Source organism: Lepisosteus platostomus, chromosome 5 (genome assembly GCF_059453375.1).
Source record: "Lepisosteus platostomus isolate fLepPlt1 chromosome 5, fLepPlt1.hap1, whole genome shotgun sequence".
Lineage (NCBI taxonomy): Eukaryota > Metazoa > Chordata > Actinopteri > Semionotiformes > Lepisosteidae > Lepisosteus > Lepisosteus platostomus.
In genome coordinates this window covers 45,094,519-45,166,424 of record NC_142615.1, presented here as the reverse complement: position 1 = coordinate 45,166,424, position 71,906 = coordinate 45,094,519, and the positions used below count along the sequence as shown (strand labels likewise).

At 45.7% G+C, this 71,906-nt stretch overlaps 1 protein-coding gene, 3 non-coding genes and 3 pseudogenes across 4 annotated transcripts; 6 read left to right on the top strand and 1 right to left on the bottom strand.

Moving 5' to 3' along the window:
* The first annotated feature begins 10,053 nt into the window (after positions 1-10,053).
* Positions 10,054-10,172, top strand: LOC148667095 (5S ribosomal RNA; annotated as a pseudogene).
* Positions 10,173-18,644: 8,472 nt separating this feature from the next.
* Positions 18,645-18,727, top strand: trnal-uaa (transfer RNA leucine (anticodon UAA)). Its single transcript has one exon. It is a non-coding gene; the product is annotated as a tRNA-Leu (tRNA).
* Positions 18,728-43,923: 25,196 nt separating this feature from the next.
* LOC148667093 (uncharacterized) lies at positions 43,924-49,560 on the top strand. Its single transcript, XM_088632424.1, has 2 exons — positions 43,924-44,404; positions 46,804-49,560. The coding sequence occupies exons 1-2, from the start codon at positions 44,017-44,019 to the stop codon at positions 48,564-48,566; spliced, it is 2,151 nt and encodes a 716-aa protein (XP_088488550.1). The 5' UTR covers positions 43,924-44,016; the 3' UTR covers positions 48,567-49,560.
* Positions 49,561-50,002: 442 nt separating this feature from the next.
* LOC148667092 (5S ribosomal RNA) lies at positions 50,003-50,121 on the top strand. The gene has a single exon (XR_015938552.1). It is a non-coding gene; the product is annotated as a 5S ribosomal RNA (ribosomal RNA).
* A 10,283-nt stretch (positions 50,122-60,404) lies between these two features.
* Positions 60,405-60,523, top strand: LOC148667091 (5S ribosomal RNA; annotated as a pseudogene).
* Positions 60,524-61,060: 537 nt separating this feature from the next.
* Positions 61,061-61,179, top strand: LOC148667090 (5S ribosomal RNA; annotated as a pseudogene).
* Positions 61,180-71,612: 10,433 nt separating this feature from the next.
* trnaa-ugc (transfer RNA alanine (anticodon UGC)) lies at positions 71,613-71,685 on the bottom strand. The gene has a single exon. It is a non-coding gene; the product is annotated as a tRNA-Ala (tRNA).
* Between the last annotated feature and the right edge of the window lie 221 nt (positions 71,686-71,906).

Genomic DNA, 71,906 nt, shown 5'->3' with positions numbered 1-71,906 from the left:
CAAAGGGCGTGAACCTAAAAAAGATTTACCAAGCCAAAAGCATACACAAGAGATCACTGGAGATAACATAACGAAAATTGAGATTACACACCACTGTCAACAAGTATAACAAGTTAGAGAGAAACGACAAAGAACACCTACAGTAGTAGAAGATGACATTCATAAGCTCTGAAAAAGAAGTGAATGTCCACACAGAGAAATATTTGAAATACAAATCCTACCTTCTTTCTGAAATCTGTTTTCTCTTTTATAAGTTTTGAGATGGGGCGTGCATCACAGTGTGGTGTGATCACTTCAGTCATGCCCACGGCAGCTTGCTTGGGTGACACTTTCCCTTCTTCTTTGTGCTGCCATTCTTTACATTCTGTGGTTCCTGCTTTCCCCTGCTGTACTTGCAGGCCGTTGCTTTCATCTGGCGACTTTTCACTTGTTTCAATATATCTATTGCTAACTTTTTTTTCCTGTTTTCTCATTTTTTGGGGGATTGGAATTTTCTGTGGTGCGCTGTAGAATTTATTTTTTGTTTCTTTGCCTACACCTGGTGCTCTCTTTGCCCATTGTTCCTGTGCATGTTCATGACGTGTTTTAGTGGTGATCAATGGTGCCATCAAAACCTTTTTGGGGAGATCATTTTGGATTATATGTTCTCTGTACCACCCTAGAGGGATTTTCTCATCATCGTAATAAACTCTGCTGGCTTCAGTTTCCTCCTGTGCTGAAGTATTGATTGCTTGACAATGCCAAACCAGGTCTCAACATGACAGTTATTGGCTCTTGTTTGTGCTACCTCTGACATTGATATGTCTTTTTTGCTGTCTGAAGCATATCTTGTCAGGTCACCCAACAAAATTCCACTCCAGTGGAAATAATGCCATGTACAGTGCCTTGCGAAAGTATTTGGCCCCCTTGAACTTTTCAACCTTTTGCCACATTTCAGGCTTCAAACATAAAGATATAAATTTTTTATTTTATGTGAAGAATCACCAACAAGTGGGACACAATTGTGAAGTGGAACGAAATCTATTGGATTTTTGAAACTTTTTTAACTAATAAAAAAATGAAAAGTGGGGCGTGCAAAATTATTCGGCCCCCTTGCGTTAATACTTTGTAGAGCCACCTTTTGCTGCGATTACAGCTGCAAGTCGCTTGGGGTATGTCTCTATCAGTTTTGCACATCGAGAGACTGAAATTCTTGCCCATTCTTCCTTGCAAAACAGCTCGAGCTCAGTGAGGTTGGATGGAGAGCGTTTGTGAACAGCAGTTTTCAGCTCTTTCCACAGATTCTCGATTGGATTCAGGTCTGGACTTTGACTTGGCCATTCAAACACCTGGATACGTTTATTTGTGAACCATTCCTTTGTAGATTTTGCTGTATGTTTGGGATCATTGTCTTGTTGGAAGATAAATCTCCGTCCCAGTTTCAGGTCTTTTGCAGACTCCAACAGGTTTTCATCCAGAATGGTCCTGTATTTGGCTGCATCCATCTTCCCCTCAATTTTAACCATCTTCCCTGTCCCTGCTGAAGAAAAGCAGGCCCAAACCATGATGCTGCCACCACCATGTTTGACAGTGGGGATGGTGTGTTGAGGGTGATGAGCTGTGTTGCTTTTACGCCAAACATATCGTTTTGCATTGTGGCCAAAAAGTTCGATTTTGGTTTCATCTGACCAGAGCACCTTCTTCCACATGTTTGGGGTGTCTCCCAGGTGGCTTGTGGCAAACTTTAGACGAGACTTTTTATGGATATCTTTGAGAAATGGCTTTCTTCTTGCCACTCTTCCATAAAGGCCAGATTTGTGCAGTGTAAGACTGATTGTTGTCCTATGGACAGACTCTCCCACCTCAGCTGTAGTTCTCTGCAGTTCATCCAGAGTGATCATGGGCCTCTTGGCTGCATCTCTGATCAGTCTTCTCCTTGTCTGAGCTGAAAGTTTAGAGGGACGGCCAGGTCTTGGTAGATTTGCAGTGGTCTGATACTCCTTCCATTTCAAGATGATCGCTTGCACAGTGCTCCTTGGGATGTTTGAAGCTTGGGAAATCTTTTTGTATCCAAATCCGGCTTTAAACTTCTCCACAACAGTATTACGGACCTGCCTGGTGTGTTCCTTGGTCTTCATGATGCTCTCTGCGCTTTCAACAGAACCTTGAGACTATCACAGAGCAGGTGCATTTATACAGAGACTTGATTACACACAGGTGGATTCTATTTATCACCATCAGTCATTTAGGACAACATTGGATCATTCAGAGATCCTCGCTGAACTTCTGGAGTGAGTTTGCTGCACTGAAAGTAAAGGGGCCGAATAATTTTGCACGCCCCACTTTTCATTTTTTTATTAGTTAAAAAAGTTTCAAAAATCCAATAGATTTCGTTCCACTTCACAATTGTGTCCCTCTTGTTGGTGATTATTCACATAAAATAAAAAATGTATATCTTTATGTTTGAAGCCTGAAATGTGGCAAAAGGTTGAAAAGTTCAAGGGGGCCGAATACTTTCGCAAGACACTGTATCTTTGCAACATAAATCTAATTATGTCTTCACAGAAATAGGGGTTCACATTGTGTTGTGTCCCATAGTCATCATGTCCTTGAACTGATATGCTGTCTTCATAAATACCTTTGAACTCCACAGCGAAAGGAGAGCAGCCCAGGTTGCCTCTCATTTTTGGGTATAGTACCTCATCTGTGTCTTTGACTTCTGCTTCCTTTTCCATCTGGTCTGGTGTGGTTGTTTGAGAAATGTAAGCGTTAAGGAGGCAGACACTAGATTGGACTGCAGTTGTGAACCTCCTGCTTGAGAGTACAATGCACATGTGTTTGAAAACATTTCTGGCGACACTCAAAGTTGTGCTGTTTTGCAGAATGGCAAAGGAAAATGTTGCAAAGTCTCGCAGTCCTTTGTCTGTTGTTTTTTTACTAATTGCTTGAGAGACAGCCTTTATGTCATGGGCAGAGCAAAGGTGCAGAACAGTGAACATCTGAAGTTCTGTGTACTTAAGTTTGCCTTGGCAGACTTTCATTGCACGATTTAAGTATGCATGGATGGTGTCCCCATTGAAGGCAAAAAAAACACTGTGAATCAGGGCCCAGCTGTAGTTAGTTTCTACATGCTGCACTCTCTTGGTAGTACATGTTGAGATGTCAAACATGAATTTACGTAGCCAACGATCTATACTGACAATGGTGTGGTCAGTTGTCAACATTTCAGACACTGGTAATGGAGGCTTTCTTTTCCACCTCCAGGTAACGTAAGACTGTAGTACAAAATTCTTTTGTTCTCCGATGGAATTTTTCTGACTACCCCTCCTGTCGCATCCAGGTAAAGACTGACTTTCTCCTTCATCTTTAGATGGGCAATAAGATTTCGCATACTCTGTTCTGTGTAAAGATAGGCAGCAAATGTGTCTAACTGCAAAATCTGTATATATCCTGAAAAATGGACAGTGTTGAAGTCGCATGCTTTCATATATTTTTGTGCCATATGTAATTCAAGCACTGGATCATAGTGAATGCGTTTACTGTTCCTGAACTCTGATGAAATGACTTTCAGGACATTCTGTGTTAGTGGTTTAGATAAATTGCCTGCCGCAATTTCAGCAAGCGGAGTTCTGCTCAGGTTCCTGTAGTATACATTGCTGATTCCTTTTGTGAGGGCACTGGCAATCTTTCGACGATAAGGCTGACGTGCTTGTTGAAATTGTTTCCCTTTTACTGTGCTGTATTTGCCCTACTTGTACAACATCAATTGTGATGTCATCATTGCCCATTGGTTTGTGTCTTGTTGTCATTATGTATTTTACATTGCAGGACCTGAAGGTACAGACTGCTTTTATCATCAGAAAGTTTTTTTTTTCTGCTGTTCTCTTTCCTGATGTATTGGTATTTGAAGGCTATTGGGCAGCAAGGATTTATCTTCCTGAACTCGCTATATAACATCTGGGTCCATGGTCGTCTTAGTTTAGACGTACCTTTTAGAGGTGCTATTTTTCTCCATTGTTCAGCCTTTAGACATACTTTGAAAGTTTTAGACACAGACATAATCTTTCTTAATCCCCTTTTATCCTGAGGTGACGTCCCAGACGAGCTTGCCCCCTGGGAATATTCACTGTGCTCTTCAGGCTTTTTTTCCTGATTCTACACAGATTTTTTTTCTCCCTCTAACATGTCACCACTGTCTGTGCTGCCGTGTGCTGCCCATGCATCTTTTGTATCTTCTGATGAACTTCTGAGCTCTGTGTTGCCTTCCAAACTATGTCCCTCACTTTGACTTGAAATACTGACTATAGATTGTGTACTGTCAACTGGTTTGGAATCCCTACCAATACTCTCCTCTTTCTGCACCCTAAGCACTTGGGTTCTTACTTTTTTTCTATCTTCATGCCAAATCACTGATAACCATTTCTTGTTGCTGGGGCAATCCTCTCCAAGGACTCTGTTTGACAGTGTTGACCACATATTGTCATTCCAACTATTTTTTTTCGAGTTTAGAAAACTTCAGAAATTCGTTGATCATATTCCCTACTCCACCAGCCCTTGACCACAGGTCTGAGGGGTGCGTAGTGTGGTGCAGGTTCTTGTCCCATCCTGCTCTTGGTCCAAGTTGGAGGGTTACACCGATTCTGAGTCTTGTTAGCTGGTATGGCTTGGTTTGGGGGTGTTGATACCAGAGTGGTCCAGGAGGGGGGTACAGGTGTCTCGGGGGCATTCTTGATTTTCTATGACTTCAGGTTGATTCTGTTTGTTCTGAGTGTCTTGGTTATATACGCTTGTGTGTATAGATGAAAAAGCTATTGAAGAGCACCCCGTTCATCTCCATGAAAGTTGGAAGTTTTGATGTTCAAAAAATCCTAAAAAGAGAATTAAAGTTTCACACAACAAAGCATGACTGTGAAAGGTCAGGAGGCCTGCCTTGTGTGCACAACACTTGATTACAGTAAAAAAATCATGAAGCCATGAAGAAGACCCACCTGTCCCAGTGTATACCTGTAGTGTTATCTTCAGAAAATCATAAAAAATAAAGGGGCCACAACCCAAAACAAAGCTGGGAAAAGTCAGAGGACCTGCTTAGTGTGCAAAACACTTACATGCAGCATTGTGGGTGTTGTGATTTAAATGCTATTGGTTTGTGAACAGAATACCCCTATCCCAGTGCATTGTGCCACATTAAATAAAAGCACGAGAAAAAGAGATTCAGAACACAAAGCTGTGTCAGCGTTCTGTGTAAAAAGTCGGTTGGAACATCATGGGAGCTGTTTTTAATAAGCCGCTGAGTAAAGAATATTTTAATCTTCCTGCTGTCAGTAGTATTGTCAATATAGTTGACCCTTACCTGAATGAAAACAGGACGTAAAGGAGGGGTTTCAGAAATCAAACAAAGCTTTATTCCCGTGCTTACAGTCTGGGTAATTGGAGACCGCGCTGTTATGCTTCCTATGGTCATATTGACCGTATTGAACAGTATTTCTTGCATTGTGAACGTGTGCACACAGCGGTCCCCGGGTTCCAGTTCGTGCGTAATCACGCATCGATGAAAAACCGGAGGTTTAAAAAAAGATAATTAGCACACTGATAGTTTGGTGTAGAGGCTGTGGAAATATCCGCAAGTCGTGGTCTTTAAAATGCATTTGGTTTGAAGGCGTTCTGTGCGTCCATTGCGAAGATATGGACAAAAGAATATTCGAGTGTGGTTAAAAAAACGTCATAAAAATGACAAAGTGAAGGCTGAGAAAGCATTCACAATGTATTTTATAAGCATGTGTTTTTGTAATTCTAAGAGATTTCGCGAAAGCCCTACAGGCGTGCCAAAATCGTTTTCTAACTTCAAATTAACTTTTCCCCGGTCACGTTTTGCACGTTCGAGTAGTTTTAATGCGGCTCCTTCGTACACGGTGCTGATCTTTTGGAAAGCAGGAGGCAAAACCGACACGTTCTCATACCGGATGTTGAAACCCGGGCCGCCTGGCTGAAAACCAGGAAACCTAACCGCTAGACCATATTTCAGCGAACAACCACGCTGTTCCTGGTATCATGCAAGCAAACTACATAAATATGAGAAAACACGCAAGAGAGTTGTCACTCAGAGTGTCGAAGGGTCGATTTATACTGGGGCTCAGTTGAAATGCAACGTCAGGACTTTTCCGAATTATGTCACACGAAGAGAGCACAGCCTTTTCCGTCCTACCCACATGTGTCTCGGTAACTCGCCGTGATCGTATAGTGGTCAGTACTTTGCGTTGTGGCCGCAACAACCCCGGTTTGAAGCCGGGTCATGGCAGAATAGGGGCGTCTGCTTTTACTACTTGCACGAATGAAGGCAAAAAAAAGCCAATCGATGTGAACGAACGGCGCTTTACAGAGGAGTACTGCCTGACTGGATCGTTGATGAACGACAGAGGCCACTCCGACCTCTTCTCGGTTTTCTTCAATGACTTACTAAGGATCTTCTTCACATTCGCCCATGCAGGGGAAGCCAGTTACACCAAAGCAAAAGCAGGAAAGTGCATTTCAAGCAGAGACCAGGAGGGACTTGTTTACACCGAAAGTGGTCGGAGAATGGAACAATGCGCCCAGCCCTGTTGCTGGAGCCGATTCTTGATGAGATCTTGGGCTCACTAAGAGGCCCCCGCTGGATGCTTATCTTTCTGTTGTTCTTGCAGGTCCTGCGCTGCTTTTGAGCCGACAGAGCTCTTCCTGGTCTGTCGGCACAGCCCAATTGCAAATGATCGGCTCCTCGTACAGAAGGAACGTGCGTTTGGTACAAGAGTGCACGAAGGCACCAGAAATACATTGGGAACAAATGACCGGTCGCTCAAGACCTCTGTGAAGTACAGGAGCGTGCAAAACGAGGCTGTTTCTGCCCGGTCTCGGACCAGGGACCTTTCGCGTGTTAGGCGAACGTGATAGCCGCTACACTACGGAAACCTGCAGGGACCGCTGCTGGTGTCTCGCTTGCGTTTCGGGCTGAGAAAGGGACACGTCACTTTAGGCAGGGGGCGCTGGAGAGAGGAACAAAGGGCGCGATGAAACAAAATGTCAAAACTCGGGATCGAACCAGGGACCTTTAGATCTTCAGTCTGATGCTCTCCCAACCGAGCTATTTCAGCGGTGCGCAGAGCCCACAGCCACCTGCTCCAGCCTTCCTGTGTTGCGGCATGAGCGCACCAAGAGTAGCGGGAGAGTGTTGCAGGAACGTCACTCAGAAGGAAAGCCACCCAGGTGCGCCCTCTGAGCTCTGTCCAGCGCATCTTCCTCGCATGGACTTCTGCCTGCGACGGGCAGGAAACAATTAGCAAGAACAGAACGACACCCCATGGGTGTCTCATGACCACACCTGTGATACGTGCAGGTGTGAGGGGTTGCCGGGCTATTTTGGAGCAGAGCTTGGGCGGAGGGGGGGCAGGAAAGCAGACAAAGAGGTGACACCCCAAGGTCTGCACGATCACAGCTCTCCGCAGCCCCAGGCTTCCGCTCGATAAGCTACTGGACAAACCCTCCTCACACAGACCGTGGAAAAGCCCCCGAGTGGGAGGGCTCTCTCTTCCTCCCAGGAGCTCTTGGAAATGATGCACAGACAGGGCGCGGGGAGCCGCCGCCTGCAAACACGGCTCCAGGCAGGACTTCACTCCGCAGGAGCCGCAGAGCAGAGGAGATGGGGGCAGCTTAGCTCCTGTGCAGAGACCTGAGCTGTTGTTGCTGCGGATGCCGTCTTTTCTGCACTCGGGGTAGGAGTGAATGTTGAGTTGCCCTTAGAAATGAAGCAGAGCACTTCAACGACACGGGTGTGTGTGTGTGCGCCCTGGTGATTCTGGGAGACAGATCGAACCTGGGCTAAAAGAGAGGGGGCTTAGCCCTCTTCCATTTGCTAGTTCAAAGTTGTACAACCCATTTGTATCTGCTAGGCAGCGCAGTCGTCATCCACAAAGAAGGCTTTGAAAAGCGTCAATAGCAAGTCATTCCGAGTTGGTTGTTTGTGTTTTCCGTTCAGACGCAAAATGCTGAAATGATCTCTCGGCTCCTCGGTTGTCATTTCTGCTCCGTAAAGGAATCACAGCACGCATCGCCTTCCAGCACTCTGGGTTGGGACACGATGCAGAGGGTCGGTGCATGCGCTGTCTTCCTCATTAGTATAGTGCCATTTTAGAAGGCATGGCCATGACTTTAGCTGCAGCTTGCAGCTTCTAGTTTCAAGACTAGTCTTTTTTGAAGCTTCCCATTATTTCTGTGATTCCTCTTTCCATTACATAAGTTTGCCAATTCACTTTCTTTCCTTTCTTCTCCTTCTCTTCTAAGTTTCTTCAGGAAACTTCTTTTTCCTAATTTAACTTTCCTCTGTCCATTCTGATTCACTTACAAAGATCCTTCATAGTTATGGGTCCCTAATTATCATATATAAATTATGTGCAAGTTCCCTTACACCTATTACCCTAGCTTTACAGTTCATGAACATAAAACATTTTTTTTACTCTTACCCAGGCTATAATTGTTTATCTGAATTTGTCGTACATGTACTTTTGCTGGACTGCTCGGTCCCATTTTCATCTTTGAATTTTAATTACCCATTTTTACCGATCGGTGCCTTACTTAGAACCTTATCACATCAACTACTCCGCAGAGCAAAAACCACACGTCTGTGTTAAGATAAGTTCTTTATATGAGTCCCAGACTCATCAAACCCGCGTGAGAACACCCCTGTGGCTCGCTTCTCAAACTATTAATTTTTAAGGATCACTTACTGGCGTCAGACAGCTGCCAATTCTCCAGACACGTCTCTGGAAGGATAAACAATTTATCCTCTGAGGTTCGTCCAATTTTGCTAAAATTGTCAGGGTCCGGATGGAGTTTCAGTAGCCGTTTGCATTCAGGTTTCTGATCCCGGACGAGCCCTCAAATTGTCATGGAACTATCAAGGAAGCCACAAGAGAGAGTTCTCACCTGAGTAAGGTCTTTATTTCAATATTGCAAGCCCTGCTGCCACTTCGCAAAGTGCAACCAGAGACTCAATTTGTTACAAGCAGTACAGGGTTTTTAAAAGACGTTGTGCTGTAAAAAAGCTCAGCGCTTTGTCCCTTCTAAAAGTTTCCCTTTCCCTAAGAGAAAACAGATTACATCAAAAAGCGAGAGAAGAAGCACGGGATTTGTTATTCAAAGCTAATCAGTTACTTTCAGCTAATTCTAACGACCCAGACAGCATATATTGTTTTGGTACATTGTCTTCTAAAGTAACCCAGACAGTGTACTTTGTTGATGCACTGTTTTCTAAAATTCTGCACGTACTGTAGCACAGCATTTACATCCTTGAAATATATTGTAACGCCCTCGCCTGGTGGTGAGGAGGAAGCGCCCCTAGGCGCTCGTAGTACCGCTGGGCATGCTGGGAGTGGTAGCCGGGAAGAGTCTGAGGGTCAGCACGATGACCAGCGGCTGACCCTACCTGTGTAAATAATGTCCTAGTAATTCTAGTGCCCTGTGTAGTCCTGTAAAAGTAGAGTGTGTTGTTAGGTAATTACCACCCTAAATGTGTGTACGTGTTCGTCAGTCTCCTCATGTGTGTGTAGATCCTGTGTTTGGTTTTTGGTGTGGTTGTAAAATAAAGCCAGTGCTTGGTTAATCGCGTCTCCACTGTTCTTTAGTTCTGAAAAAGAACCTGCAAAACGCTACAATATTATCTTAAAGCACCAATAAATTTTTTGCAAAGCTCTCTACATTTTAAGAATCAATTTACTTATTAGATTTCCACTTCAAGACTTGTTCAGCTGGCGTTCTGGGAGTCGCGTTTTTCAGAATTGTATTGAGATCGTTTCCCACAGAGCTCAGATGTCAAAGCACAGCAGCAGCTCTCCACAGCGATCCTCTATAGCGCCCTTTCTCCCGCAGCTCCGTCCTCATTGGAAGTAAGCAAGAGTGAAAGGCTGAAGTGAAATAGAGCGGGGACGAAGGCAGTGAAGAGAGAGAACGTGGGAAGAAGAGAAAAACGCAAGGGAAAAAAAGCAGCGTCGTAAAAGAGGTGACGGAGCTGTCCTCTCTATAAGAATGGTGCCAGCGAGCCTTGCTCTTGCTTACGGCCACACCCCCTTGAGCATGCCTGATCTCATCTGATCTCGGAAGCTAAACAGGGATGGGCCTGGTTAGTACTTGTATGGGAGACCGCCTGGGAATACCAGGTGCTTTAAGCTTTTAAGCGCAGGAGGCGCCCTATCCCCGCTCGCTCGCTCATTCCCCTGTTCACACGTGCAGTGCGGCTTGTCCGTCTGTTTATTTGTCAGCTTTGGCGAGACAAGGGTGCTTGTGTATTAGCGTGAGCGTTTTTTATTCTGATCATGAACAGTTTTACAAGTCCGCAAAGGATCGAGGAAAGGTTTATCGCCAGCTGAAAAGAGACACAGCGCTTCGGCTGTGGAGACTTGTTCGGCTGGCGTTCGGAGAGTCGCGTTTTTCAGAATTGTATTGAGATCGTTTTCCACAGAGCTCAGATGTCAAAGCACAGCAGCAGCAGCTCTCCACAGCGATCCTCTATAGCGCCCTTTCTCCCGCAGCTCCGTCCTCATTGGAAGGAAGCAAGAGTGAAAAGCTGAAGTGAAATACAGATGCAGCCATTCAAAATGAGCGTTAAAAACCCGCGGTACAGTAACCAACCCGCAGAGCACCGTAGGGCACCGCGGTAAGTGATTGGCTGACCAAAATGACTGATAGGGGCACTCGTGGTGCATTGGTTGGTAGTGAAAAGATTTAATCATTTAATGTATTTACTGTGCACGTTTCAATCCGCTTAGTTTTGAATATTTATATGGAAATTTACCACTAAAGGGAAATTTTAGTAGCTGAGCATAAAAAGAAGAGGAGCATAACGCATCTGAAGGTCATAAACGATATTAATTTTAATTAATATTAACACACACACAGGATGTCAGGAATTGAACCTAGGACCCCAGTGCTGCATGAAAGCAATGCTAACCACTTCGCCACCATTATAAATGGGTGCATATCTTAGTTATCTTTCTAGTTCACAGGTTTGCATGCATAATTTAATTTTGAAAGCCACTGAGACATCAGGTACTACTGTTGTATTTATGAAAAAGAAACAAAACAAAAAACATACTAACAACTGTGTCATCCTACTCCTTAGTTAATACATTTTATTATTCATAAAGAGTTAACATTGTTAGCAAAATATTTTGAATTATATTTAACCCTATTTTTTCTTTAGTTTTGTATTTAACTTATTATATGATAGTCAGACTTAATGTATATTTGAACAATGAAAATATATTTTTACAAGATTTTACATTAAGCACTTAAAATTAATATGGTTAATAATAGTAAACTGTAACATGCTGTAACAAGATCGGTTAAACTGCGAAGAAAATGCTTTCAGAGAAAATGTTTCAGGTGTGAAGAACATAGATCTCCAATGCAATTTCAACCAAACCTGTTCCCACACACCCTGCCCCCACTACCATTAGAATATACACAAAGCACTGAAATCTTTCGAGCTAATGATCAGGTGACCCGAGAGAGAGCGAGAGAAACACCAAGGGGTGCGGAACCAGGGAACTATTTACATGGAAAACGGGCGATCTCCCTAGACTGTCCGCCCGTTTCACTGTTACCTGGATACCTCTTTATTTAGAACTCACTAACACTGATTTTTAGTTTAGAAGGATTCAAGTAGGGTTTTAGATGAAAGGCAGCAACCTTAATCAAGCCCAAATCATAATTGAACCCATTCAGAGCCTACATTACATTTTAGCATTTCATTCTGAGCAGAAGACCCTCACACCTGAAGAAGGCTTGCGTTTTCTCTCTTCTCTTTTAAGCATGTGTACAATTTGTAATACAATTACAATGTGTAATTACAATGCTGTAATACAATTTGAATCGTATGAGGGTGGGGGGGAGTGGGAGGTGTCTTTCGCTGGAAATCTCGCCTGCTTCTACTTTACGAGTACAACCCCCTCTCTGCCGGAGTGCTGGTTGTGACGAATTATACCGGTTTCACAGGTTTCAATCACAGACCATGTGACATGGGAGTCAGGAAACTAACACAAAGCGCCACCGGATTTGATAACGCTATAAAAACGCTATAAAATAATGTGACTAGGCACAGAACAAGTTTACAGCACAGTACAATAATAAATGCTGACCATGACTTTAGAAGCATAAATTGCCTTACACTCAATTTAAACACAAGCTGTCTTTAGCCCTCTAAGCTGGTTCATACAGAAATGTAGAGATCCAGGCTCAGAACACACAGCTTCATTAGCGAATACATATGCAGGACAACTAGAGAAGACGTTTTACAGAGGATGGATTTTTAGAAACATCCCATCAGTGACATCACTGAAGTCAACTCCTAGGTACTGTAACTGTCGTGTGGATAGTTTCACAAGAATCAGACAAAGGTTTAAGCATCGCTTGTTCTAGATAAAACTGCAAAAAAAAAACAACAACCCATAATGTACTTCTTTGCGGCTCTGTTTGCCCAAATCATATATTCACAACGTGAAATTTAGAAAATAATATTACATAACCAAAATCTGGAATATGGAAACAGAACCTGTGTAATTGTTGATAGATGATGTACTCGTAACATTTTTACAAGACGAACTACAACATTTAAAAAATGACTTGTATGTACTTGATATCTCTAATCAATCCACGGCGACATTGTTAAAGCAGAGTCCCAGTAAAACGAAACTAAAACGCCCTGGGTATACCGTTTCACGCTTCTTATTAGTTGCTCAAAAGTAATTTGACCGTATGAAATGCATAATATAAACCTAGAAACATATACGTGAGCAGTATTTACGTACTGTAGTATCGGTGTTAAGACATACCTCTCAAATACTGTAAATCAAGTTAAAAATATCTCAAGACCGATTCTGGTCATAATGAAACCATGTTTCGTGTATGTTTTCTTTAAAGTACCAAGACCAGCCATATACTGTATGTTTATGTTCCAAAATTAATATAGTTTATGGCCTTCACACGCGTTGCAGTATGCTCCTATTCTTTTTATGCTCAGCTACTAAGATTTCCCTTCAGTGGTAAAATTAGATATGAATATTCAATACTTAAACGGGCAAAGTTAAGACATTAAATATACATATACATACTGTATACAGTACAGTTTGCATATGGTAATATGTTTATGTTCCTAAATCAATCTCTTTTATGAGCATGTGAAAGGCATGGTGAATCGATTCTCAAAAATTACTGTACTTTGCATGATTGGAAACAAATGCGTGATTGCGAAATGCTGTGGTGTTACTTTTACAAAGACGGTCAATGAAAAAAAGAATGTTGACCAGGGCAATACTTTGAGTTTACACTTACAGCTTGTCCAAGGTCATTCATTATTAATACTATTAGTAATATCTTCGTTAAAGACTTTGATGGCCAAAGCTCAAACATGAGAGGTTGAGCTTTATTAGCTCCACCTTGCCGAAATTCTGGATACTATTATTTTGCTTGTCGTATTATAGGAGAATTTATGGTAACTCGCGGTATTTACCGGTAACTCGCGGTATTTACCGGTAACTTGCAGTAGACTGCGTACAGCGTACTGGAAAATAATACGGTATCGCCCACGCATTTTGAATGGCTGCATCTGTATGTCCCCCAGCTCTTAGCCCATTGGGCCTGCTGGTGTGACCAGAGCTGCAGCGTCGCCATGCTGGTGGGGGTCAGTTCGGCTTTTCTGTTGGAATGAACAGGGGGGTAACATGATGGTGCTGTCTGTGGTCTGGCTGTCCTGCTGGTCTGGATGAGGGGTGCGTAGTGTGGTGCAGGTTCTTGTCCCATCCTGCTCTTGGTCCAGGTTGGAGGGTTGCACCGATTCTGAGTCTTGTTAGCTGGTATGGATGGGTTTGGGGGTGTTGATACCAGAGTGGTCCGGGGGGGTGCAGGTGTCTCGGGGGCATTCTTGTTTTTCTGTGAGTTCAGGTTGATTCTGTTGGTTTTGCCACGAATCTCCCTCATGCAGGCAAGCGCTCCCGCATTCCTACGAGCTCTCCCCGTACCAAACGTGCACGTGTCAATCAGTCCTCTGCTTAAACCTTCATCTGCCCCCCGGTCATTGCTCACGATTGAGATTCTCTCCAGGAGCTTACGTACTAACTACACCTTTGCCTTACTACGACTTCTCCCCTGGACCTCGACCCCGCTTTTCCGACTACCGCTTTAGCCACTCGATTTTGTACCTTCGCCTGTTTTACGCTTTCTCGGATCCTGACCCCAGCCTGTCTCTTCGTTTACGCCTCTGCCTTCTGAATCCACACCGACGCAACTTCTACGCCTTCCCGGACTCCGACCCCTGCCAGTCCCTCGACTACACTTTCGCCTGTCGATTCTGTGCCTACGCCTGTGCTACATGTGGAAGACCGAGTCAAAAGGTCAGGACAGTGACTATGCGTGGGAAAGGTTTTCTGTTCGCACCTAAGACCCCTGTCTTAGGTGCAAACTAAAGCCTGTGATTCCTCACACCCATTCAACCAGAGAAAATTGAAACAGATTGTAGGATGCCAAATGGCACCCCCCTGTCCTGTTTGTTTGACTTCTGACACTGCCCCTTTCCCTGTATGTTCCTTTGATATAATAAAGTATTGCCTACTTTTAATGTTTAAAAAAGGAAAGTATAACTTCAGTCCAGTGAGCATGTCTTGAGTGCTAGGGGAAACCCTTTCTCTGTGATATGCTCCCCTTCAGCTGATTGTATTAAAGATCTCTGTTGACAATCTCCCAACCTGAGTGAAGACTGAGTTTTCTTCGACATACGCCTTCCCGGACTCGGACCCCTGCCTGTTTACTCCGACTACGCCTGCGTCTCGCGCCAACCCTACCAAGGGCACCGCATTGGATCCCTATCCTCAGCAGTCAGCCCCTGCGTGACAGGTTCTGAGTGTCTTGGTTACATCCGTTTGTGTGTATAGATGAAAAAGCTATTGAAGAGCACCCCGACACCCCCCACCCATCTCGGTGGAAGTTGCCATGTTCAAAAAATCCTAAAAAGATAATTAAAGTTTCACACAACAAAGCATGACTGTGAAAGGTCAGGAGGCCTGCCTAATGGTGGTGCTGGCCCCACTAGCACCTCTTCCAGCAGCAACCTTAGTTTTTCCCAGGAGGTCTCCCATCCAGGTACTGACCAGGCTCACACCTGCTTCAGTACTGAAGGCTGCTGATTATGGCCAGCAGCCATATCGCCCTGCAACTCACAACTGGCAACCCACTGAAGCTAAGCAGGTTTGAGCCTGGTCAGTACCTGGATGGTAGACCTCCTGGGAAAAACTAAGGTTCCTGCGGGAAGAGGTGCTAGTGGGGCCAGCAGGGGGCGCTCACCCTGCGGTCCATGTGGGTCCTAATGCCCCAGTATAGTGACGGGGACACTATACTGTAAACAGGCACCTTCCTTCGAATGAGATGTAAAACTGAGGTCCTGACTCTCTGTGGTCACTACAAATCCCATGGCGTTTCTTGAAAAGAGTAGGGGTGTAACCCCGGCGTCCTGGCCAAATTTCCCCATTGGCCCTTACCAATCATGGCCTCCTAATAATCCCCCTCTTTGAATTGGCTAAATTTCTCTTCTCTCCTCCTCACTGATAGGGGTGAGTGTTCTGGCGCACTATGGCTGCCGTCGCATCATCCAGGTGGATGCTGCACATTGGTGGTGGTGGAGGGGAGTCCCCATTACCTGTAAAGCGCTTTGAGTGGACTGTCCAGAAAAGCGCTATATAAGTGTAAGCAAGGTTATCACAACTCAAAGCAAGGTTGTATAAGGTTAGGGAAGCTGTCTGATGTGTAAAACACCTGGTTGCAGCACTGTGGCTGTTGTGCTTGAAGAGCTATTGACTCGTGAATAGCACCCTCCTATCACCATGTACCGCCTGTCTAATGGTGCCATATTGAAAACATCATAAAAAAATAAAGAAAAGGGACACAGCCACAGCAAGGTTGTATAAGGTTAGGGGGCGTGTCCGGTGTGTAAAACATATGGTTTCAGCAGTGTGGCTGTTGTATTTGAATTGCTATTGAGCCATGAAGAAGACCCACCTATCCCAATGTATTACCTGTAGTGTTACCTTCAGAAAATCATAAAAAAATAAAGAAAGGGGTCACAGCCACAGCAAGGTTGTATAAGGTTAGGGGGCCTGTCTGGTGTGTAAAACATATGGTTTCAGCAGTGTGGCTGTTGTATTTGAATTGCTTTTGTAGCGGCAATGCTTGTTAATAAGACAGAATTAAGCGTTGGTATGCTGTCCTAAATGAGGCCCCATCTCACTCTCCATCTCTGTGGTGCAGCCGCAGAGAAAGTATTCATGCAGGCTGATTTAAGATGTTTTCTTTTGATAAGGAACAAGCTCCCAGACGGGGATGCACTTAGCTAAGCCTGGCTATCATGATCAATGGTCATCCATTGGCGCCTATCAGTCTAGGGAGTGCCAAATGGACATCTGGACTGCATTCCTAAGTGTCAAGAGTAAGTGACTTATATCTCATCTTGACCAACCAATCAGGGACTGGCAGGGCATGGTAATACCATGTGGGTCTCCAATGCCCGCCAAACTCTCAACCAATCAGCACACATCTGGGTCTTGGTCAAAAAGGGAGCGCAAGCTCAGATCGGGGCTCTCCTTGGCCATTTTCGCGCATCCTCAGAGACAATCACGTGACAACTGCTGTTGTCTGCAAAAGGACTTGGACTTTGTTCTGAGCGCGAGGCCGAGGATCCCGTACGTACTCAGAATTCTACCAACGTGAATGCTCCGCTTGATCAACGGCAGCCTACAGTTGGACCCTCGTCGACAAGCTGAATAGCTTATTCAGAAGCAGCGCTGGACCGGGAACGAACCAGCTTCTTCCCAGGCAAAAGAGTGACTTGTGAGGACTCGCGGTCACACTCTGTGCATAGAGACTTTCTACTAGCCAGCCGGACTGCTGGTAGATCCCCTCGGAGCAACGACTGCCCTGCGCGCCGCAGTCAGATTTCTCCGCCCGTCCTACTCCAAGCTGCACCTTGACTGGTTGGCCGGTAGCCAGAGAACGCTGACACAACGCCCATTGGACAACCGCTGCAACAGAGGCTGCAACAGAGCCTGTCAGCTGGTTTGGTGTTCGTGCCGGGAGATTCCAAATCCATACACAGTGGATAAGTAAACCCCATGTTCTACATTGCGTCTCGAGAATTCAATTGTACCTCAACACAAGTTGTTATCAATTTAATTCATGAGTAATGTATTTACTTCCGAGTTTAGAGTAACAGTGGGTAATAACACTGATTAGCGATTTGATAACTGAACGATATATATTGACATATATTCTCTGTTGTGTATCTCTTTGTGTTTGCATCTCTTCGAGATTATATACCTTGTATATTGATAACCCTCACAGTAAGGTCTGCCGCTCGTATCCAGGCAGACTAGTATATCTTTGGTGCACAATTTATCTGAATAAATGTATCTCGTGTATTGAACCCGTGTGTGTGCTTCGTTAGTTGTTCTGACGATTGATTTTCTAAAAGCTACAACGAACAACCTCCTGATTACTGTTACAATTAATAATTGTCTCAGTAAACCCATCAAACCACTACACTATTGAGCCATGAAGAAGACCTACCTGTCCCATTGTATTACCTGTAGTGTTACTTTCAGAAAATCATAAAAAAATAAAGAAAGAGGCCACAGCCACAGCAAGGTTGTATGAGGTTAGGGGCCCTGTCTGGTGTGTAAAATATATGGTTTCAGCAGTGTGGCTGTTGTATTTTAATTACTATTGAGCCATGAAAAAGACCCACCTATCCCAGTGTATACCTGTAGTGTTATCTTCAGAAAATCATAAAAAATAAAGGTTCCACAACCCAAAACAAAGCTGGGAAAAGTCAGAAGACCTGCTTAGTGTGCAAAACACTTACTTGCAGCATTGTGGGTACTGTGATTTAAATGCTATTGGTTTGTGAACAGAATACCCCTATCCCAGTGCATTGTGCCATATTAAATAAAAGCACGAGAAAAAGAGATTCAGAACGCAAAGCTGTGTCAGTGTTCTGTGTAAAAAATCGGTTTGAACATCAAGGGAGCTGTTTTTAATGAGCTGCTGAGTAAAGAATATTTTAATCTTCCTGCTGTCAGTAGTATTGTCAATATAGTTGACCCTTACCTGAATGAAAACAGGGCGTAATGGAAGGGTTTCAGAAATCAAACAAAGCTTTATTCCTGTGCTTACAGTCTGGGTAATTGGAGACTGCACTGTTCTGCTTCCTAAGGTCATATACGGGTTATTCGCACGAAGCCGTATCGAACAGTATTTTTCGCGTTGTGAACGTGTGCACACAGCGGTCCTCCGGGTTCCAGTAAGTGCGGAATTACGCATCGATGAAAAACCGGAGGTTTAAAAAAAGATAATTAGCCCACTGATAGTTTGATGTAGAGGCTGTGGAAATATCCACAAGTCTTGGTCTTTAAAATGCATTTGGTTTGACGGCGTTCTGTGCTTCCATTGGGAAGATATGGACAAAAGAATATTCGTGCTCGGTCCAAAAAATGTCATAAAAACGAAAAAGTAAAGGCTGAGAAAGCATTCACAATGTATTTTATACACAAAGGAAGTATTCTCGCAACTCTAAGAGGTTTCGCAAGAGTATATTGCTGTAGACCAGGATGGCCGAGTGGTTAAGGCGTTGGCCTTAAGATCCAATGGACAAATGTCCACGTGGGTTCAATCCCCACTCCTGGTAGTGTTGTAATAAGTTTTAAGTGACAGAACACTTTGATGATTTACACTCTATTTAAATATGAATTTACTAAATTTCAGTTCAGTTCTCTTCACTCCCACTCCCTGGCATAACTGAGCTCTTACTATCGCATACTGAAGGCTTTACATGCATTAGCTGTATGCGATAGTGAGAGCTCAGTTATGAGTTCCCAATAAAGATGGAATCAAACAGTTTGTTCTGTCTCTCATGGTGATCCTCTTCTCGATCCAAATGAAATGTTTAATATGATGCCTCGAGAAAATAAAAGGAGTGAATTTCCGCCTGTAATGATTGACGCCCCATCAAACATTTTGTAACATCCCCGGAAGATTATACAGTAGAATCCTGGTTTGTGGCTCAAATTCAAGGTAAACAAGACTAAGGAAACGAGTTGGAAACTTGATGTCGAACTGGAATTTAAGTACCCGGAATATTTCACTACATTGGGCAATATGTGCCAGAGAGGAGCGTTTTAAATCCTTTCGATAGCTCAGTTGGTAGCGCAGTTGACTGTATTAGAAACAGTTAGGAATCCTTAAGTCGCAGTTTTGACTCCAGCTCGAAGAAAGGTGCTTTTGTGAACTTTAATCAAATAGTTAAAATAGCGAATCTTTTTCACTCAGACGTTGATCAAAAGCTCAATAAACGATGAAGCAGAGGCTCTTGTTCCGAATTCAGCTAACATCTGGTTGTCTTGTTTTGGTAAATATCTTATCTTTGAATTAAGGGACTACGCTGTCTGATTTGTAATTCAAAAGTAGATACAAATGTCACTGTTTTCAAAGGATAGGTACTTAATTGGCTTTATGATTTGGTATTGATTTTGTATCATTATATTATTTTGTTTGTGCTTTCTGTGTTTTTCTATCGTATTGTGAACTTATTTTTTAAACAAATGCTTACAAAGGCAAACACAGCACACATCTGTTTATACCAGCGGTGAATTGTACATTTTTATTAAGTACAATCTACTGTATTTTTAGAAAAAAATGGCATACTGTGCACGATATGTTGCAGAAACACAGCCTGATATTTTCATAATTATTATTTTAATCATTTGACAAGTATGAGGTCCCGGATCCAAATCTTCAGTTCTGATTTTTTTTAAAGTGATATCTTCTCTTCCTCTCGTGGAAATCACAAGATGTGAGCAAATGTTTTTTGTTCTTTTTTTTTCACGTTGCGATCCAAAGAGCCTCAGACGCACAGTCTGACAGTAACCAAACCAGAATGGATTCTGCTGGGAGCCGGACTGAGCTCATTCTCACTCCCTGTGCTGAAAACAGAATTATCTCTTCCCCGAACATCGTCTACAGCTGCTAGATATTGCTCTGTGTCCTACTGCTCCAGCAATTCCTTTGACCAAAGACAGATCACTTGTGCACTTTTAAACTTCTTGCCGCTACAGGCTCTTTGATGGCTCATGCTGATCGTCCTGTGGATCCAAAAGAAAATATTAAAGCTGATACTGATATTTTCGATTGTAATTTGCATCTAGCTACAACGTCCCTGGAAAAGATAATTTATTCGTTGCGTGCAATCGGAATCTTTTACTTTACATATGGTAGTGGAAATAGTTTTAAAAATGTTTTCTAAAGAAGATTGTATTGCCAGGACCTGCCTTTAGCGCTCAGTAGCGATGACGCTGTTGATATAGATGGAGAAGAAATGTAAGATGAATTGATGATCTAAGCTAAAGTAGCCCTAACACACCTGCTGTAACAGTGTTTGTATTCATAGCAAGTAATATTCTTTTTCAAACCCGAACGTTGCTTTTGCATTAAGTGTTATGTAACCATTAGCGGTATAGTAACCTACCCACAAGCCACCGCGGGGCACCAGAGGGTACCGCAGGGCAAGTGATTGGCTGGCCAAAATGACCGACAGGGGCACTCGTGGTGCATTGGTTGGTAGTGCAAAGATTTAATCATTTAATGTCTTTACTGTGCACATTTTAATCCGCTTAGTTTTGAATATTTATATGGATTTTACCACTAAAGGGAAATTTTAGTAGCTGAGCATAAAAAGAAGAGGAGCATAACGCATCTGAAGGTCATAAACGATATTAATTTAGGAACATAAACATTACTGTATGTATGTAAACTGTACTGTGTATGGCTGGTCTTGGTAGTTTAAAGAAAAAATACACACCAGTCTTCCATTTCTCCCTAAACATTTTAAGCATGAAAGTTTTATGAAACGGTACCCAAATATGCGATTGCTGTATAGAATGAATTTTAATTTAAAAAAATTATTTAACACGAACATTAAGCTGTTTACATCTTCCGCCTGAGAACAGTCACCCATTGCTACCCAACGCAGAATGATGATTGGCTGACACCATCTGACACCCCTCTGATTGGAGAAAAAAGACGTGCTGGTTTGCTATACATACTGTACCAGGAAGAGGATTTCTTTCTATTCAAAACGTGCATTTTAAAAGTTTAAGAAGTAAAAACCTTACAGCGTACACAGATTTCTAAACTGATCAGGATCGTTATCTTTGTCTTATGCATAATAATGTTCAACGCTCTGTCCAGCAAATTAATAATAAACTTTATTTTATATAGCTTTTTAAACGAATAAGTAATTAGATTGCTCATAAACCTAATCACTTGCTTTTTCTTTTTATTTAGGCTCAGATTTCAACTATAGACCGTATTATTAATAACCATAATAACAACCAACCAACAAAAACAACCATATAAACATAATACCAACCAAAAACATAGATAACAACCACAATACAAAATCAAATAATCAAACCATTTTACTCTCGCAAAGTCCTCCAATTATCATAATCCCGCCCCTTATGCAAAACCAAACCTTCCTCCCATCCCAGTTTATCCTGTTTATCATAAACAAAATCCACCTCAATTTTCAACATAAAGCATTACACAAAATCAATACCTCAACACTCCATACTCAACAACGATAATTCACAAACAGCCCGAACATGTAACTACACATTCCCAAACAGACCTAATTTCCATGGCCCCGCCCCTTATGCAAAACCAACATCCCTCCCCTGTTCTCTCTCTCCCCTGGCAGTTGTAATTGTTTTTATTTTCAAATAAATTTTAGCAAAGTCATGTATTTTAAAAATCTTAAGATTTTAATATTTATGTCTTTATTTATTGGTTTCATTAGTGACAAAGGCTAAACTTTCTTGGAAAAATGTCTTTTATGTAAACCATGTTTGCTATTAATTCATTCAGGGCTAAAATATGTTCATTGTCTTCTAATGAAAAAGGGTTCCTTTCGCCGTAGTCGGGAGCCTAGCCTTTAACTAGTAAGTACTGTATTTACTGGGTTTTTGAGGGGGGGGGGGGGGTGTCCTTCGCTGGAAATCTCGCCTCCTACTTTGAAAATACCCGTGAAACCGGTTCAATTCGTCACAGCCAGCACTCCTGCAGAGAGTTGGGTTGTACTTGCAGTGTATACAGTACACGCGTTATGCTCTTCGTTAATGTCTGTGAAGTTTTATTTAATCTCTGAGCCATACTGATTCTTCTGGAAGCCAGTTTCCGCCAGGGAGAAAAAAAAACACACTATGGTATTCTCTCCAATGCAGTGCAGTTAAAAACATACCTCTGATGCTGCTCTTAAATGAATATCGTTTATGACCATCAGAAGCTTTATGCTCCTTTTCTTTTTTCCAGTGGATTAAACAGGGAGAGGCATTTCATGATGTACTTTTCACTGATGAAACAACAGTGGCTCTGGAACAGTTTTCAACCAAGTCGTTTTATAAAAAGGGGAGATATGTACACGTTACTGAAGCTAAAAGTTTAGCCTTTGTCACTAATGTAACCACTAAATAAAGACATATAGAAATCCCTACGTTACAGACTGTTTATGGCTGGTATTGGTAGTTTAAAGAAAAAATACACACCAGTATTCCACTTTCTCCCTAAACATTTTAAGCATCAGAGTCTTACATGTGGTTATTTCGAAAACGTTTGTACGTGCTCCTTCTTACCATGTTACTGTTTACTGTTACTGACCATATTAAGTTTAAGTGCCTGTGGGCACTTTTCCTGTCCGTGGGGTGTGGCTCGTCTTTCATTAGAAGGTTAGTCTGTTCTACTCTGAGAATGTAGAGGGGGTGGAAAGTGCCCGCTGTCATTTAATTAGTATTAAAATCTTAGTTATCTTTCTAGTTCACAGGTTTGCATGCATAATTTAATTTTGAAAGCCACTGAGACATCAGGTACTACTGTTGTATTTATGAAAAAGAAACAAAACAAAAAACATACTAACAACTGTGCCATCCTACTCCTTAGTTAATACATTTTATTATTCATAAACAGTTAACATTGTTAGCAAAATATTTTGAATTATATTTAACCCCATTTTTTCTTTAGTTTTGTATTTAACTTATTATATGATAGTCAGACTTAATGTATATTAATGTATATTCGAACAATGAAAATATATTTTTACAAGATTTTACATTAAGCACTTAAAATTAATATGGTTAAAAATAGTAAACTGTAACATGCTGTAACAAGATCGGTTAAACTGCGAAGAAAATCCTTTCAGAGAAAATGTTTCAGGTGTGAAGAACATAGATCTCCAATGCAATTTCAACCAAACCTGTTCCCACACACCCTGCCCCCACTACCATTAGAATATACACAAACATTTTAGCGTTTCATTCTGAGCAGAAGACCCTCACACCTGAAGAGTGCTGCCTGTGACGAATTAAACCGGTTTTACAGGTTTCAATCACAGACCATGTGACATGGGACTCAGTAAAGTAACACACAGCGCCACTGGATTTGATAATACTGTACCTAACCAAAATCCGCAATATGGAAACAGAACCTGTGTAATTGTTGATAGATGATGTACTCGTAACATTTTTTCAAGACGAACTACAACATTTAAAAAATGACTTGTATGTACTTGATATCTCTAATCAATCCACGGGTTCCAGCACAAAACGAAACTAAAACGCATACCGTTTAGCGCTTCTTATTAGTTTCTCAAAAGTAATTTGACCGTATGAAATGCATAATATAAACCTAGAAACATATACGTGAGCAGTACTTAAGCACTGTAGTATCGGTGTTAAGACATACCTCTCAAATACTGTAAATCAAGTTAAAAATATCTCAAGACCGATTCTGGTCGTAATGAAACCATGTTTCGTGTATGTTTTCTTATTCATCTTGAAATAACTCATTTCTAAATACCTTTTTCACTGTTAACATCTTGTAGCAACTTTGCGACAAAATATACACTCTGACAGTTCATCCTGCTACCAACATTAAATAAAACAAATCTTAAGATTTCTATATTTATGTCTTTATTTAGTGGTTTCATTCGAAGCTTACAATGTTTAGGGAGAAATGGAATACTGGTGTGTATTTTTTTCTTTAAAGTACCGAGACCAGCTATATACTGTATGTTTATGTTAAGATTTCCCTTCAGTGGTAAAATTAGATATGAATATTCAATACTTAAACGGGCACAGTTAAGACATTAAATATACATATACATATTGTATACAGTACAGTTTGCATACGTTAATATGTTTATGTTACGCGATTAAAAAATAAATAAAACTGAAAGGTCCAGCAACAGCTGGATTTGAACACACAACCTACCAGTTGGTAGGCACACACCTAGACCAGTAGGCTACAAGACAGCTTGCATAAGCAGGCAGGCGAAACAGCCCTACACAGCCCTGCCGCAGTACACGGATATAATCATACCGTTATTAAATTCTTGAGATACGCGATTCCATATTATATTCCCTTTTAATCAAATTCTAAAAGTATGCTTGTTGACTCCGGTATCACGTTAGTTAAAGACTTCGAAGTTTACAATGTTTAGGGAGAAATGGAATACTGGTGTGTATTTTTTTCTTTTCATGATAGGTGTCGCATTTTAAATCATTTTCGTAGTTAGAAATTATGAAACGCCCTGTTAAAAGCAAGGAAGTTTTTATGCCCGTTGAAGTAAAACAAAATGCCTGACAAAGTATGGCTTGGACAGATTCCAAGTGCTTGTACAAATGTGCTAAAGAAATTATACTTTGAGTATACAGCTTGTCCAAAGTCATCCATTATTAATACTATTAGTAATATCTTCAGTAAAGGCTTTGATGCATAAATATTTCTGATAAAGGTAGGTTGTGTACTTTTGTCCAACTGAGCAATCTTGCTTTCATAAAATATACCAACATTTTAATGACTGATGATTAACATGCTGTAATACACAGTTCAAAATTAAAAGCTCAAATGCTGTACATGAGAGGTTAAGCTCCCCCTGGCAGTTTTACAAGGCGACGCCGGATAGTTATGCGTGATGCCCCGGTGGGCGTTTCGCGGTATGCCGCAAAATACCTCACCCATTTTGAATGGCTGCATCTGTATAGATCACCTTTCCATCCTCCAGGTTTTCCTCCCAAAGCCTACGGTACCAACATCAACCCCTGCTGGCCAAGAGAGCAGAAGCTTGCAGCACCTGGTAATCCCAGAAAGTCTCCCATCCAAGTACTAACCAGGCCCAACCCTGCTTAGCTTCCAAGATCAGACAAGATTGGGATTGTGCGGGGCGAGGAGCTGGCCTAGGCTGCGTGCTTTGTGCTGTGGGTGCGAGCCGCTTGCAGGGGTTTGTACAGCTCATACTTACCTGGCAGGGGAGATACCTTGATCAGCCTGTAGGTGGAGTAGTTGGATTGTTTTATTGTTTTGTGGAAGCAGTGTTTGTTTTGCAGTTCACGAAATGGCAACTTTTGGATCCCGCAAGAATGCTGTGAGTTTTGAGCTTTTGGATGACCTCTTCATGGATTGTATGCAAATCAGCAGGAAAGTGTTGCAGAAGGAACTTGGCTTTGAACCTCGGCACTTGGATTTCATCTTCGCTCTCCCAGGTCAGAAAGCTTTTGAGGTTGTTTTTGCTACCTATTCTCTGTTTGAACAATGTGTGGATGTGTTTGAGGCAAAAAGAGGGAAAGTTCCTGCCCTTGAGAAGATCGACTTGCAGCCTCTGACACAGAGAGAGAGGAAAACGGTGCATGTTGTTATGTTCTCGGAACTGGCAAAGACAGAGGACATTCACACCTGGCTTAACCAGTACTGCACCGTCCACCATGGAACTGAGGTTAGAGATGTTGACGGTATAAAAACAGGAGCAAGGAAATTCGAGGTTCGCTTGCTACCGGACAATGTAAATGGAGGCTTAAGGCACCTGCCCTCTACAATCCGGCTGGGCGCCTGCAATGGCTATGTTTTTTATGTGGGACAATCAAAGGTGTGTTGGCGCTGTGGTGCTGTGGGACACCTGGCATCGTCCTGCACTGTGAAATGCTGCAAGACCTGTGGCAAACATTGACATTTAGCCTCTGACTGTTCAATGCTGCCAAAGTGCAATTTATGTGACTCGGAAGGACACGTTTTTAAGAACTGCCCTCACGCCTACGCCAATAAACTCAAAATGAGAAAGGATGAGGCAGTGCTTGTTTCAGCCAAACCGGCCCGAAAAGCCAAAGCAAACAACAAGTTAAACAAAGAACCCTTGTTGGACAAAGAGTCTCAGCCTCCAGCCAGGATCAGTCCTGCTGTGGTTCCGGGGCCGGTGGAAGAGAAATCCACTACGCCCCCACAACCGCAGACTGCACCAGACAAGCACGAGGGTTTGAAAACCCCCGAGAACAGCGAGGACCCCTCCCCCACTCCTGCTCCTCAGAACGAGGGCCAGTGTGGGGCCCCCTGGTGGAGCGGGTCCAGCGAGGATACCCAGGATTCAGCGGAGCTGCTTTTCTCAGACTCTGCAAGTGCTACAGATGTCCTCCTCTCCTCCATCCAGTCCATCATGGAGGATCTGCAGCAGCTGGTGGGTGAGGGGGAAGAGGAGACTGGTGCATCGGCTGCACCCCTTTCCCCTCAGTGCTCCCAGGAGCTGGACTTGAGGAAAAGGAAAAATGACTCTGTTTTCTCCCCGAGCGAGGAGGAAGGAGAGCATGGCGATGGGGACAGCTGGAACCCCTCCACCCCTCCCTCTACCCCCTTCCTTGAAATGGACTCTGTGAACGCTTTTAATGCTGCCACCCTGATGAAGGCTCATTCAGAGGATGGCTGGCAGGAAATTGGTAAGAAGAAAAAGAAGAAGGTAACAGGTGAGACCGAAGAGAAATGTGTTTTGTAAAGACTGGTTCCACTTTCTTATGTAATATGGCTCTAAACATAATTTCTCTTAACACCAGAGGTATCAATGACAGAATTAAATGCCAGCCTCCAGCAGAGAGAGGGAGATGTGTTGATGTTGCAGGAGTGTGCTTTAGCCTATCAAGAGAGGTATAAAAGCTTTGAAGATAGGTGGGATAAAGGGCCATCTGTTTGGTCAGGTGACAATAACAACAGAGCCTCTGGCGTGGCCATTCTTTTCAAAGGATGGGCTTTCAAATTGAAAAGTATTCAGAGGGTCATAGATGGCAGGTTGCTGTGTGTGGATGTGGAATATGGGATCGTTAACCTGCAGCTAATCAATGTGTAATGTCCTACTGACGTGGGAGGAAGGGTGGAGCTACTCAAGGCACTCTCTTCCCTATTGTTATGTACCACAGACGTGATAGTGGGAGGGGATTTTAATTGTATCTTAGAGCACACAGACAGGCAGTCTAGCTCTCCGATAAAATTGGATTCCAGCTCACTGGCCCTGCAAAACTTAGTTCAAGACTTTAAACTCTCAGACACATTTAGATGTATATATCCCACAACAGCAGGATATACATGGTCAGGGAGGAATAGCAGCTCCAGAATTGACTATTGCTTTGTCTCAGAGAGAGTGAAAGCTGTTGGGGTCACTCTTCAGCCTGTCTTCTTCTCAGATCATCAGGCTTTAGGGTGTAGAGTGGAACTCCAGGGCGGGACTGTCTTTGGCCCAGGCCTCTGGAAACTCAACACAAAGCTGCTAGAGAACGAGGGGGTAGTATCCCGCTACAAGGAGAAACTATCAAAGTGGCTATCCTTGTAGTGTGTGTACAGGTCAGTAGGAGAGTGGTGGGAGGAGGTGAAGGTGAGGACAAAGGCCTTTTTCATGGCTGAAGGAAGGAAGGCTGCTGCCAGACGGAGAGGAGTGCTAGCCAGGAAACAGAGGCAGCTGCACACGATGCTGCACAGTGGCTTCGATGTGCTCGAGGATATCACCCTTTTAAAAAAGGACATCCGGAGCATAGCCGAAGAAAGTAGTCGAGGAGTGCTGTTAAGAAGCAGAGTGCAGTTCTTGGAAGAAAATGAGAAGTGTACTCGCTTCTTTTTCAGGAAAGTGGTAGGCTCCAAGTCTGTCATGGAAAGTGTAGTTGATGAGGAGGGACGAGAGAGAACAGAGCTGAGTGCTATCCTCTCCTGCACCGAGGCCTTCTACTCAAGACTGTACAGCTCTACAGAGATGAAGAAATTCATTTTTTTACCTCAAAGCTAGAAAACGTTTTGAGTGAAGAAGATAGGGAAGTACTTGAGAGGGATTTGACAGTAGAAGAGCTGAGACAGGCTATGGAGAGCTTACAGAAGGGGAAAACTCCGGGTGCTGACGGGCTCCCTAAAGAATTTTATTGCACCTTTTGGGATCTGCTTCAGGATCCGCTACTGCTCCTATTCGAGGAAAGCTATAAGACAGAATTGCTGCCTGACTCCTTAAGAGAAGGCACTATCTCTCTCTTGTTTAAGAAAGGAGCAAAGAATGACATAAAGAACTGGAGACCCCTCAGTCTGTTAGGTGTGGACACTAAGATCCTGTCCAAAGCCCTTTTCCTGCGCCTACAAAATGTAGTGGCCTAACTGGTAGGAAAAGAACAGACTTGTGGGATAGCAGGACGCCTGATGAGCGACAACCTGGCCTTGTTGAGGGATGTCTGTCTGTACTCAGAGGATCGCTCCCTCCCTCTGTGCATTTTAGGTGTAGACCTAGAAAAGGCCTTTGACTGCCTAAACCGGCAGTACTTAACATCGGTACTTGAGCACATGAAGTTTGGCCCCATCATGAGAAAGTGGATTAACCTGCTGTAAACAGGTAGCAACAGCAGAGTAATGGTGAATGGCAATAGATCACGCCCCTTTGAAGTCTGTTCAGGGGTGAGAGAGGGCTGCCCATTATCCTCCTTGTTATTCGTTTTGGCTATGGAGCCCTTAGCCTGTGCCTTGCGCCAGGATCAGGCCATTAATGGGATACCAGTGCCTGGAAGTGGAAGAGGAGAGGTAAAGACATCTCTATACATGGATGACGTCACCCTGCTCCTCTCTGACAATGCCTCAATTAGCAGAGCTCTGCAGTGCTGTGATCGTTTCTCTTTGGCTTCCTCTGCAAAAATTAACAAATCTAAGAGTGAGATTTTTTATCAGAACTGGAGGGAGCCAAAAGAAGGAAATGATCTCAGGCTGCAAGAGAAGAGAATTAAGGTCCTGGGGGTGTATTTTGGAGAAGACATGGGAACAATAAATTGGCAGAACAAATTTCCAATCTTAAACAAAAAACTGATGCAATGGAAGGACCGAGACCTCACCATGACAGGGAAGGTGCTGGTCATCAAAGCCGAGCTCTTGCCTGTCTTGAATTTTCTGGCTTCTACCTTCCCAATCCCACACCGTGTTGCGGTGGTGCTGAGAAGATTGATGTTTCAATTTCTATGGGGTGGGAAGCAGGAAAGACTCAGAAGGGAAATAATGTACAGGCCGCTACCCTCAAGGGGGAAGTCTGTCCCAGATATTGCTACGAAGCTGCTGTGCATTTTTCTGGCCTCTGTGCTGAGAGGCTTTGCAACAGCACCTGCAGCGCGTACCTGGACTTATTTTTCCAGGCTCTGGGTAGGTAGGGAGGTGTTCAGAGTGTGGGGTGTCAGACCCAAGCTGGATGTCCCACTCTCTGACACATGCCCTGCAATTTATGGGACAGTTAAAAGTTTTCTAAGATCTCACCCAATTGGCCATATTCCCCTCCGAGATGTCAGCCTCCAAAAACTGGAAGATTTAATTGCACCCCAGAAGAATAGGCAGACCCATGTGATCATTTTAACAATCAGCCCAAACAAGGAAGGTGTGGAAACACACATCCTCTAAGTTTCTGTGCAACATTCACAGAGACGTAGCCTGAAATGTCATCCACCAGTGCTTACCGGTGCGAACTTTCTTGTACCGTAGGGCCTCACCCCCAGCCCTCACTGCGTTAGGGTGGGCTGCGGTGAGGAGGAGACTGTGACCCATCTCCTGTGGTCCTGCTTTTTTGCTAAGACCTTCTGGGCCCAGTTTGAACACTGGTTGCAAGCTCTCTCGCCCCAATTTTCCCTGACCGCTGCTTTCATTATATACGGCATCTCTCCTGACAAACTTCCTCCTGACATGTTTGACAGGATCTGGGCCGTGGTGAACAGTGGGAAAGACGCTCTGTGGAGAGTGAGGAACATGGGGCTGTTCAAAGGCATCAAGGTCCCAGTCAAGGCAGCAGGTAGCCTGGCCCTGTTCATCACCCGAAAGAACTATTACCTCAGAGATCTGTGGAAAGAAGGGAGGGAGGAAGCAGAAAATCTGTGGGAAATAGAGGGCATAGGACAGTATCTCAAGATGCTTGTGGTAGTGGGGGACTGCGTTCGCGCTCTCCCCCGATGTGCTTGGTCCAATATCAGATACAGAAGATTTCCGACACCACGAATCATGTGCTTGCTATAGGGTCCCAGTTTGAAAGGAATCGATGACGCTACTAGTTCTATATAGTTCTATTCTATTATTTACTTATAGGTCCAGAGAACCAATTCAAGCTGGTTACACTACTCCTTCCGGACATTCATTCCCTTTTCAAAGTGAGTCTTTTTGCTGTAGTTTGCATTACTTAGGATGATTATCGAGGTTAGCCTTTATTTGGTCATGGGGGGCCTCGGTACTGTATGCTTATTCTAAAGACAGTTTCACCCATTTTCTGATTGCTAGGATCTGTACCAGTGCAGACATGTCAAACAGTGAATGGCTGTACCTCTATTGCATCCGTGCTCAATGAATGAAATCAGTACTAAGTGAATATATGTATAGTTATGTAGCGCCGAGGCTTATTAATAAGGCAGAATTAAGTGTTTCTGAGCTTTCCCAAATGAGGCCCCATTTCTCTGTTCATCTCTGTGGTGCAGCCACAGAGAAACTATTCATGCAGGCTGATTTAAGGTTCCTTTGATAAGGACAGCTCCCAAAGGGGGATGCACTTAGCTAAGCCTGGCTATCATAATCAATGGTCATCCATTGGCGCCTATCTGTCTAGGGAGTGCCAGATGGACATCTGGACTGCATTCCTAAGTGTCAGGATTAAGTGACTCATATTTCACCTTGATCAACCAATCAGGGACTGGTAGGGCCGAGTAACCCACGTGGGACTCTGATGCCCATGGAACTTTCAGCCAATCAACGAGCTGAAGTTCCTCCAGGTAAAAACAGGCAACACAGAGAGCCTGAGAGATTCAGTAAGATTCAGAGAGATTCAATGGAGAATTCTGTGGACTTTCCTAAAGGGAATTCAAAGGAGAATTCCAGGGCAGGACGGCCTAGGAGCAGAAGGCTCCCAAGGGCAGGACATTCTCGCAGCGCGCCTCCTGACCATCCTGAGACTCAGCCCGGACAACCATGGAACGGCCAGTGTGTCCGAGTGCCAGAACTTTCCCTTGTTCTAAGAGTCTAGAGCGGAGGTTGCCAGAGAGTAACCAGAGGATCCAACCGAGGTTAGCACCAGCAGCAGGCCTCGTGAACACGTCGGAACTGTGGACAGCTGAATCACTATTCAGAACTAGCTCTTCATCTGGAACGAACCGTTCCTCTTCCTGACTTGCTGGGACCCACAGTCATCTTTTCTCCTGTGCACAAACTTTGCTAGTTAAAGCCAACACTAACTAGCCGGTCAGTGAGCAACAGCAGTGCACCGTCGCAAGCCGCACAGCAACAAGCCTGCAACTGTTTCTTTGTGCCCGCAGGAGATCTGAATCCCCAGAGATTGGATGAGTATTCAACTTCAATGCATTACAGCTCGAGAACTCAATTGTTATCCCAACCAATTGATATCAATTTAATTCCTAAGAGTTATGTACTTGTTTTGAGTATCTAATGTAGAAGTTATAACCAAGTTCATTTACGAAACGGTCTAAATGAATGATATACTGAACGTATGTCCTCTTGATATGTGTAACACTTTGTAACTGATTGAATATATATCTTTTGTATTCTGATAACCCTCTCGATAAGATATGTTAGGTTTATATGCATATTTTATGTATTAATAAATGTATCCTCGTGTATTAGTACCTGTGTGTGTGCGTTGTTTGAGTTATGTCGCATGGTTGGATTCTAAAGCCATCAAAAGAATCAACTTTGTGATTTACTGCTACAATTGATAATTGTTCCAGTAAATGCCCAAACCCTACAGAACTGGTGCCTTCAGAGAGCCACTACATTTAATTTTGCTATGGCAACGTTACATATTTGGCGTCCCTGAACGGCTATGAATGATTACAGTTATATGAAAAACAAGTGGTTTATTGATTGATCTTCATTTGCAGATTTAGAGGCAGCTTCGATATTCGTTTTACAAACAGGTTTTTTTATATGTATGAGTCGCACACATGCCATAGCAACAAAACATCTCTAGAAATGAGGCTATAGATGACTTTTCTTGGAAATGTCCCTACTTCCGGCTTTCCTCCCAAAGCCTACGGCACCAGTGGCGACCTCCGCTGGCTGAGAGAGCAAGAGCTTACAGCACCTAGTATTCCCAAGCGGTCTCCCATCCAAGTACTAACCAGACCTGACCCTGCTTAGCTTCCAAGATCAAATATGTTCAGGGCGGTATGGCCATAAGCTAAAGCGATGGCACCTGACACGCTACTTGAAGCTGTTTGGCGGGGTTTCTGTGTCCCCTGAGCGGGACTAAAGGATCGTTCATTTGCAATTCTTTGGAAAGGAGCTTCTTTCGAAATCAATGCGTGGCTGGATGTTCGCAAATGTGCTCCCTTGTGTTGGCTTGTCCTGCACTCGATAAGGACAAACAGGTATCAGCTTGTTCCCTCCTCCCACCCGCCTCTGTGTACAGTAGAGCCTCCTGTCCTGACTTGAGGAGCTCACCCAGCTGTGCCTGGAGAGAAGCCAGGGTATTGGCTTGTTCACCTCTCCCATCCCTCTCTGCGTACAGTAGAGCCTCCTTTCCTGACTGGAGGAGCTCACCCAGCTGTGTCTAAAGAAAAGCCAGGGTATCGGCTTCAACAACCGGGCTGGGCAGCTTGTTCCCTTCTCCCACCCCCCTCTGTGTATAGTTGAGCCTCCTGTCTTTACTGGAGGACCTCATCCAGCTGTGTCGGGAGAGATGCCAGGGTATCGGCTTGTTCCACACCACCACCCCTCTCTGTGTACAGTAGAGCCTCCTGTCCTGACTGGAGGAGCCCACCCAGCTGTGCCTGGAGAGACAGCAGGGTATCAGCTTGTTCCCCTCTCCCACCACCCTCTGTGTACAGTAGCGCCTCCTGTCCTGACTGGAGAAGCTGATCCAGCTGTGTCTGGAGAGGAGCCAGAGTATCAGCTTGTTCCACACCCCCACAGCTCTCTGTGTACAGTAGAGCCTTCTGTCCTGACTGGAGGAGCTCATCCAGCTCTGTCTGTAGAGAAGCCAGAGTATCAGCTTGTTCCATACCCCCATCTCTCTCTATGTACAGTAGTGCCTCCTGTCCTGACTGGAGGAGCTCATCCAGCTGTGTTTGGTGAGAAGCCAGGGTATCGGCTTAATCCACACCCCCACCCCTCTCTGTGTACAGTAGAGCCTACTGTACTGACTGGAGGAGCTTGAAGGCATCCTCTCACGAGGCACCAATAAATATAGGTGTCTTGTGCATTTAACAGGACAATTATTAATTGTAGCAGTAAGTCACAAAATGATTCTTTGATGGTTATTAGAAGACCGACCCAGCAGGATAACTCAGCAACGCACACACACATGGATACTAATACACGAGAATACATTTATTATTACATAAAATGTGCATATCAACATAACAGATCTTATAGTGAGGGTTAGCAGAATACAAAAGGTATATATTCAATCACAAAGAGTTACAAACCAAGAGGGACATACATTCTGTATATCATTCATTTAGACCGTTTTGTAAATGAACTTTGTTAAAACTTGTACATTAGATACTCAAAAGCAAGTACGAGACTCATAGGAATTAAATTGATATCAACTCAGGTTGATGTAACAATTGAATTCTCGAGCTGTAATGCAGAATGTTGAATACTCATCCACTCTGTGGGGATCCAGATCTCCCACAGACGCAAAGAAGCAGTGGCAGGCTGTTGCTGCATGCAATCGGTGCTCTCTGGCCCTCTCTGGCTCTGCTGGTGCCAGGCAGTGCTGGTTCGACGTGAGAGAAGAAGAAGAAGAGAGATTTCTGCTGCGGTGCGCTGCTGATGCTCTCTGAAGACCGGCTAATCAGTGTTGGCTTAAACTAATGAGAGATTGCACACAGAAAAATGACTACAGATCCGAGCAAGTCACACTCTTTAGACAGGAAGAAGACCGGTTCATTCTTGATGTAGTGCGAGTCCTGAATACTGATATTCAGCTGTCCACAGCTCCGACCGTAGTTCACTCGTTGATCAGGTGAGCGTTCGCGGTGGGTTCATGAGGCTTGCTGCTGGGCTAACCTCGGGTGGAGCCTTTGGTTACACTGGCAACCTCCGTTCTCGACTCTTAGAACAAGGAAAAGTCCTGGCACTCGGACACATTGGCCGTTACGTGACTGTCTGAGCTGAGTCTGAGGATGTCCAGGAGGAGCTGGAGTTTTACCTGGAGGAACTACGGTCGCTCATTGGTTGAAAGTTCCATGAACATTCGAGAATCATTTTGTGACTTACTGCTACAATTAACAATTGGCCCAGTAAATGCACAAGTCCCTACTGTTATTGGTGCCTCGTGAGAGGATAATTAACCGTGAACTCTGACCTTGGGGTTGTAAACCACTTGGGATGAGACTCTCCCTTGGAATCTCCCAGACAGTGAGGCACCAGAGATGACCATTAATTAGGGTGGCTGATGTGTCTCAGCTTTGGGAGTTGTTCCTTATCAGAACACTCTTTCAGCTAGAAAAACACCTTAAATGTGAACCACACGGAATGGCCTCTCTGTATCAAGCACCACTTGAGATGAGGGAGAGAGACTGGCAAGGGAGCAGCAAACTTAATTCCTGTATTTTAATAAACCCTGCCGCTACAATGGTCTCTCTCCTGTGTGAATGCGCTGGTGGGTTTTTAAGTCACTGGACCGAATAAAACTCTTCCCACACTGACTGCAGCTGAACGGTCTCTCTCCTGTGTGAATGCGCTGGTGGGTTTTTAAGTCACTTGACCGAATAAAACTCTTCCCACACTGACTGCAGCTGAACGGTCTCTCTCCTGTGTGAATGCGCTGGTGAGTTACTAAGTTACTTGACCGACTAAAACTCTTTCCACACTGACTGCAGCTGAATGGTCTCTCTCCTGTGTGAATGTGCTGGTGCCTTTTTAAGTGACTTGACTTACTAAAACTCTTCCCACACTGACTGCAGCTGAATGGTCTCTCTCCTGTGTGAATGTGCTGGTGGGCTATTAAGCTACTCGACCGACTAAAACTCTTCCCACACTGACTACAGCTGAATGGTCTCTCTCCTGTGTGAATGTGCTGGTGGGCTATTAAGCTACTCGACCGACTAAAACTCTTCCCACACTGACTACAGCTGAACAGTCTCTCTCCTGTGTGAAAGTGCTGGTAGGGTTTTGAAGTGCTAGAATTACAGAAACGCTGCTTCTCCCTTTGCCATAATGGCAGTTTGTCCACACCATCTGAGCAAGGCCTTGAGTGATTCTTCCTCATCCTCTGATCGTGCTGGGGTCTCTTATTCTGCAAATGCTCCATGGAATGGTCTTGCTCTGTGTGCTGAAACTGAGATTTGTTTTCTCCATTGTGTCCTTCAGTGTGCTGCTCAAAAGTGTGAATCATCTGGAACTCCATCCCCAGCTCTCTAAGACTAAAACCACCCAGTTCATTCAGCTGTTCCTCTCTTTGCCCAAGAACAGACATACTCTCCAGTTCATTAAAACCTTCAACAATTTTCTCAGTAACCAGATTATTAAACCTGTGTGTAAAGTCATCAGATACTAAGGGATCATATGATTATTTTAGACTGCAGTGACAGTCTCTCCACTTGAACAGAACAAGGCCTAATTATTATCGAGCACTGTAGGAGCTGCTGCTGCTCCTCCCTGTACTGACTCTCCTCTCGGCGCTGTAACTCAGTACAGTTCTCTTCACCAGGGACATCAGTCTGCTGCTCTGCAGGGTCAATCAACTTGGGATCCATATCCTGCTCTGTAAGATTTAAAACATCCAGTTCTTCACTGTGCTCTTGTACAGAGACACAGCCCAGTTCATTACAACTTTGTTTAATATTGATTGTGTCCAGATTATTCATCTTCTCTGTAAAATCATCACATACTAAGAGCCCAGGTGTCTCACTCTCAGGCTCCGTCTTCATCATGGGCACAGAGTCCAGATACTTGACACTCTGTTTGCTGTGTGTGGTGCTCACTAAGTGCCTCTTTCCCTGCCGCAGCAGTGAGCTCTGTCTCCTGAATCAGACTGGAGCCCCACTCCTCCTGCTGTTCAAGTAGAGGCCTTTCCCCTGTGTCGGCGAGAACACTGGCCTCTGAGCCTGTAAACACAGGACAAGAAGACACGACCTTTATAAGAATAAACTATTTTATAGTTTTATACCTTTAGAGGTGGCTTCTCAAAGCATTTTACAGAATGCCAATTACAAAAAATACACAAAATTAGCACGATGAGAATACACAGTTAGAAGAGACAGTAGACAGTGGTACTAAGTACAGTAGGAACAGAGGGGTACAGAACAGTTAAATAAAGGCTCTTCTGAAGAAAAAGTTTTTGAGTCTGGATTTGGAGTTTAGAGAAGGTGACTCTCTGATATCCTTGGGGAGAGAGTTCCAGAGCTTGGGGCAAAACAGGAGAAGGCCATGTAACCCATAGAGTGTAGACAGACTGGGGGACAAATAGATGAACGCAAATAGAAGAGCGAAGATTGCAAGGTAGGGAGTAGGGTGATAATATCAGACCAGTATGGAGGTGCCAAGCCAAGACATGGAGAGTCTTATAGGTGAGCAGGAGGATTTTTAAGTCGATATGAAACTTGACAGGAAGCCAGTGCTAGGACTCCAGGATAGGAGTAATGTGATAATTTGTACTAGACGTGGTCAGGGTTCTGGCTGCTGAATTTTGGACATACGTGAGTTTGTTCAATGTGGATTTAGAAACCCCAGAGAGTAGAGCATTACAGTAGTCGATTCAAGATTAGACAACAATTTTCAGCCACAGTTAGTGATAACATAGGGCGTAGTTGAGCAATATTTATGAGTTGAATGAAAGATGTTCTGACAACATGCTGCACATGTGGTTCGAACATCAAATATCATCCCCAAGTTTTTCAATTTAGACTGAAGCTCAAGTACAAGACCATCTACAGATAGGGTTACACATTGGTTGTACAAAGTTGATGGGTGGTGCCAATAAGCATGACTTCAGTCTTGTCAAAGATAAATGAAGGAAATTTTGAGTCACCCAAGTTTTTATATCGGGGATGCAAATAAATAGAATAGAGACAGCCACATCAGCGTCAGGTTTGGTATGGATGTATATCTGAGTATAATCAGCATAGTAGTGATAGCTGAGGCCATGTGATCTTAAAAGCTTTAAACTACACACACGCATACAAGTACACTCACAATCAATTTGGGTTGTTTAAACATAGCGGAATATGTGGGTATAAGGGCATGTTCTGATTTAGCTTCGTCAGAAACCTAACTTCCGTCTAAAAAGTAAGACTACTGTAATAATATCACTATTACATTACATTTACATTGACACTGCACTGAGAGACAGAGGGTTAATACAGACACATTGACTGGACACTAAAGCACATTAACACTGCACTGAGAGAGAGAGGGGTTAATGCAGACACACTGACTGACTGGACATTCCAGTACATTAACACTGCAATCAGAGAAAGGGTTAATACACACACACACACACTGACTGGACACTCCAGTGCATTAACACTGCACTGAAAGAGGGATTAATACAGACACACTGACTGGACATAACAGTAAATTAACAGTGCACTGAGAGAGGGGTTAATAGATACATATAGACTAGACACTACAGCACATTAACACTGCACTGAAAGAGAGAGGGGTTAATACAGACACACTGACTGGACACCACAGTACATTAACACTGCACTGAAAGAGAGAGGGGTTAATACAGACATGGACAAACTGGAACTTAGAGCATATTACCACTGCACTGAGAGAGGGGTTAATACAGACACATTGACTGCACAACACAGTACATTAACACTGCATTGAGAGAAAGGGGTTAATAGACACACACTGACTGCACATTACATTACTTTAAAACTGCACAGAGAGAGGCAGGTTAATACAGACACTGACTGGACACTGCAGGACATAAAGACTGCACTGAGAGAGGGGTTAATACAGACACATTGAATGGACATAACAGCACATAAACACTGCACTGAGAGAGAGGGGTTAATAGATACATACAGACTGGACACTACAGTTCATTAACACTGCACTGAGAGAGGGGTTAACACAGACTGACTGGACACTATAGGACATTAACACTGCAATCAAAGAAAGGGGTTAATACAGACACACTGACTGCACACTACAGGTCATTAACACTGCACTGAGTGAGAGGTTAATACAGACACTTTCTGGACACTACACTAACACTGCATTGAGAAAGAGAGGGGTTAATATAGACACACTGGATTAATATTCAAGGACTCAATACAGATACAGACCCTGGACGACAGTAATACTTAAACCAATTAAATAATGTTTATATACACAATCATTAGTATACTTAGTAAAAATTTAGACCAATACAACGTAAATACAATATTTATAAATGTTCATGTGGATAGCTGCGTCAGCATGCGTAAGCTGCAAAGGAACAAGTAATAGGTTTATTCCATGCTGGAAAAAAAGAAGAGAGAAAAAACAAAACGTTTCGGCCGTGGAGCCGTGTTTTTTTCTCTCTTCTTTTTTTCAGCATGGAATAAACCTATTACTTGTTCATTTATAAATGTTGTTTCCTAATGACGTTGGAGTACAAATTAATTCAGTGAAACAATTGTTGAATGTGAACGAGGTGTTTTCAGCACCGTAACCGGACAAAACAGTTCAGTTTCCAATAAAGAATCCCGTTGCTACATCACACAAGTCTTTCCCATGTCACTCTGCATCTCTCCACTATATTCTCACCACTGAGGAAAGTTTTTTTATGACACTTTGATAGTTTGTTAGATAACTAGAATGTTTACTCTTGCGAGATGTTTTCTTTAAAATAAAATTTGTTATTTAAAAAAATCTCACCAGTGAGAAAGTTATAGACACTGGTTTTAAACACACTGACACCACACTGACCTGAGAGCTGCAGTTCCGTGTCCAGTTCTTCTTTTATTTCTGCAGTGACTTCACAGGGAAGCGTGTGTCCAACACGATCTGTCTGTTCCTGATCTCCTCCTGCTACCGACTCCTTCTCCATCAGCTGCAATCTCCACTTCAGGCTCTCGTTTTCCTTCTTCAGCTGCGCCATTTCACTCCCGACACTGTCCTCCACACACTGCGTGATTATAAACACGGCCCGTCTCACCAGGATCTGGGAGACGCTGCGGAGTTTGTCTTGAAACTCGTCCTCAGAGTCAGACATCCAGTTTCGGAAAACTTCTGACACTTCATACACGACCGATTTGAGCAAAACCTGCATGAAAGAGTCAAGCTGGGTTTGCAGATTTAACAAGCACTCCGCCATCCTTCTTCAGAGTCGGTCAGAAACAAAGGCTGAGTTGCGATTTAAACAGAACAACTTCTTTATTTTTATTATAATAATAATAATTAATAATTGCTTACACTTATATAGCGCTTTTTCTGGACACTCCACTCAAAGCGCTTTACAGGTAATGGGGACTCCCCTCCGCCACCACCACCAATCTATTCTTCACAGATTCTGTTGTCAGGTCTGTGCTCTGTTCAAGCATAAACAACCAACAAGACACTACGTTTTCAGAAACTGAAGTTATTAAAAAAACAACTTCCTTCTTTACCTAAAGAAAATGATTAAATCACCTACACGTGGGTGAAATATATGCAGTGTAGCGCAGTTTGAAGACGTCATTCGTTAGCGTGGTGGCGATTTCAAGACAATCGAGAAGCGGAGCTGAGAAAGAGGAGTCTCTGCAGCCGGATATAAACTTCACTGCACCTCCTATCGCCACCTAGTGAAGAGGAGTGAATCACCTGCGACTTGCGCCGTTCGTAACTGAATTTTGTGAAACGCAACAGATTCTTTTTGCCCTTCCGCAACCCTCCTCCCCAACGAAAACTTCTCAAGCGGATTTTTGTTCTACATCTCCCTGTGCAGGTTTTTGGTTAAAGAAAAAAAAATCCATCATTTTCTTGCCAGCTGGCAGTATTTCTTCTGCACCAATAAGCAAGATTTGTATTTCATATTTCGCAAATTGTATGAATGTTGTTGAAAAACAAGTTATTCCAAGAAAGGAAGTAAATACTTGCATGAAACTAAATCAAGCCCTATGTGATTGTCCTTAATTATACTGTAACGCTAACAGCCACCATTGAGTGTGAAAGCCGGCTTACCAGAGTGGTGATGTCACCGCCCTCCCCTGTGATAGCAGGGGCTGCAGCCACTGGGCTGAAGGGAGATCTCTCTTTAGCTCAACTGGCTGGGTCCCTGTTGAGTGACCCCAGAGTCCCGGGTTCAAGTCCCCAACGGTTGGGGGCCGACCTAATGTGGTGGCAGCATAGGAGCCCACATGAACCCTGTAGTGTTACAATACATTCTGTATGACAAGACAGGAAGAAAGGCACCTCGTTCCATTATTGGTAAATATTCATTTAACGCTATTTTCTTTATTTTAGCTCTTCCCCACAGCTCTGCCAGGGAACAAAGTGCATTTAATTATATCAGCTTAATCCCTTCTCTGTAATTGTTTTAGAAGTGGGATTCTCTTGTCTAAACTGTCTTTGTGTGAAGTGTAATTATAGAGGTGGATTTTAGTTTAGTTCAGTGCAACAGTAGTTTTTTACCTTATACATGCGTATAGCAAAGGAGATGACCTAGAACTGCTAGAAGTGTTAGATATGTTCTTTAATGAGTGACTTTAGGCAGTTGCATAGTAGCTTGAAAAGGCAAAAAATAAAATAAAATGGATAATAAAAGCTAAAAACTGAACTGAAGCACATTTGTCAGGAGCTAGAATGGACAGCTGGTCTTTTAATTCTGGGAAGACGTAAAGACTGGAAGGCCAGAGGAGAGTCTGGTAGCCTGAGTGCAGGTAGAGGAGTCACTGGCCTCTGAACCTGCAGTACAGGAAGTTAGTAAATGGATAGAGGTGTGTGAGCCTCGGCTCCAGTATTCCTCCACATTCAAGGACACTGGCTCCAGTATTTCCCTGAATCCTTGGACATTGGCTCCAGTATTCCTCAGAATTCCCAGACATCAGCTCCTTTATTCCTTCAAATTGCCAGACATCGGCTCTAATATTCCTTGGAATCCGGCCAGGAAGTTGTGAATTCAGCAGCTCCAGTCTGAGCTCTTCTGTGTTTGTACTGCAGTGCCAACATGAGACGATTGACTCTGATTAAGGTCGTACCAGCATCACTCCTAGTAGCCCAGCATTGCTGGAGAAACCAAATCCTGCTCTGGTGCTGGACAGACCTGACCCTCCTGCCTGGTGTTGACCTTCTTGAGGGAGCAGTTGATGCACTCTTAATACTCTGATGGCACCTTGGCTGATTTGGTTAATGTGCTTGCCTATTAAACAGGAAATCCGGACTTCAAATCCTAGTGGTGCCTTTCTTCCTGTCTTTTCTTATAGAATATATCACTATGGATGAGCATGTGCGACTTAATTCATTTCCTTTCTGTAACAACTTGCTTTTCAAGAAATTCATACAGAAATATTCAGAAATACAAATCTTGCTTATCAGTGTAAAAGAAATATCGTAGGCTGGAATTTTTTTTCTTTTTTTTTAACCAAAAGCCCGCAAATGGAGAAAAAGAACACACGTTAGTCTCTTGGTGCTGTTAATTGAAATGTTAGTGAATTGAACCCACCCAGGGATGTAAACCTCATCTCTACTTAATTGGTTTTCTTAGCAAAACCTTAACCCACTTAATATTTGCAGGAAATGCAGTTGTTTTGTGTGTCCAACTACAACAAGTATGCAATTGAGCACATAAGTCAATATCACTGGGAATAGCCAATTATGACAAACATTCAAGGAAATTGTATTCAGCCATGGACTTTGATCTTTGAATGGCTGGCCGGAGAATTCATTTATACTCCGTTAAGTAAAATATTTAGTATTACAACACAGATTTGTTGGAGAATGTGACAAGCAAAAAAGACAAATGGACAGCATGAGTATGTCAGGACTGTATATTTGTATTTTAATACTTTTGTATATCTACCTTAATTTTAATATACATGTAACAATAAATGCTGTTCAATATATTTATATAAATTTTGTTGTATTTTTGAAGATTTTAGCTGAGGGTGCAAAGGGAACTATTATACCTTGAGAAACATACAAGACAACTGTAATAGAGGCTCATATTTTAATAAAATTTGCTTTAAAAAGAAAACCACTATTCGTACGATATCATCCCTCAATATCGGCGTTCAGTTGAAGGATTTGAAGAAGCAACAGCGATAAGAGAGTACATTAATTTTGGACCGATGTTTGCATCTGAATAATCCTTCCACCTGGAAAGAAGAAAAAAAAACAGGTATGTTTTGAGTCTCATGATGATGCTCTTCTGGATCCGAAAAAAAAAATGTGCAAATTTGTTTCGGATGTACTTTTCAGTTTTATCGAATTTTATCAGTTGAATGCAGTTGAAACTTTCGACTTTTTGTATATGACAGGACCTACATTTAGCACTCAGTACCAATAACACTGACGCTATTGATGGAGTAGAAATAACTGATGTATTGGCAGTTTTATCTGAGGCGAGAAGTCCTAGAATACCTCCTATAAAAATGTTAGGATTCAGAGCAAGAAATATTTTTCCACTTCACCTCACCTAATGAGCTCCTTGGACATGAAAACTGCCAGATGGTTAAAACTTCTCTCAGTAAACAGGAAATCCTGTGTCCAAAATCCCAAGGTCCCTTTCTTCCTGTCTTGTCATACAGAATGTATTGTAACACTACAGGATTCATGTAGATGCCCTCGCCGCCACCGCATCAGCTCGGCCCCCAACTGTTGAGGACTCAAACCCAGGACTCTGGCGTCACTCAACAGGGACCCAGCCAGTTGAGCTAAAGAGAGATCTCCCTTCAGCCCAGTGGCTGCAGCCCCTGCTATCACAGGGGAGGGCGGTGACATCACCACTCTGGTAAGCCGGCTTTCACACTCAATGGTGGCTGTTAGCGTTACAGTATAATTAAGGACAATCACATAGGGCTTGATTTAGTTTCATGCAAGTATTTACTTCCTTTCTTGGAATAACTTGCTTTTCAACAACATTCATACAATTTGCGAAATATGAAATACAAATCTTGCTTATTGGTGCAGAAGAAATTCTGCCAGATGGCAAGAAAATGATGGATTTTTTTTTCTTTAACCAAAAACCTGCACAGGGAGATGTGGAACAAAAATCCGCTTGAGACGTTTTCGTTGGGGAAGAGAGTTGTGGAAGGGCAAAAAAATGAATCTGTTCCGTTTCACAAAATTCACAGTTACGAACGGCGCAAGTCGCAGGTGATTCACTCCTCTTCACTAGGTGGCGATAGGAGGTGCAGTGACGTTTATATCCGGCTGAAGAAATTCCTCTTTCTCAGCTCCGCTTCTCGATTGTCTTGAAATCGCCGCCACGCTAACGAATGACGTCTTCAAACTGCGCGACACTGCATATATTTCACCCACGTGGGGGTGAGTGAATCATTTTCTTTAGATAAAGAAGGAAGTTGTTTTTTTTAATAACTTCAGTTCCTGAAAACGTAGTGTCTTGTCGATTGTGTTTATGCTTGAACAGAGCACAGACCTGACAACAGAATCTGTGAAGAATAAAAATAAAGAAGTTGTTCTGTTTAAATCGCAAGTCAGCCTTTGTTTCTGACCGACTCTTGAAGAAGGATGGCGGAGTGCTTGTTAAATCTGCAAACCCAGCTTGACTCGTTCATGCACGTTTTGCTCAAATCGATCGTGTATGAAGTGTCAGAAGTTTTTGGAAACAGAATTTCGGACTCTGAGGACGAGTTTCAAGACAAACTCCGCAGCGTCTCCCAGATCCTGGTGAGACGGGCCGTGTTTAAAATCACGCAGTGTGTGGAGGACAGTGTCGGGAGTGAAATGGCGCAGCTGAAGAAGGAAAACGAGAGCCTGAAGTGGAGATTGCAGCTGAGGGAGAAGGAGTCGGGAGCAGGAGGAGATCAGGAACAGACAGATCGTGTTGGACACACGCTTCCCTGTGAAGTCACTGCAGAAATAAAAGAAGAAATGGACACGGAACTGCAGCTCTCAGGTCAGTGTGGTGACTTGTATGAAGTCAGAGTGTGTGTGTTAAAAAACAATGTCTATAATTAACTCAATGGTGAGATTGTTTTAAACAACAAACTTTATTTTTGTCATTATCAGTACGCGTTCTAACAAAGTATCAAACCGTCATCAAACTTTCCGAAAGAGGTGAGAGTATAGTGGAGAGATGCAGAGTGATGTGGGACAGACATGTGTGATGTAGCAACGGGATTCTTTATTGGAAACTGAATTGTTTTGTCCGGTTACGGTGCTGAAAACACCTCGTTCACATTCAACAATTGTTTCACTGAATCAATTTGTACTCCAACGTCATTAGGAAACAACATTTATAAATATTGTATTTACGTTGTATTGGTCTAGATTTTATAAGTATACTAATGATTGTGTATATAAACATTTAATTGGTTTAAGTATTACTGTCGTCCAGGGTCTGTGTCTGTATTGACTCCTCTGGAATATTAATCCAGTGTCTGTATTAACCCCTCTCTCTCTAAGTGCATTGTTTATGTACTGTACTGTGCAGTAAGTGTGTCTGTATTCACCCTTCTCTCTCAGTTCAGACTTTATGTCCTGTAGTGTCCAATCAGTGTCTGTTTTAACCCCTCTCTCAGTGCAGTGGTAAGATGCTCTAAGTTCCAGTTTGTCAATGTCTGTATGAGCCCCCTGTCTCAGTCTAGTGTTAATGTACTGTAGTGTCCAGTCAGTCATAGTGTCTGTATTAACCCCTCTCTCTCAGTGCAGTGTTAAAGTATTGTAGTGTCCAGTCAGTGTGTCTGTATGAACCCCTCTCTCTCAGTGCAGTGTTAATGTACTGTTATGTCCAGCCAGTGTGTCTGTATTAACCCCTCTCTCTCAGTACAGTGTTAATGTACTGTTATGTCCAGTCAGTGTGTCTGTATTAACCCCTCTCTCTCAGTACAGTGTTAATGCACTGTAGCATCCAGTCAGTCATAGTGTCTGTATTAACCCCTCTTTCAGTGCAGTGTTAATGCACTGAAGTGTCCAGTCAGTCAGTGTGTGTGTATTAACCCCTTTCTCTGATTGCAGTGTTAATGAGCTTAGTGTCCAGAAAGTGTCTGTATTAACCTCTGTTTCGGTTCAGTGTTAATGTCCTGTAGTGTGAAGTCAATGTGTCTGTATTAACCCCTTTCTCTCTCAGTGCACATTAATGTAAATGTAATGTAATTGTGATATTATTAAAGTAGACTTATTTTTTACATGGTAGTTAGGTTTCTGACGAAGCTAAATCAGAACACGCCCTTATACCCACTTATTCCACTATGTTTAAACAACCCAAATTGATTGTGAGTGTACTTGTATGCGTGTGTGTAGTTTAAGGCTTTTAAGATCACATGGCCTCAGCTATCACTACTATGCTGGTAATACTCAAATATACATCCATACCAAACCTGACGCTGATGTGGCTGTCTCTATTCTATTTATTTGCATCCCCGATATAAAAACTTGGGTGACTCAAAAATTCTTTAACTGTGACAAGACTGAAGTCATGCTTATTGGCACCACCCATCAACTTTGTACAACCAATGTGTAACCCTATCTGTAGATGGTCTTGTACTTGAGTTTCAGTGTAAATTGAAAAACATGGGGATGATATTTGACTTTCGACCCATATGTGCAGCATTTTGTCAGAACATCTTTCATTCACCTCATAAATATTGCTCGACTACGCCCTATGTTATCACTAACTGTGACTGAAAAATGTTGTCTTCTCCCAAATCGACTACTGTAATGCTCTACTCTGTGGGGTTTCTAAATCCACATTGAACAAACACCAGTATGTCCAAAATTCAGCAGCCAGAACCCTGACCAGGTCTAGTACAAATGATCACATTACTCCTATCCTGGAGTCCTTGCACTGGCTTCCTGTCAAGTTTCATATCGACTTAAAAATCCTCCTAGCTCACCTGTAAGACTCTCCATGTCTTGGCTTGGCACCTCCATACTGGTCTGATATTATCACCCAACTCCCTACCTTGCAGTTTTCGCTCTTCTAATTGTGTTCAACTATTTGTCCCCCAGTCTGTCTACACTCTATGGGTGACATGGCCTTCTCCTGTTTTGCCCCAAGCTCTGTAACTCTCTCCCCAAGGATATCAGAGAGTCCCCTTCTCTAAACTCCTTCAAATCCAGACTTCAAACTTTCTTCTTCAGAAGAGCCTTTATTTAACTGTTCTGTACCCCTCTGCTCCTACTGTACTTAGTACCACTGTCTCCTCTAACTGTGTATTCTCATCATGCTTATATTGTGTATTTTTTGTTGTTTGCCTTCTGTAAAGTGCTTAGAGAAGCCACTTCTAAAGGTATAAAACTATAAAATAAAGTCTATTCTTATAAAGGTGGTGTCTTCTTGTCCTGTGTTTACAGGCTCAAAGGCCAGTGTTCTCTCTGACGCTGGGGAAAGGGCTCCTCTTGAACAGCAGCACAGTGAGGAGGAGTGGGGCTCCAGTCTGATGCAGGAGACAGAGCTCACTGCCGCAGAAGGGAAAGAGGCACTTAGTGAGCAGCACACAGACAGCAGACAGAGTGTCAAGGATCTGGATTCTGTGCCCATGATGAAGACAGAGCCTGAGAGTGAGACACCTGGGCTCTTAGTATGTGATGATTTTACAGAGAAGATGAATAATCTGGACACAATCAATATTACACAAGGTTGTAATGAACTGGGCTGCATCTCTGTACAAGAGCACGGTGAAAAACTGGATGTTTTAAATCTTACAGAGCAGGATATGGATCCCAAGTCAATTGACCCTGCAGAGCAGCAGAGTGATGTACCTGGTGAAGAGAACAGTACTGAGTCACAGTACTCAGAGAAGAGTCAGTACAGGGAGGAGCAACAACAGCTCCTGCAGGGCTTGATAATAATTAGGCCTTGTTCTGTTCAAGTAGAGAGACTGTCATTGCAGAGTCTAAAACAATCATATGATCCCTTAGATTCTGTTGACTTTACACACAGGTTTAATAATCTGGTTACTGAGAAAAATTTTGAAAGTTTTAATGAACTGGAGAGTATGTCTGTTCTTGGGCAAAGAGAGGAACAACTGAATGAACTGGACAGTTTAAGTCTCAGAGAGCCCCAGATGATTCACTCTGCTGAGCAGCACACTGGGGGACATAATGAAGAAAACAAATCTCAGTTTCATCACATAGAGCAAGGCCATTCCATGGAGCATTTGCAGAATAAGAGACCCCAGCACGAGCAGAGGATGAGGAAGAATCACTCAAGGCCTTGCTCAGATGGAGTGGACAAACTGCAATTATGGCACGGGGAGAAGCAGCGTTTCTGTCAGTCTAGCATTTCAAAGCCCTACCAGCACCTTCACACAGGAGAGAGACCTTTCAGCTGCAGTCAGTGTGGGAAGAGTTTTAGTCGGTCAAGTAGCTTAATAGCCCACCAGCGCATTCACACAGGAGAGAGACCATTCAGCTGCAGTCAGTGTGGGAAGAGTTTTAGTCGGTCAGGTGACTTAAAAACCCACCAGCGCATTCACAGAGGAGAGAGACCGTTCAGCTGCAGTCAGTGTGGGAAGAGTTTTAGTAAGTCAAGTAACTTAAAAACCCACCAGCGCATTCACACAGGAGAGAGACCATTCAGCTGCAGTCAGTGTGGGAAGAGTTTTAGTCAGTCAGGTGACTTAAAAACCCACCAGCGCATTCACACAGGAGAGAGACCGTTCAGCTGCAGTCAGTGTGGGAAGAGTTTTGGTAAGTCAAGTCACTTAAAAACCCACCAGCGCATTCACGCAGGAGAGAGACCGTTCAGCTGCAGTCAGTGTAGGAAGAGTTTCAGTCGCTTGGACCATCTAAAAACCCACCAGTTCATTCACACAGGAGAGAAACCTTTCAGCTGCAGTCAGTGTGGGAAGAGTTTTAGTCAGTCAAGTAGCTTAATTATCCACCAGCGCAGTCACACAGGAGAGAGACCGTTCAGCTGCAGTCAGTGTGGGAAGCGTTTTAGTCAGTCAAGTAGCTTAATTATCCACCAGCACATTCACACAGGAGAGAGACTGTTCAGCTGCAGTCAGTGTGGGAAGAGTTATAGTCAATCACGTGACTTAATAACCCACCAGCGCATTCACACAGGAGAGAAACCGTTGAAGCGGCAAAGTTTATTAAAATACAGGAATTAAGCTTGCTGCTCCTTTGCCAGTCTCTCTCTCCCTCATCTCAAGTGGTGCTTGATACAGAGAGGTCATTCCATTTGGTTCACATTTAAGGTGTTTTTCTAGCTGATAGAGTGTTCTGATAAGGAACAACTCCCAATGCTGAGACACATCAACCACCCTAACAAATGGTCATCTCTGGTGCCTCACTGTCTGGGAGATTCCAAGGGAGAGTCTCATCCCAAATGGTTTACAACCCCTAGGTCAGAGTTCATGGTTAATCATCCTCACACGGGGCACCAATAAATGTAGGCATCCTCTCACAAGGCATCAATAAATGTAGTGGTTTGTGCATTTAATGGGACAATTGTTAATTGTTGCAGTAAGTCACAAAATGATTCTCGAATGCCCATGGATCTTTCAACCAATAAGCGACCGTAGTTCCTCCAGTCTTTTTCCTGTCTAAAGATTGTGACTTTTCTGTGTGCAAACTCTGTTAGTTTCAGCCAACGCTAACTTGCCGGTCTTCAGAGAGCATCAGCAGCGCACCGCAGCAGAAATCTCTCTACTCCTTCTCCTTCTCCTTCTCTCACGTCGAACCAGCACTGCCTTGCACCGGGCCAGAGAGCGCCGATTGGACACAGCAACAGCCTGCCACTGTTTCTTTGCATCCACGGGAGATCTTAATCTCCACAGAGGGGATGAGTATTCAACATTCTGCATTACAGCTCGAGAATTCAATTGTTACCTCAACGCCAGTTGATATAAATTTAATTCCTATGAGTCATGTACTTGCTTTTGAGTATCACATGTACAAGTTGTGACAAAGTTCATTTACAAAACGGTCTAAATGAATGATATACAGAATGTATGTCCCTCTTGGTTTGTAACTCTTCGTGATTGAATATATACCTTTTGTATTCTGCTAACCCTCACTATAAGATCTGTTAAGTTGATATGCACATTTTATGTAATAATAAATGTATTCTCATGTATTAGTATCCATGTGTGTGTGCGTTGCTGAGTTATCCCGCTGGGTCGGTCTTTTAATAACCATCAAAGAATCATTTTGTGACTGACTGCTCGTGAGAGGATGTCTACAAGCTCCTCCAATTAGGACAGGTTGCTCTACTGTACACAGAAAGGGGTTGGAGAGGGAAACAAGCTGATACCCTGGCTTCTCTCCAGACACAGTTGGATGAGCTCCTCCAGTCAGAACAGGTGTCTCTACTGTACACAGAGAGGGGTGGGAGAAGGGAACAAGCTGATACCTGTTTGTCCTTATCCAGCTCGGGACAAGCGAACAGAATGGAGCACATTCGCGAAAAATCCAGGCACGCATTGATTTCGAAAGCAGCTCCTTTCCAAAGAATTGCAAATGAACGATCCTTCAGTCCCGCTCGGGGGGCACGGAGCCCCAGCCACACACAGCTTCAAGTAGCGAGTCAGGCGCCATGGCTTTCGCTTGTGGCCACACCACCCTGAATGTGCATGATCTCATCTGATCTTGGAAGCTAAGCAGGGTTGGGCCTGGTTAGTACTTGGATGGGAGACCGCCTGGGAATACCAGGCGCTGCAAGCTTTTGCTCTCTTGGCCAGCAGAGGTCGCCGTTGGTGCCGTAGGCTTTGGGAGGAAAACCTGGAGGATGGAAAGGTGATCTATAGCCTCATCTCTAGAGACGTTTTGTTGCTATGGCATGTGTGTGACTCATATAAAAAATCCTGTTTGTAAAACGAATATCGAAGCTGCCTCTAAATCTGCAAATGAAGATCAGTCAATAAACCACTTGTTTTTCGTATAACTAGACATATATTCACTTATTCAAGACAGGCAAGAGCTCGGCTTTGATGACCAGCACCTTCCCTGTCATGGTGAGGTCTCGGTCCTTCCATTGCATCAGTTTTTTGTTTAAGATTGGCAATTTGTTCTGCCAATTTACTGTTCCCATCTCTTCTCCAAAATACACCCCCAGGACCTTGATTCTCTTCTCTTGCAGCCTGAGGTCATGTCCTTCTTTTGGCTCCCTCCAGTTCTGACAAAAAATCTCACTCTTTGATTTGTTAATTTTTGCAGAGGAAGCCAAAGAGAAACGATCACAGTACTGCAGAGCTCTGCTAATTGAGGCATTGTCAGAGAGGAGCAGGGTGACATCATCCATGTATAGAGATGTCTTTACCTCTCCTCCCCTACTTCCAGGCACTGGTATCCCATTAATGGCCTGATCCTGGCGCAAGGCACAGGCTAAGGGCTCCATAGCCAAAACGAATAACAAGGGGGATAATGGACAGCCCTGCCTCACCCCTGAACAGACTTCAAAGGGGCGTGATCTATTGCCATTAACCATTACTCTGCTGTTGCTACCTGTGTACAGCAGGTTAATCACTTTCTCATGATGGGGCCAAACTTCATGTGCTCAAGTACCGATGTTAAGTACTGCCGGTTTAGGCAGTCAAAGGCCTTTTCTAGGTCTACACCTAAAATGCACAGAGGGAGGGAGCGATCCTCTGAGTACAGACAGACATCCCTCAACAAGGCCAGGTTGTCACTCATCAGGCGTCCTGCTATCCCACAAGTCTGTTCTTTCCCTACCAGTGAGGCCACTACATTTTGTAGGCGCAGGAAAAGGGCTTTGGACAGGATCTTAGTGTCCACGCCTAACAGAATGAGGGCTCTCCAGTTCTTTATGTCATTCTTTGCTCCTTTCTTAAACAAGAGAGAGATAGTGCCTTCTCTTAAGGAGTCAGGCAGCAATTCTGTCTTATAGCTTTCCTCGAATAGGAGCAGTAGCGGATCCTGAAGCAGATCCCAAAAGGTGCAATAAAATTCTTTAGGGAGCCCGTCAGCACCCGGAGTTTTCCCCTTCTGTAAGTTCTCCATAGCCTGTCTCAGCTCTTCTACTGTCAAATCCCTCTCAAGTACTTCCCTATCTTCTTCACTCAAAACGTTTTCTAGCTTTGAGGTAAAAAAATGAATTTCTTCATCCTTTACCTCTGTAGAGCTGTACAGTCTTGAGTAGAAGGCCTCGGTGCAGGAGAGGATAGCACGCGGCTCTGTTCTCTCTCGTCCCTCCTCATCAACTACACTTTCCATGACAGACTTGGAGCCTACCACTTTCCTGAAAAAGAAGCGAGTACACTTCTCATTTTCTTCCAAGAAATGCACTCAGCTTCTTAACAGCACTCCTCGACTACTTTTTTCGGCTATGCTCCGGATGTCCTTTTTTAAAAGGTTGATATCCTCAAGCACATCGAAGCCACTGTGCAGCATCGTGTAGTGACGCTGCAGCTGCCTCTGTTTCCTGGCTAGCACTCCTCTCCGTCTGGCAGCAGCCTTCCTTCCCTCAGCCATGAAAAAGGCCTTTGTCCTCACCTTCACCTCCTCCCACCACTCTCCTACTGACCCGTACAGACACTGCAAGGACAGCCACTGTGATAGTTTCTCCTTGTAGCGGGATACTACCCCCTCGTTCTCTAGCAGCTTTGTGTTGAGTTTCCAGAGGCCTGGGCCAAAGACAGTCCCGCCCTGGAGTTCCACTCTACACCCTAAAGCCTGATGATCTGAGAAGAAGACAGGCTGAAGAGTGACCCCAACAACTTTCACTCTCGCTGAGACAAAGCAATAGTCAATTCTGGAGCTGCTATTCCTCCCTGACCATGTATATCCTGATGTTGTGGGATATATACATCTAAATGTGTCTGAGAGTTTAAAGTCTTGAACTAAGTTTTGCAGGGCCAGTGAGCTGGAATCCAATTTTATCGGCGAGCTAGACTGCCTGTCCGTGTGCTCTAAGATACAATTAAAATCCCCTCCCACTATCACGTCTGTGCTACATAACAATAGGGGGGAGAGTGCCTTGAGTAGCTCCACCCTTCCTCCCACGTCAGTAGGGCAATACACATTGATTAGCCGCAGGTTAACAGTCCCCCATTCCACATCCACACACAGCAACCTGCCATCTATGACCCTCTGAATACTTTTCAATTTGAATGCCCGTCCTTTGAAAAGAATGGCCACGCCAGAGGCTCTGTTGTTATTGTCCCCTGACCAAACAGAAGGCCCTTTATCCCACCTATCTTCAAAGCTTTTATACCTCTCTTGATAGGCTAAAGCACACTCCTGCAACATCAACACATCTCCCTCTCTCTGCTGGAGGTAATCAAAGACAGACTGGCATTTAACTCTGTCATTGATACCTCTGGTGTTAAGAGAAATTATGTTCAGAGCCATATTACATAAGAAAGTGGAACCAGTCTTTACAAAACACATTTCTCTTCTGTCTCACCTGTTACCTTCTTCTTTTTCTTCTTACCAATTTCCTACCAGCCATCCTCTGAATGAGCCTTCATCAGGGTGGCAGCAGTAAAAGCGTTCACGGAGTCCATTTCAAGGAAGGGGGTAGAGGGAGGGGTGGAGGGGTTCCAGCTGTCCCCATCACCATGCTCTCCTTCCTCCTCGCTCGGGGAGAAAACAGAGTCATTTTTCCTTTTCCTCAAGTCCAGCTCCTGGGAGCACTGAGGGGAAAGGGGTGCAGCTGATGCACCAGTCTCCTCTTCCCCCTCACCCACCAGCTGCTGCAGATCCTCCGTGATGGACTGGATGGAAGAGAGGAGGGCATCTGTAGCACTTGCAGAGTCTGAGAAAAGCAGCTCCGCTGAATCCTGGGTATCCTCGCTGGACCCGCTCCACCGAGGGGCCCCACACTGGCCCTCGTTCTGAGGAGCAGAAGTGGGGGAGGGGTCCTCGCTGTTCTCGGGGGTTTTCAAACCCTCGTGCTTGTCTGGTGCAGTCTGCGGTTGTGGGGGCGTAGTGGATTTCTCTTCCACCGGCCCCGGAGCCACAGCAGGACTGATCCTGGCTGGAGGCAAGGAGTCTTTGTCCAACAAGGGTTCTTTGTTTGACTTGTTGTTTGCTTTGGCTTTTCGGGCCGGTTTGGCTGAAACAAGCACTGCCTCATCCTTTCTCATTTTGAGTCTATTGGCGTAGGCGTGAGGGCAGTTCTTAAAAACGTGTCCTTCCGAGTCACATAAATTGCACTTTGGCTGCATTGAACAGTCAGAGGCTAAATATCCCTGTTTGCCACAGGTCTTGCAGCATTTCACAGTGCAGGACGATGCCAGGTGTCCCACAGCACCACAGCGCCGACACACCTTTGGTTGTCCCACATAAAAAACATAGCCATTGCAGGCGCCCAGCCGGATTGTAGAGGGCAGGTGCCTTAAGCCTCCATTTACATTGTCCAGTAGCAAGCGAACCTCGAATTTCCTTGCTCCTGTTTTTATACCGTCAACATCTCTAACCTCAGTTCCATGGTGGACAGTGCAGTACTGGTTAAGCCAGGTGTGAATGTCCTCCGTCTTTGCCAGTTCCAAGAACATAACAACATGCACCGTTTTCCTCTCTCTCTGTGTCAGAGGCTGCAAGTCGATCTTCTCAAGGGCAGGAACTTTCCCTCTTTTTGCCTCAAACACATCCACACATTGTTCAAACAGAGGATAGGTAGCAAAAACAACCTCAAATGCTTTCTGACCTGGGAGAGCGAAGATGAAATCCAAGTGCCGAGGTTCAAAGCCAAGTTCCCTCTGCAACACTTTTCTGCTGAACTGCATACGATCCATGAAGAGGTCATCCAAAAGCTCAAAACGCACAGCATTCTTGCGGGATCCAAAAGTTGCCATTTCGTGAACTGCTAAACAAACACTGCTTCCACAAAACAAGGAAAACAATCCAACTACTCCACCTACAGGCTGGTCAAGGTATCTCCCCTGCCAAGTAAGTATGAGCTGTACAAGCCCCTGCAAGCGGCCGCACCCACAGCACAAAGCGCGCAGCCTAGGCCAGCTCAACGCCTCGCACGTCACCGCCTCCTGCTGGGCCAACTCTTTCGCACACTCTCACGCCACACTAACACTCAAAAGGGTGGGCAAAACGAGAAAACGAGCGCGCCGTTTCCTACACAACTACAGTCGCCATTGCGCATTCGCAGCATGTCCCGGGATGCAATTCGGCCTCATTTGCATAACACCAGACCGGCAGATCGCTACGCAAGCTCGCGTCGTGCGCCTGCCACACACCGAACAAACACCGGAGCCTTTTCAGCAATTTCCAAAAAACGGGCCTGCTCGCCTGCCCACAAGGCTCGGTCTCTTACCTGCTCTCCAGAGCCTGCTGCCTTCTGTGCTGTTCTCTCGGCACCGCTGCAGCGCTCACAACTCCTGCAGCGCGGGGAGAAAGTTTCCACGCTCCGCCGCAGGGAAGGCTCGCTCCGTGCGCACACGTCCTTTCAATGCCAGTTCAACAAGTGCTCCGCATTAGCAGCGTCGGGACTCCGGTGTGTCGCACCTCACCTCACCTCGACATACGACATACGACACTGCTTTACACAGAGAGTGGCGGGATTGGGATGTCAGGGCCTGACAATACTACTTTACGCAGTTAGTGGTGGGGGTGGGATGTCAGGGCTTGACAACACTGCTTTATGCAAAGAATGGAGGGGTGGGTGACAGGGCTATATGACAGTGCTTTCCGCAGAGAGTGGTGGGGGTGTGATGTCAGGGCGATACAACAGTGCTTTACATAGAGAGTGGTGGGGGTGGGATGTCAGGGCCATATGACACTGCTTTACACAGAGAGTGGTGGGGGTAGGATGTCAGGGCTATACGACAGTGCTTTACGCAGAGAGTGGTGGGGGTGTGATGTCAGGGCCATATGACAGTGCTTTACACAGAGAGTGGCGGGGGAGGGATGTCAGGGCTTGACGACACTGCTTTATGCAGAGAGTGGAGGGGAGGGTTTCAGGGCCATAAGACACTGCTTTATGCAGAGAGTGGAGGGATTGGTGTCAGGGCCATATGACACTGCTTTACACAGAGAGTGGCGGGGGTGGGATGTCAGGGCCTGACAACACAGCTTAACGCAGAGAGTGGAGGGGTGGGTGTCAGGGCCATACGACACTTCTTTACGTAGAGAGTGGCGGCGGTGGGATGTCAGGGCTTGACGTTACTGCTTTATGCAAAGAATGGAGGGATGGGTGATAGGGCTATATGACTGTGCTTTCCGCAGAGAGTGGTGGGGGTGTGATGTCAGGGCCATACAACAGTGCTTTACACAGAGAGTGGCGGGGGTGGGATGTCAGGGCCTGACAACACAGCTTAACGCAGAGAGTGGAGGGGTGGGTGTCAGGGCCATACGACACTTCTTTACGTAGAGAGTGGCGGCGGTGGGATGTCAGGGCTTGACGTTACTGCTTTATGCAAAGAATGGAGGGATGGGTGTTAGGGCTATATGACACTTCTTTGCGTAGAGAGTGGCGGGAGTTGGATGTCAGGGCCTGACGATACTACTTTACGCAGTTAGTGGTGGAGGTGGGATGTCAGGGCCATACGACACTTCTTTACGTAGAGAGTGGCGGGGGTGGGATGTCAGGGCTTGATGACACTGCTTTATGCAAAGAATGGAGGGGTGGGTGTCAGGGCCATACGACTGTGCTTTCCGCAGAGAGTGGTGGGGGTGTGATGTCAGGGCCATACAACAGTGCTTTACACAGAGAGTGGAGGGGTGGGTGTCAGGGCCATACGACACTTCTTTACGTAGACAGTGGCGGGGGTGGGATGTCAGGGCTTGACGACACTGCTTTATGCAGAGAGTGGAGGGGTGGGTGTCAGGGCTATACGACAGTGCTTGACGTAGAGAGTGGTGGGGGTGTGATGTCAGGGCCATACGACATTTCTTTACGCAGGGAGTGGCAGGGGTGGGATGTCAGGGCCTGACGATACTACTTTACGCAGTTAGTGGCGGGGGTGGGATGTCGGGGCTTGACGACACTGCTTTATTCAATGATTGGAGGGGTGGGTGTCAGGGCTATACGACAGTGCTTTACACAGAGAGTGGTGGGGGTGGGATGTCAGGGCCATATGACACTGCTTTACACAGAGAGTGGCGGGGTTGGGATGTCAGGGCCTGACAACACAGCTTAACGCAGAGAGTGGAGGGGTGGGTGTCAGGGCCATACGACACTTCTTTAGGCAGAGAGTGACAGGAGTGGGATGTCAGGGCCTGACAATTCTGCTTTATGCAGAGAGTGGCAGGAGTGGTATGTCAGGGCCTGACGAGACTGCATTCTGCAGAGAGTTGAGGGGAAGGTGTCACTTCTTTATGCAGAGAGTGGCAGGGGTGGGTTGTCAGGGCCTGACGATACTGCTTTATACAGAGAGTGGCGAGGGTGGGATGTCAGGGCCTGACAAAACAGCTTAACGCAGAGAGTTGAGGGGTGGGTGTCAGGGCCATACGACACTTCTTTGCGTAGAGAGTGGCAGGGGTGGGATGTCAGGGCCGTAAGACACTGCTTTATGCTGAGAGTGGCGGGGGTGGGATGTCAGGGCCAAACAACATTGCTTTACACAGTGAGTGGCGGGGTGGGATGTCAGGGCCTGAAGGTACTGCTTTACGCAGATAGTGGCGGGGGTGGGATGTTAGGGCTTGACGACACTACTTTATGCAGAGAGTGGAGGGGTGGGTGTCAGGGCCATACGACACTTCTTTACGTAGAGAGTGGCGGGGGTGGGATGTAAGGGCCTGACGATACTTCTTTAAGCAGAGAGTGGCGGGGGTGGGATGTCAGGGCCTGAAGATACTGCTTTTCGCAGAGAGCGGTGGAGGTGGGATGTCATGGTTATACGACAGTGCTTTCCACTGAGAGTGGTGGGGGTGGGATGTCATGGCCATAAGACACTGCTTTATGCAGAGAGTTGAGGGATTGATGTCAGGGCCATACAACAGTGCTCCAATCAGGCCTCTGCTTGAATTTGTACTCCTCCTCTCTCTCCCTACCTCTACCTCTACCTCTCTCTACCTCTCTCCCTACCTCTCCCTTTTCCCCTCCCTACCTCTCTTCCTACCTCTACCTCTCCCTCTCTGTGGGGCCAGCAGGGGGTGCTCACCCTGCGATTTGTGTGGGTCCTATTGCCCCAGTATAGTGATGGGGGACATGATCTGGCCCACCAGCGACGAGCAGGTTACCAGATCTAGACAAAGGGGGCGACTCTTAGTCGTATGAGCTTAGTCACACATCGCAGCTAGAGAGAGAGAGAGAGAGAGAGAGAGAGAGAGAGAGAGAGAGAGAGAGAGAGAGAGAGAGAGAGAGAGAGAGAGAGAGAGAGAGAGAGAGAGAGAGAGAGAGAGAGAGAGAGGTGGAGAGAGAGGGATGTCAGGGCTTGACGACACTGCTTTCTGTCGTATGGCCGCACCAACCCCGGTTCGAATCCGGGTCATGGCAGAATAGGGGCTATTACTGCTTTTACTGCTTGCACTAATGAAGGCAAAAAAAAGCCAATCGATGTGAACGAACGGCGCTTTACAGAGGAGTACTGCCTGAATGGATCGTTGATGAACGACAGAGGCCACTCCGACCTCTTCTCGGTTTTCATCTATGACTTACTAAGGATCTTCTTCACATTCGCCCATGCAGGGGAAGCCAGTTACACCAAAGCAAACGCAGGAAAGTGCATTTCAAGCAGAGACCAGGAGGGACTTGTTTACACCGAGAGTGGGCGGAGAATGGAACAATGCGCCCAGCCCTGTTGCTGGAGCCGATTCTTGATGAGATCTTGGGCTCACTAAGAGGCCCCCGCTGGATGCTAATCTTTCTGTTGTTCTTGCAGGTCCTGCGCTGCTTTTGAGCTGACAGAGCTCGTCCTGGTCTGTCGGCACAGCCCAATTGCAAATGATCGGCTCCGCGTACAGAAGGAACGTGCGTTTGGTACAAGACTGCATGAAGGCACCGGAAATACATTGGCAACAAATGACCGGTCGCTCAAGACCTCTGTGAAGTACAGGAGCGTGCAAAACAAGGCTGTTTCTGCCCAGTCTCGAACCGGGGACTTTTCAGGTGTTAGGCTGATGTGACAGCCGCTACGCTACGGAAATCTGCAGGGACTGCTTCTCATGTCTCACTTGCGTTTCAGGCTGAGAAAGGGAAGCGTCACTTTAGGAAGGGGGAGCTGCAGAGAGGAACAGAGGGCTTAATGAAACAAAACGCTGAAACCCGGGATTGAACCAGGGACCTTTAAATCTTCAGTCTAACACTCTCCACACCCACCTGCTCCAGCCTTCCTGTGTTGCGGCATGAGCGCACCAAGAGGAGCGGGAGAGTGTTGCAGGAACGTCACTCAGAAGGAAACCCAGGTGCGCCCTCTGAGCTCTGTCCAGCGCATCTTCCTCGCATGGACTCCTGCCTGCGACGGGCAGGAAACAATTAGCAAGAACAGAACAACACCCCACGGGTGTCTCATGACCACACCTTAGGTTGTGAAAGGTGCAGGTGTGAGGGGTTGCCGGGCTACTTTGGAGCAGAGCTTGGGCGGAGGGGGGGCGGGAAAGCAGACAAAGAGGTGACACCTCAAGGTCTGCACAATCACAGCTCTCCGCCACCCCAGGCTTCCGCTCGATAAGCTACTGGACACACCCGCCCCTCCTCACACAGACCGTGGAAAAGCCCCCGAGTGGGAGGGCTCTCTCTTCCTCCCAGGAGCTCTCGGACACGACGCACAGACAGGGCGCAGGGAGCCGTCGCCTGCAAACACGGCTCCAGGCAGGACTCCACTCCGCAGGAGCCGCAGAGCAGAGGAGATGGGGGCAGCTTAGCTCCTGTGCAAAGACCTGAGCTGTTGTTGCTGTGGATGCTGTCTTTTCTGTTCTCGGGGTAGGACATCAGGAAGCACATTGAAGCGCTGCGACATGCACTGTACAGATCCCGCCACTACTGGGCCCGATTTCCCCGGAACGAAACCGTTTCGTTTGTTGTCACGCACACTGTTTGGGGATTCGCCTAGCGCTGTGATCGAACATACCCACTCACCTCTTAGTGTGGCGGGATCTGCACAGCGGATGTCGCAGCATATCCTGCTTTCACTTCAATGCATGTCCTGATGTACCCTGGTCTCCCGCGTGACAGGTGGGGATACTTGCCACTATACTAACGAGGAAGACATCGCTCTATGCATTGTGTGTAAAATACTTACTTGCAGCATTGTGGGTGCTGCGGTTTAAATGCTATTGGTTTGTGAACAGAATACCCCTATCCCAGTACATTGTGCCACATTAATAAACACACGAGAAAAAGAGATTCAGAACGCAAAGCTGTGTCAGTGTTCTGTGTAAAAAATCGGTTTGAACATCATGGGAGCTGTTTTTAATAAGCTGCTGAGTAAAGAATATTTTAATCTTCCTGCTGTCAGTAGTATTGTGCATATAGTTGACTCTTACCTGAATGAAAACAGGACGCAAAGGAAGGGTTTCAGAATTCAGACAAAGCTTTATTCCCGTGCTTACAGTCTGGGTAATTGGAGACTGCGCTGTTATGCTTCCTATGGTCATATACGGGTTTTTCGCATGAAGCCGTATTGAACAGTATTTCTCGCGTTGTGAACTTGTGTATCCAGCAGTCCCCCGGGTTCCAGTTAGTGCGTAATTACGCATCGATGAAAAATCGGAGGTTTAAAAAAAGATAATTAGCTCACTGACACTTTGATGTATCAGTGAGCTAAATATCCACGTCGTGGTCTTTAAAATGCATTTGGTTTGAAGGCGTTCTGTGCTTCCGTTGCGAAGATATGGACAAAAGAATATTCGTGCTTGGTCCAAAAAATGTAATATAAACGAAAAAGTAAAGGCTGAGAAAGCATTCACAATGTATTTTATGCACAAAGCAAGTATTCTCGCGATTCTAAGAGGTTTCGTGTAAACGCTACAGGCGTGGCAAAATCGTTTTCGAACTTCAAGCTAACTTTACCCCGGTAAAAAAGCAGCGTCGTAAAAGAGGTGACGGAGCTGTCCTCTCAATAAGAAGGGTGCCAGCGAGCCTTGCTCTCGCTTACGGCCACACCCCCTTGAGCACGCCTGATCTCGTCTGATCTTGGAAGCTAAACAGGGATGGGCCTGGTTAGTACTTGGATGGGAGACCGCCTGGGAATACCAGGTGCTGTAAGCTTTTAAGCGCAGGAGGCGCCCTATCCCCGCTCGCTCGCTCATTCCCCTGTTCACATGTGCAGTGCGGCTTGTCCGTCTGTTTATTTGTCAGCTTTGGCGAGACACGGGTGCTTGTGTATTAGCGTGAGCGTTTTTTATTCTGATCAGGAACAGTTTTACAAGTCCGCAAAGGATCGAGGAAAGGTTTATCGCCAGCTGAAAAGAGACACAGCGCTTCGGCTGTGGAGACTTGTTCGGCTGGCGTTCGTAGAGTCGCGTTTTTCAGAATTGTATTGAGATCGTTTTCCACAGAGCTCAGATGTCAAAGCACAGCAGCAGCTCTCCACAGCGATCCTCTATAGCGCCCTTTCTCCCGCAGCTCCGTCCTCATTGGAAGGAAGCAAGAGTGAAAGGCTGAAGTGAAATAGAGCGGGGACGAAGGCAGTGAAGAGAGAGAACGTGGGAAGAAGAGAAAAACGCAAGGGAAAAAAAGCAGCGTCGTAAAAGAGGTGACGGAGCTGTCCTCTCAATAAGAAGGGTGCCAGCGAGCCTTGCTCTCGCTTACGGCCACACCCCCTTGAGCACCCCTGATCTCGTCTGATCTCGGAAGCTAAACAGGGATGGGTCTGGTTAGTACTTGGATGGGAGACTGCCTGGGAATACCAGGTGCTGTAAGCTTTTAAGCGCAGGAGGCGCCCTATCCCCGCTCGCTCGCTCATTCCCCTGTTCACACGTGCAGTGCGGCTTGTCCGTCTGTTTATTTGTCAGCTTTGGCGAGACACGGGTGCTTGTGTATTAGCGTGAGCGTTTTTTATTCTAATCATGAACAGTTTAACAGGTCCGCAAAGGATCGAGGAAAGGTTTATCGCCAGCTGAAAAGAGACACAGCGCTTCGGCTGTGGAGACTTTATTAATAAGGCCCCTCAGTAGTTGAGATCTCTGTTATACCCATCTAGAAACATGCAATCAGCATGTTATTGCTGAAGCAATAGTCACAACATTATTCCACACCTGGGTGAGATGCGGGTTATGATGACAGTCATGCTTTCTACACCTTATACTGAGCTCAGAAATGGACCAAGCGGACATCTCACGAGCAGATCCCTCCGCGTATAAGAAAGGCAACTTGTCTCAGCAAAAATACAAAAAGGCAAAAACCCCACACTTGGAATGCAAACGTACCCTAAAAAGGAAACACGGTTTTAAAACGAACTTGATTTTCCCCTGGAGAAACCTTTTTATGGACACACATCGCATCTATTACACATGTAGAACTAAATATAAAGATAAAACTTAATATAAGAAGTCATGACATATCACACATGACGAAGTCTGGTCCAGAATAAACAGTTTACACTGACCCACCTTTATTTACCCTGGTCACTCACTTCTATTAACTGTTTAACTGGGTAACAAATTAATATTTGTTTCAATTTGGGATCTACACCTGGGAGCCCTGAAATGTTGGCCAGAGGGGAGAAGCTGATATTCAGACGTGAGAATATATTAAAATAAAGGATCTGATGTTGTTTTTCACCTGTCTAATCAAAGCTTGTTCAAAAATTATCTGATTATAGGACACACGAGTTTATAATCATACTCATTCCACTTTTTAACCCCGTATATATGCACAATATGAAACGTATATACACTAAATCTCACGTGTGACTCCCATAATATACATTTCTTTACGAAAATTAGGAACACTTACTACAATTATCAACCCCCCATGACGAGGCAATATTTCATACCTTTGTTTCTTTGTGGGTTCAAAGTTCTGTCCTGTCGTTTCACACGTAATGTTTTGGTAGTTATCTCAATTTTCCTTTGCAATTATCTCCAAGATCATCATCAACTTTTTGTAAAACGCTATGCACAACTGATATTTAAAGAAAGTCCTGTACCAAAACGTCTTCGTAGGGAAAGACAACTTTTTTTCCTTACGTTAGTCGCTACACGGTTACTCAAAAAATCCATTCACCGCCTTTAAAAAAAAAGTTTCGTTTTTTATTGTGGTTCACTGATATTTCTGTCACAATTCTGAGGGACTCCAAATAAAATTCACTTGCCGGTATAAAGACGCCGGCGAGGATAAGACAGGTATCGAGCCACCTGCGTATCTAGCGGACGTTTAAAATAAAAAAAATGGCGTGTAATGTTGCGAAGGGCTACTGTTTTTTTTATAGTTTGTCGATTGTAAGGGACGTGGGCCGTGACAGAAATACTGGACGGGGTGAGAAAAGGTTTATTGATGGTTTATTGTACCGCAACGGTCACAATTGACTCACCAGCAAAGATGGCGCCGAGGCCACATCGGCTCCCTCCCGCCCTGCCTCGCACCGAAGCTCGAGCTGCGGAGCGCGACGCCAAACCGCCAAACCGCCAGTCCACGGGCGCGGGCGCCGGACATAGACGTCATAAACCCTTCCGAGGCGCAGGAATTATAGATCACTGTAGTTTCTTCTGGACCCGGGTTAGGGACAGTGTGCCCTCCGTGAGAGTCTTCTGAGGAAGCCAGTGTCTCATGGGTGTCCAGGCTTGGTACCATCTGTCCATCACAGGACACACAGACACACACACTCACACACCCTGGACAGGACACCAGTCCATCACAGGACACACACACACTCACTCACACACCCTGGACAGGACACCAGTCCATCACAGGACATACACACACCCTAGATAGGACACCAGTCCATCACAGGACACACACACACTCACACACCCTGGACAGGACACCAGTCACTCACAGGACACACACACACACTCACACACCCTGAACAGGACACCAGTCCCTCACAGGACACACACACACAACCTGGATAGGACACTAGTCCCTCACAGGACACTCAGACACACACACTCACACACCCTGGACAGGAACCAGTCCATCACATGACAAACACACACTCACTCACACACCCTGGACAGGACAGCACTCCATCATAGGACACACACACACCAGGGCCAGTTTTCCCAGAAGCCAATTAGCCCAAAAGCCTGTCTTTGGACCCGAAGAACACAGGGAGAACATGCAGACTCCACACAGACAGTTCCCCCCCCCCCCCGGGTCCAGACCCGAACCCGGAGCCCCCCCGCGCTGAACCCCTCCGTACAGACGGCCGCACACAGCTCCGTTGTTCCCGATTCCCGAGGTGATCTGTTAAAAGAAGCCGGTGTGTTGCCTCCAGGTGACATTTCCTACTGGAGTCAGGACAGGAGGCTCTTCTGTACACAGAAGGGGGTGGGGGTGGGGAACAAGCCGCCCAGCCCTGTGGTTGAAGCCGATACCCCGGCTTCTCTCCAGACACAGCTGGGTGAGCTCCTCCAGTCAGTACAGGGGGCTCTACTGTACACAGAGGGTGGCGGGGGTGTGGAACAACTCCTTTGTTCGGGGCCTTGGGGCATTCTTGTTGTGAAAGGCGCTATGTAAAAAAAACTGAATTGAAATTGAATCTTACAGGTTTGGGTTTTTCAGAGATCTTGTCAGAGATCTTGTCTGACGTGCCTGTTTCAAAAACGTAACGACACTCCTCACGTCCGAGCGCCGCCGGTCTGTGACGTAACGTATCCTTACACAACCATGACGGTTTCATCATGGACAGCACGAAAGCCCGAAAAGTGGTTGACGTTTTAATTTGGCAACGCCACGATGGATCCCAGTTTTTTTTTTTATTTTGGAGGCCAAAAAGGACAAAAAAGGAAACGTCCGGAGTGGATCGATGGTCATCTCTGCGGTTGTTCTGATGTTCTGAAAAAACAAAACAAAAAAAAAAACGGCTCGCTTGCCCGGTCGTGTAGTGTTTCCACACCCCACGCAAATCAACTTCTCTTCGCCCCCGGGGGCTCGTCGCCCGCAGCACCCCTCTCACGTGATAGGGGCTTCCCCCGGCTGTGACGTACTTACCCTACCCCCTTCCGCCAACGTCATACCGAAGGTCGCACTTCGGGCCGCGGCGATGTTGACGGACTGTCTTGTAGCGTGAGAAGGGTTTAAATTTCGACTTAAGGAGTTGGCCATCGTTATATTTCGCGAGGTATCATACGGGGGGAAAAAGAACATTTATATTTATCAACCTACTAGTAATACTGGGTGGATGTCACGTTCCCCAAAGTTCAGTGCCTCTCTCTAATAAAGTAGAAACGTGACATTGAACTCCGTTCGAAACGGGAGAAATCACCAGGACACGATACAACTGACGTCCGGAAAAGAAAAAAAGAACTCCTATTCCCATTTGTAATGACCCCGTAGTGTTTTTCCCGGTGTGCGCTCATCTTTCGGAGACCCGTTTCTCTCTGGTGTTTTGCTGTTGGAATAAATGCCGAGGTGACCCTTCTGTGTGGAGTCTGCGTGTTCTCTCCAGCGGGTCGTTTCCTACACCGCAGGGGCTGATCGAACCGGGGTCTCCCAATCGTCACAGAAGTGTGTGTCGTTTTGGGTGGTGGTGGGGGGGTGCATCGGGGATACTGCGCCCCGAGGGGATAACCTCTCACCTTACTCCGGACGAAGGGAGAAGACCTGTACCTTCACGAGTCCGGGTTGTGAAAACTTCTTCTGGCAGTTCAAAACGTTTCGAAGAGACTACAGCGCTACCCTGTTTTCCATTTCTATCGTGTATTATTATACAGTCATAAGTATCTGTACTGATCACAGATCCCCCTCTCACTACCAGGACTGAAGCCCAGTGCAGCACGAATAATAATAATAATTAATAAGTCTGGACTCTCCACTCAGAGCTCTTCCCAGGTCAGGGGGATCCCCTCCAGCCCCCCCAGTGTGCAGCCCCCACGTGGATGATGCTCCAGTCCGCTCAGCACACAGCAGCTCTCAGTGGGGAGGAGAGCAGAGGGATGGAGCCAGTTCAGAGAGGGGGGTGATAAGGAGGCCATGATGGGTCAAGACCAGGGGGGGAATCAGGCCAGGACACTGGGGTAACACCCCTACTCCTCTCCAGAAACACCCCGGGATTGTTAACGAGCACAGAGAGTCAGGACCTCGGTTTGACGTCTTATCCGAAGGACGGCGCCTGTTTACAGTCCAGTGTCCCCCGTCACTATACTGGGGCATCAGGACCCACACAGACCGCAGGGTGAAAGCGCCCCCTGCTGGCCCCACTCACACCTCTCCCAGCAGCAACCTCAGTTTTTCCCAGGAGTCTCCCCTCCAGGTACTGACCAGGCTTCTACCTGCTGGGCTCCAGTGGGGAGGGGGCTGCTAGCTGGGAGCTGCAGGGTGAGATGGCTGCTGGGCAAACGATGGCTAAAGAGCTTCCTAGGACACCCTGGAGTTCGTGGTCAACTTCCTTCTCTTCAGACGGAGGTGGCTTGAAATCTGTCTCGTTTCAAGGAGTATTGGACACGATGCTCCCCCTGCTTTAGCCCCGCTAACTGGTGGCACGCCGACAACGAGGGCTCTCGGCCTCAATCCATCAACCACAAACTCTCCGGGATGAAAGAGAAAGACAGACTCTGTTCGTTCGTTTCGGGGGGGGGGAGGGAAAAAACCAAAAGCTTTTTTTAAAAAACATTTTAATGATGCTTAACAAAAGAACAAAAATTACAATACAGATTAATGTCAAGGGTTTATTTAGTGACCCCCCCTCCATCTTACGATCATCACAGGACCTTAAAATAATACTTAATAATACAAGGTCATGCAGACGGTCTGAGGACTCAGGTGGAGATAATGTGAACGTTTTCCACAGTCCAGTCTGGGGTCCCTCAGCTTCAGTCCAGACTGGGGTCTGGGGTCCCTCAGCTTCAGTCCAGACTGGGGTCTGGGGTCCCTCAGCTTCAGTCCAGACTGGGATCTGGGGTCCCTCAGCTCCGGTCCAGTCCAGTCTGGGGTCCCTCAGCTCCGTACCAGTCCAGTCTGGGGCCCCTCAGCTCTGGTCCAGTCCAGTATGGGGCCCCTCAGCTCCAGTGCAGTCCAGTCCAGTCTGGTGTCCCTCAGCTCCAGTGCAGCCCAGTCTGGGGTCCCTCAGCTTCGGTCCAGCACAGTCTGGGGTCCCTCAGCTTCGGCCCAGCACAGACTGGGGTCCCTCAGCTTCGGTCCAGCACAGTCCGGGGTCCCTCAGCTTCAGTCCAGACTGGTGTCCCTCAGCTTCGGCCCAGCACAGACTGGGGTCCCTCAGCTTCGGTCCAGACTGGGGTCCCTCAGCTCCAGTGCAGTCCAGACTGGGGTCCCTCAGCTTCGGTCCAGCACAGACTGGGGTCTCTCAGCTTCGGTCCAGACTGGGGTCCCTCAGCTTCAGTCCAGCACAGTCTGGGGTCCCTTAGCTTTGGCCCAGTCCAGTCTGGGGTCCCTCAGCTTCGGTCCAGCACAGCCTGGGGCCCCTCAGCTCCAGTCCAGTCCAGTCTGGGGCCCCTCAGCTTTGGTCCAGCACAGTCTGGAGTCCCTCAGCTTCGGTCCAGCACAGACTGGGGTCCCTCAGCTTTGGCCCAGCACAGACTGGGGTCCCTCAGCTTCGGTCCAGCACAGACTGGGGTCCCTCAGCTCCAGTCCAGTCCAGTCTGGTGTCTCTCAGCTCCGGTCCAGTGCAGTCTGGGGTCCCTCAGGTTCGGTCCAGCACAGTCTGGGGTCCCTTGGCTCCAGTCCAGTCCAGTCTGGTGTCCCTCAGCTCCAGTCCAGTCCAGTCCAGTCCAGTCCTTGGTGGGGAAGGCGACTCCGATCTTAGCTGGCACAGAACCAGGAAAGGAACCTGGAAAGAATATTGTTATTGCAGGTGTGAGGGACACAGACACGGACATCACCATGACATCAAACAGCAAGAGGAGACTCCTTCTTGAATCACAGACACGACCGGGCGGCGTCCCCCTGTCTGCTCACCTGCACCTCCTCTTCTTCTTCTTGTCCTTCCCGGCAGCCTGCTCCTCCTCTCCCTCGCTCTTCCTCTCCTGACACACGGTCTCTGCCGCCTCCATCGGCTCGTCCTTATCATCTGTCTCCACCGACATGCAGCTCAGGGACTTTAAAAAGACGCACCAGCACTTCTGAAGCAGAGACAGGAGAGTCACGTTAAGAGTCGGACTGGACACTCCAGGACATGAACACTGCACTGAGAGAGAGAGGGGTTCATACACACACACTGACTGGAGACTCCAGTACATGAACACTGCACTGAGAGAGAGAGGGGTTCATACACACACACTGACTGGACACTGGACAGGAGTAAAGAGAGGATCAGAGCATTACCCACCTTCTTTTTCTTCTGTCTCACAGGAGGTGGTGATTGGACCTCCTCCAGCTGGAGTCCGAGTAGGGAGAGAGGGGGCAGGAGAGGGACAGCACAGGGAGAGAAAGAGAGAGACAGGTGAGTCAAGTGTCCCAAGAGTACAGAGACTCTGCTGAGATCACACTCGCAGTGAGTGAGCCTGGGTGTAGCCCACTAATACTGACCCACTGTACACCATAGGACAGAGAAGAGGAGGAGGAGAGAGACACACTGCCTAGACACCACAGGACAGAGAGGAGGAGGAGAGAGACACACTGACTGGACACCACAGCACAGAGAGGAGGAGGAGAGAGACACTGACAGACAGGGCTGACAAGACAGACAAGATGGCGAAACTCCACCACAGACAGGACAGGAGGCAGGGTGGGACCAGCACTGACCTTCTTCCTCTCTCCTGCCGGAGGAGCTGTCTCCACCTCCTCTTCCTCCTGCAAGTCAAGAGACAGGCTGAGAGAGAGACGGGCTGGTGGGACATCGGCGAACAGAGCTGAAGGCAGAGAGCCGGGGAGACAGGCCCAGCTGGGACAACGCAGGACAGACAGAGAGACAGACAGAAAGGAAGGAGAGAGAGACACAAAGATGAAGGCACAGAAAGACAGCAGGCAAAGAGAAAGATTGAGGGACAAACAAACCGAGAGAGAGAGCGGAAGGAGAGAGAGAGAGGAAGGAGAGAGAAGGACAGACAGACTGACAGACGGGGCTGAAAGAGAGAGAGACAGAGAGGCAGGGACAGACAGACAGCAGGACGAGAGAGAGACAGAGATCGAGGGACAATAATTTGGTTTCGAAATTTATTCTGAAAATATACAATCATTCACTCCTGAAAAATATCGAGTTCAAATTATACATTATGTACAATATTGTAATCAACATATGGCTAATCATCAAAAATAAAAAAAACTGTACTGGGGGACACAGCTGGCTGTGCTGTTCTGGACAGAACACACTGAGGTCCAGTTTCCACCTCCTGCAGGATCAAACAGCACCTCCACTGGCTCTCCAGTGAACAGAGGGACAGACAGAGAGGCTTCAGGCTGCAGGGTGACATTGTCTCTGTGAGCTGAAAGACAATCAGGACAGAGGATGATATAAGAACACACTCTGTCAAGAATATAGAGCCCTCTAGTGATCTTACTGTAGACCTGCTCACCACCCACAGTGACGATCACAGTGCTGATACTGCTTCCATTAAGGTCCCTCACTGTGTAGTTGCCCTGATCAGCTGGAGTGAGGGAGCGGAGTGTCAGAGAGCTGTTCTGCACTGACACTCACTGTTCGTACCTGGGGCCAGGGAGCCCTGCGCTGCTCAGTAAGACTATACGATTCTGGACAGATCGTGCAGGATCAAACAGCACCTCCACTGGACCAGCAGTGTGGAGGGGGGAGACAGAGAGGCACCAGGCTGCAGGCTGTGGACTTCTGAGTGAGCTGAAAAGGGACAGGTAGAAACATGTTGAATATTTAGTTTTACAACAATACCTTGAGTTTGGACTGCGATCAGCTTCATTTTGTATTTCAGCTGTGAAAATGCAATTTCAAAAATGCACGCCCCAGTCATGTTAGGTTCAAGTTACAGTTGCATCACAACTCAATACATTTGCAATTCACTTCAAATGTTGTTTTTGTTTGATCCAGTCTGTCCTCACCTAAAGGAGATACTTACTTTTAACACCTTTTATTTCTTCTGGGAGGTTAACTGGCTTCTGAGAAAATTGTTCCTGGTGTTTGTGTTGTGTATGCCTTGCAATGGAGGGGTGAGAAATAATGGACTTATTACATTATAATGAATAATAATTGCTTACACTTATATAGTGCTTTTCTGGACACTCCACTCAAAGCGCTTTGCAGGACATGGGGACTCCCCTCCACCACCACCAATGTGCAGCATCCACCTGGATGATGGGACGGCAGCCATAGTGCACCAGAACGCTCCCCACACACCAGCTATGAGTGGGGAGGAGAGCAGAGTAATGAAGCCAATTCATAAATGGGGGTTATTAGGAGGCCATGATTGGTAAGGGTCAATGGGAAATTTGGCCAGGACACTGGGGTAAAACCCCTACTCTTTTCGAGAAACACCCCGGGATTTTTAATGACCACAGAGAGTCAGGACCTCGGTTTTACGTCTCAGCTGAAGGACGGCACCTGTTTACAGTTTTTCCAGTGTCCCCGTCACTATACTGGGGCATTAGGACCCACATGGACCACAGGGTGAGAGTTCCCCCTGCTGGCCCCACTAACACCTCTTCCAGCAGCAACCTTAGTTATTATTGTGAAGAATGAAAGAATATTAGGAACATGAAAAGGTTGAATGTTTTAAATGCGTTTTTTTACTGAAACATCCGCTACAGAGATGCGCACACACGTCATTACAAACGCACACCTGCACAGAGACGTCCTCAAGCGCCTTGTTCACAATTATGGGCTCCAATAGGAACAAAAAACGCCAGCCTGACAACTCGAGCATTCAAACCAAGAACCCAACACGTACTTACGTTGGTAGCCTGTGCAGAAAAGCAGAAAGAACCACAAGCCTTCTCTATTGGGAGGAAAAACACACACTCCCTCTCTCACACTCCTGATTTCCTTAAATAGCTCATTCTTCATCTCTGGCTCCTACATACAGTATAGCAGCGCTCAGTCTGCTTTGAATAAGCCATAAATCTAAGATTTGTTTTATCTGTTCCTCTTGTCTAGGCCTAGAGCTGCTTTTCATAAAAGAGCTGTTTGCATAAATAGCTAGGGTTACAGCTGAAGACACCAGCTTCATCCCCCAGTGTGTTATACGTCGGGATAAAGAGAAGAGGGCCAGGCCGTGCCATTTCATAGATTTTTCTTCTGAAAAGTCAGTTTCTCAGAGGCAGATTTAGCCCCTCATGCATTGTAGAGAGATAGACACGCCCGCGCGCGAACAGTTAGAGCTGCACCCTCACACAGAGTCAGACCCGCACAGACACGTCCTCTTGTTTAAACAAATACACAAACCTGACGGCGCTCACAATGATTCAGACACACACACACACACACACACACACACACACACACACACACACACACACACACACACGACATCAGTAGTCACTCTCGCACACTGGACCCCAGCTCAGTCCTCACCTCCAGCTCCTGCAAACCGCTTCGAACAAACTGCATTAAGAAAATTAGGTTGCGTTCCGGTAGCAGGCCATCCTGGGCACCAGTGTGAGTTACACACTCATTTGTAAAAGCCCTTCCGCATCGTCGGGCATGCTTCACAGTGCTGGACCTGGGGTGTGGGTGCTGTCTGTGTGGAGTTTGCATGTTCTCTCCCTGGTCTGTGGGGGTTTCCTCCAGGTGCTCCAGTTTCCCACAGTCCAGGGACAGGCTGCCACTTTCACTGGGCAGTGCACCGTCACCGTGGCAGCATGGTGGGTCGGATCTGATTTCAGTCTTTATTTCCTTTTTTAGAGATCCTGTAACCAGGACCTGTTCACTGCCATGACGGACACAAGGAACAATAAAGCCGAAGTCTTGTTTCCCACAAGAAACAACAAAACCGAAGTATTGTTCGATGTGCCGGTACAAACTTTTAGGTTATATAGTCCTTCCTTGCTGCTTCAGACGTCATTCCGTGTTATGGTAAGGGGGGGGTCGTGGTATTTGGCCAGTTAAGAGACCCTGGCCAAATGGTCAGTTTAAGATTATGCCCCCTCGCATCTGGAATCCTTATCAGTTAACCCCCTTTCCTGCCATAAACCCCTGTTGCTTAGAAGTATAATTTTCAGGCAGAACTGACTTAAGTTAACCCTATTTACATCTTGTCTCTTACTTCAGCCCTCTTCCATTTGCTAGTTTAAAGTTGTACAACCCATTTGTATGCGACAAAAGAAGCCAGTCTGTTTCCGCCCGGTTTCGAACCGAGGGCCTTTCGCATGCAAGGCGAACATGATAACCACTACACTACGGAAACGGTGGTAAGATGTGCCCAGCGGCCCAGTGCTGAGCTTCGCCAATGCGTTTCAGCTGCTTCCAGTGCCTTTATTGGAGTGCGCTGATGGACCGTGCTCTCTCTCCAGAGACCAGCACGCCTGTCATGGACGGAGCAGGAAAGGCGGTGCCACATTCTACAGCCCTCTCCACGCAATCGGGCTACTGAAGTGGAGAAAATCGCCTCTCCAGAAAGTGCAAATA

Excerpts from the sequence above, each read along its gene's own strand:
- LOC148667093 (XM_088632424.1), top strand. The coding sequence starts at position 44,017 with ATGGCGGAGTGCTTGTTAAATCTGCAAACCCAGCTTGACTCGTTCATG. Across the intron at positions 44,405-46,803 it reads CACGGAACTGCAGCTCTCAG|GCTCAAAGGCCAGTGTTCTC; the intron begins GTCAGTGTGGTG and ends CTGTGTTTACAG.